The sequence below is a fragment of the Eucalyptus grandis genome, chromosome 1 (assembly GCF_016545825.1).
Source record: "Eucalyptus grandis isolate ANBG69807.140 chromosome 1, ASM1654582v1, whole genome shotgun sequence".
NCBI lineage: Eukaryota > Viridiplantae > Streptophyta > Magnoliopsida > Myrtales > Myrtaceae > Eucalyptus > Eucalyptus grandis.
Window position 1 is genome coordinate 30,502,974 of NC_052612.1, and position 70,407 is coordinate 30,573,380.

Here is a 70,407-nt window from a genome sequence, read left to right on the forward strand (position 1 = left end):
CTCAGACATGAGTTGTATAAAAATAAAAAACACACTCTAAGTGCCTCTTTTGCACCCCTCCGTCCATTGGACAAAATCCTTTTCATGTCCGCAAATCATCTAGTTCATGCGAAGGAACAACTGACGTCTTCCCCCGACAAAGGACTAGAGGAGGAGGAGGAGGAGAAAGGAGGAGGAGAAGAACATGAATTTAGAAAGTCAGAATCTGAGTCGAAATTCAACGATAATCAAGAAAAGCAAAAGGAGAAAAATTCCCCATGGCCTAGACCCGCTCCTCCTTCTCCGTTGCAAAAATCTTTGTAAAGATTTTCACTGACACAATCTAGGTACAAATTTGAGAATAGGATGGTTGCGTCTCTAAAGAAGTAGAAATTAGCGTTATTCACTTTATTGAAGCAAGTCGAAATGGACAAGATTTGTAGCTTGAAGAAAACTAAGACAAAGGTTGAGAAGATGAAGAAATAGGATGATACCAAGAACGCAGCTTTGTTAGAAATGAGTTGAAGAAGATGGCCTTTCAAAAGCATGTCAAAACCACTTATAGCTCTATAACATTCAAATTATGACGATCTGTGCCAATCTAACTACTTTTGATTATCAAATTATGTGAATCCTCATCCTATGGCATGCTTTATGGTAATTTGTATATCTCTTCTTATATATATTACCCTCAACATGTTTTTGTGATCTTCTATTCCTAGACTTCGATCTAGATATGAATTAATAAATAGGATGATATCAAGAACACAACTTCGTTGGAAATAAAGAAGGAGTGGAAGAAGTTGACCTTTTAGAGGATACATGTCGATGACAATGAAATAATCTTTTTACAGAGCATGATTGATTACCTAAAGAAGAATGGCATGGATACTTTCACAAATGTTAATACATTTTATCATCATGTCAAGGAATTACTCAAGTGGAACTTTACGCATTAACAATTGACAAACAAGATCTGAGTTTTCAAGAAGCAGTACAGTAATAATAAGGAGAAGAGCAAGGCTAAAAGAGGTTTGGTGTTTTCAAATTTTCAAAAGAAGAAAATTTTCAGTTGTTTAAGAAGATCTCGAGTGTTGAGAAGAGTGGCGATATTGCCATTGGCGATAGTAAATAAATTAGTGTGACTATTGATAAGAAGACTTAAGATGCTAAAAAGTTTGTTACTTCCCTTAAGTCGAATTTAGAGGTATAGAAGTCAATCAATACATGAAAACACATTAATGATATACTGTGAATGTCTAGGACTGGCTTAGAGAAGGGATTTTTGAAGAAATGATAAAAATTATTGGAGGACTCAAAGAAGGCGAAATTGGAAAAAAGGTTGAGTAAACTACAATTTGCTAAATGCAAGTGGTAGCGAAAAGAGGTGAATTAATTAATATAAGACCAATCTCATTTTGAAGGCTTATTCTTCGTTTATTTTGATATAGGTTGTTGGCTCTAAGTTTTTTATTTTATAGGTATTAGAGTATTTTAACATCGTCTTAGAATGTGTTTTGTGTACCTCGGTTCTTATGACTATTTTCATTCATTTTGTATATATTTCTTTGGAGCCTTAATCTCCCAAGATATGATGTACTGTTATATTAAATGAATCCGGAGAATGTTTTTAGAATGTCATCTCTTTGGTATATTTAAGCATATACTAATTGATTTCTCGGTTCGGGCTTGTCAAAACAGCTTTTAACTCTATATCATTTAAATTATGACGATATGTGCCAATCTAACTCCTTTTAATGATCAAATTCTATGAATCCTCATCCTCTGGCCTATTCTGCGGTAATTTGTATATTCTTTTCATTATATACTACTCTCAACTTATCTTTATGATCCCATGTTCTTTGATTTCGATATGGATATGAATCAAGAAATATGATGATATCAAGAATGAGACTTCATTGGAAATAGGGAAGGAGTCGAAGAAGCTGGCTTTCTAGGGGATGTGGGTTGATGATGATGAGACAACCCTTTTGCAAGGCATAATCGATTACCTAAAGAAGAATGACATAGATATCTTCACAAATGTTAGTGCATTTTAGTATCGCATCGAGATATTACTCAAACACGACTTTATAGATAGACGGTTGGCAAACAAGATTCGATTTTTCAAGAAGAAGTATAGTAATAATAAGGAAAAAGCAATGCTAAAAAGGTTTGGGTGTTTTCAAATTCTCAAAAGCAGAAAATTTTGAGTTATTTAAAAAGACTTAGGATGTTGAGAAGAGTGGAGATGTTGCTGTTGGCGATAGTAAAGAAATTGGTATTGAGAAGAAGAAGACTTAAGATACTAACAAGTTTATTGCTTCCCCCAAGTCAAATTTAAAGGTATCGAAATTAAACAATACATGTGTATACATTGATGACATATTATGGATATTTAGAACCGGCTTAAATAAGGGGTTTTTTTTGAAGAAATTATTGGAATTGTTAGGGGACTCAAAAAGGATGGAGTTGAAAGAAAAATTAAGTAAACTGTAAGTTACTAAAATGTAGGTAGTGATGGAAAGAGGCGCATCGATTAAATATTTGGAGGCTTATTCTTAGTTTACTTAGAAGTAGATTATGGGCTCTAGGTTTAAAGAGGCGCATTTATATATATATATATATATATATATATATATATATATATTATAGTGTTTTAACAACTCCTTAGGATGTGTTTTGTGTACCTCAATTCTCATGACTATTTTCAATCATTTTGTATATCCTTCTTTTAAAGCCTTGATCTCCCACTTTAGATTAATCGGGATAATATTGTTGAAATGTCATATTTTCGGTTTATTTAAACATATATTGGTTGACTTCCGAATCCAAACTTGTCAAAACCACTTTTAGCTTTATAGTTTTCAAATTATAATGAACCAATTCATAAGTATAACCTATGAAAAAGTCTAAAACATCTCTAAGAGAAGAAGTCTGAAGCAACATGTGAAGATTATAAAATTTTGGCCTAAATGTATTATTTGACACTATTTGGCACTATTCGGTATTGTTTGGTACTATTTAGCACTATTTAATATGTTTTCTATTATTTGACACTATTGACATTGTTCATGTATTATTTAGCACAGTTTGACACTATAGCATACTGTAGCAAAAGCACAAAATATGTGATAAGAATATGTCAAAAATAGTCGGAAAAATTATCTTCGGTGTTTGTTTTCTATCTATATAAGGTAATGCTTGTAAATGCTAAAGGGAAAAACATACATTCCTTAATAATAATATTGTATGGTTTGCTATGAATGTTAAAAACTTTCTCTTATCTTCCTTTCTGCCGAGTATGACTCTTTAAAACTAGGGATGTTTTAATTAATCCTATAATATGCTTTGCACTTGGTACAATGTGAAGTCTGTGTATTGAAATTCAGCTACTCTAAAATTTTATATGATTCAAGTTAAAAAATGAAGAAGAATTTAATGGTTAACTATTTTTTAATATCAAATTCTGTGAATCCTCATCATGAGGCCTATTCTACTATAATTTGCATATCTCTTCTCATTATTTACTACTATCAACCTATTTTTATGATCTCATATTCCTTGACTTCAATTCAGGCATAAATCAAGAAATAGAATGATATCGAGAATGCAGCTTCGTTGGAAATTGAGAATGAATTGAAAAGGCTGAAAATCTAGAGGATATGAGTCGATGATGATGAAATAACCCTTTTGTAGGACGTAATTAATTACCAAAAGAAGAATGGCATGAATACATTCACAAATGCTAATGCATTTTATCATCATGTCAAAAAATTACTCAAGCAAAACTTTGCGAATAGACAATTGACAAATAAAGTCCGCTTTTTCAAGAAGAAGTATAGTCATTATAAGAGAAAGAGCAATGCTAGAAAGGTTATGGTGTTTTCAAATTCTCAAAAGTGAAATTTTTGTGACTTATTTATAAAAATCTGGAATGCTGAGAAGATTATCAATGTTACCGTTAGTGGCAATGAAAAAATTGGTGTAATTATTAAGAAGAATAAGACTTAAGGTGCTAACAACTTTGTTGCTTCCCCCAAGTCGAATTTGGAGGCATCGAAGTCAAACAATATATGGGAACACATTGATGACACAATACAGATGTCTAGGATCAACTTGGATGAGGGGTTTTTGAAAAAATAATTAGAATTTTTTATGGACTCAAAGATGGCGAAGTTTAAAGAAAGATTGAGTAAACCGCAATTTGCTAATATGGAGGTAGTGGCGGAAAGAGGCGCACTGATTAAATATATGACCAATATCATTTTGAAGGCTTATTTTAAGTTTGCTTAGAAGTAGGTTGGGACTCTAAATTTTATTTTATTTTATGGTTATTATAGTGTTTTAACAATTCATTAAGATGTGTTTTGTACACCTTGGTTCTAATGACTATTTTCGATCATTTTGTATCTTTTTTTGGAGCTCTAATCTTCCAAGATCTAATATACTATGCTATATTAAATGAATCAGGATAATGTTGTTAGAATGTCCTATTTTCGATATATTTAAGCATGCTGGTTAACTTCTCAATCTAGACTTATCAAAATCACTTTTAGTTTTATAGCATTTTAATTATATCAATCTATGCCAATCTAACTACTTTTGATAATCAAGTTCTTTGAATCTTCATCCTTTGGCCCATTTTGTGGTAATGTGTATGTCCGTTTTCATTATTTACTACTCTAAACCTGTTTTTATGATCCCCCCAATATGCATGCATCTTTAGAACTAGATCGACAAATTGTCAAAATATTTAGAAATTAAATTAACACCATTAAAATATTTAAGATTACAATAACAATTTTTTTTACACTTAAATTTTAGCAATTCATATAATTATTCATTTTATAGAAAATTATGGGTCGATCTTGATCCCTTAATAAAAATATAATTAACTTACATTTGCATAATATGAGCATTTAATAGTAATAAGACTCACCCGAACTACATTTTAATTGAACTAGAGTTGAATGGATGTAAAGAGGAAGACTCTGAATTCACATACATCATGGGCCCTCATAAGTAAGTAGCCCCTCATAAATCATAAGCAAAATACACAAATTAAAGGGGGAGGGGGAAGGCAAACAACCTCTCATAGGTCCTTGTGGTAGCTGCCACCACCGTCAGCCATTGATAAAAAGGGCCAACTAAGGTGTCCAAGGTCTCACCCATGGCTAAAAACCCTTGTCATGTAATAAATGGGCCGAAGTCCAAAGCCCATTATTGACATATAACTCCAACCACCTAAGATCGAAGTAAATAAAATAAATAAATAAAAAAGATGAACACAATCGAGAGGATAAAAAAGAAAGAGCATATTGAGAGAGTTCATTCGTTAAAATAAAGAAAGAGAAAAGCTGAAGAGAAGAGAGAAGTTTGTGCGTACATGTCTTGAATTTCTCAACAAGCCAAATTAATTCCATTGTGCAGTGTCTAGTAATGATTTGAACCCTTTATTCATTTAATCAAAACAACTTTCGAAGTTAGGCCATGAAGTCAAAGGTATGTGAATTTTAAACTGTATGATTTGATTTATGAATTGTTAAGTTGTAAATTATAAGGACATGATAGTTTAGGAGATTATGGAGTCATGTGGTTTGATGAAAATCAATTCTAAATTATGGTTTAGTCGAAACAAATTTTTTAAAGTTTTGCATGAGTTATGTATAACAGACAAAGATGAATATTCACTATGAAAGATTTTCTTCGTTAGTGTGTAGGAGTCAATTGATCGATGAATAAGTAGAGTTCAATTGAGTTGTTCCTTAGAGTAGTACTTTACTTGGGTTTTAATATCATTTTTTGATTAATTGATAAGAATACAAGTTTGTTAGTTTGAGAAAAGTTCGTATGTTGGTTTTCGACTTTCCTAGATGAATGGTGTTATATCTTCTTTGAGTTTATAAACTCAAATTTCAAAAGCGATATGGATTAGATATATTTTGAGTTACGAAATGACATTTTTATTGCATAGAATTTGGATTGAGTTTTTTGAATACATTTTGAATTGTCTAACTTTGAATGGTTTGCAAGACCTTTTATGAATGAATTACAAAAATTGATTTACAAATATAGTTTACGAAAAGTTATATGTTTTGGTTACATAGACCAAGCTTTAAGATGGATTCCAGATTTGAATTGTGATTTATTAAATAATGATGTTAGTCAATTATGCTCTTGACGCCATGGTTAAAACTCCTTCAGGGGTTGAGTAAGATAAGTAAAGACCTAGCCAAAGGAGAAAACTTAGTTGCCTTTGTCATAGGTGTAAAGCATGATTATAGTTAGATATTGTGTATTAGATATTGATGTTTGATTTAATTGAGATATAGCTATTGACGGTTTGATGTTGTTGATTGATTGAATTGTAAGAAGTATTGTTAAAAAAAAAAATAATAATAACCAACTTTTGATATTTTACATATGTCATATACTGGATTTGAAATTGATAAGTTATTATATCGGTTTATAAAGCTACATAGTAAATATTTGATCTATTTGTATGAGATTACTACCCATTGGATGTGGTTGTTCATTCCTTTTCATCTACTTACTTTTCAAGTTCTTCAACTATCCGTAAGTTGAATGAGAGAGTTTACATTATTAGAAAGACATTTGAATAGTGGGATTCTTAGGTATAAGTTGTTTATGTCTGAGATAAACTTCTAAGTTTAGTTGCTAGTTGGATATGTTCATATTTTTTTATGGATTATAAAACTCTAGTTGTGTAATCAAATGACTCTTTTATGAAATATATGGATGTATATATTTTGATAATAGGTCAATGATGGTTATCTTTGAAATTGCATCTTACAAGTGGAAAGATGTCTATATCATTTACCCCTATATTTGTAGAGTTGAAGAAATTGATGGACTTAACATAAGAACTTGATTGCATCAATTTAACAAATTTTAGGATTTAGTTGCATTTTTGAAAAACAATTAAGATTTAATTGCACTTTTACGACAAGTTTTAAAATTTTTAATACATTTATGACTAAAAATTTGATAGCTTTCAAGGTGGGCCGATCCACAATTGCTAAGCGGTAGTTATCAGGCGTTCTAGCATTGCACTATCACCACACGACCATAGTGTGCATAAAGTAAGCTTGGCCTTGGCCGTGGCTGCAAGGCTATATTTCTTTGCTCTTTAAAATAGAAAATATCTCTCGATTGAAATTGTCTTGGTTTCTCGCAATTTTCTTGTGGTTGTCAAAGCACCATTGGATAACTTACGCGCTTGGATCTCCCATTCGCTAATAACACAATTATGTGTCATAGGCAAAGCTCTCTCAAAATATAATCTCATCTTAGGAACAACGTCATTAAGCTATTGAATTAAATTCGAAAATCTATTTGAAAATGTGTATTTATTATGCTACAAATTGTAATCATTTTATTTAGCAACCCTACTAAATAAAGCCAAACCCCATCCATATATTGAGGGGATCAATTTGATCGACAAGAGGATTGGAGACCCTTGAGGGCCATTGGTCGGCGAACTAAGACACCGGGCACATGATTATTTTGGAGAATAATTAATTTCATATCATAATCATAAATAAATCTTTAAATGATGGATGCAAATTTATTTATTAAATTTCTAAATCTTTATAACATATTCGAGGTACATTCATAACCGGCTATTCAACTAATAACTGTAGTACATTATGTAATATATCACATTTTATGTCCTTGACTTTTGATCATAATCTTAATAAAAATATCAATATTACTAGCTACAAATTACAATGTGTGTGTGCGTACACACACACAAACACACACAAACACACACACACACACACACACTATATATATATATATATATACATTGTAATTTGTAGCACGTGATTATTTTGGATAATAATTAATTTCATATCAAAATCTTAAATATATATCTAATTGGGCATCAACCTCGCAATTGACTAATAAAAGTGATGTGTTATTTTATCTTGGGACTATTTAAGAGACGCTGATGCTCTTCCTTCTTATTACATATGTTACCAAACATTGTAACAGGTGTTAAGTACTCGAATCAAACGGCATAATAGTTATTATATTCCATTGCTTTACAACATTATAGGTGTTAAATTATGCGTATGTTTATTTTACTGAAAACTTCATGAGAAAGGAAAAAACTTTCAATTAAAAATCATTTTTTCAAGGAAAAACATTTGCTTTGGTGGTTTAGAAAAAGTGATTTCCTTCTTACTAGAGGAGAAGTCGTTTTCCCTCAAATTTAAACTTGCTGGTTTTTTTAGTCCGTAGAAAACGGTTTTCACAGATCAATTAATTATCCGTCATCAAAACACAAAGTCAGGAAACAATTTTACAAAAACAGTTTTCCTTCATAAGAATGAACCCTCCCCCCTCATTCCAATACTGCAATTGAAGGGGCTGCTAGGAGCACCGCCCCCGGGCGTCGAGTCTCGTATCTTGTCTGATTATTCGGATCAGTGACCTATTTCACGGGTTCTATATTGGGCCTACCTAGACGGGCCGTGAAGCCTCGACCTCAGCCCATCTCCGTAAGCAGAAGGCCCACTGGGCCCACTGGGCCTTCGTCCCTTCTCCCGGTTCACCTTTCACTAAAGAAGAACCCGCCACGCCTGTCCGACGAGCAAAACCCAAAATGGCGCGGCGCCTCCGTTCACTGCCGAAGCTCCTCCGCCTCGCTCCGCCCGCCGGAACCCCGAGCCCCGCCGCCTCCCTCCTCCCTTCCTCCTCCCTCTGCACCGCCCCTCCCCCGCCGGGCCCCGACCCCGCTCAGGATGCCGCCGCCACCGCCGCCGTCGCCGCCGGAGACGGGGAGCGCCACGAGCAGGTCCGCAGGATCCGGGTCCTCCTGCAGCAGGGCCGCACCGACACCGCCCGGAGGCAAGTCAGGTCCCTCGTCCTCTCCGGGAAGCTCTTCGCTTCCCCCTCGGACTTGTTCACCCTCTTCTCGCTCTCCTGCCCGCTCCTCAAGGGCAGTTTCTCCGACATGCTTCTGTCGGTCTACGCCGATTCCAAGCTGACCCGGGAGGCTTCCGAGGTGTATGCGCTGATGAAAGGGGACGGCTTGTTCCCTAGCCTCGGCTCTTTCAACCTCTTGCTCGAGTCGCTGGTGACGAGCAAGCGGTTCGAGGAGGCGCTCGGGTTCTTCGGGGAGATATTCGGGTCTGATGTGAGGCCGGACCGGTTCACGTTTGCGAAGGCCATTCAGGCCGCGGCGAAATTGGGGGACTTGAGGAGGGGTTTCGAGTTGATGGATGATATGAAGAGGAGAGGGATCAGTCCGAACGCGTTTATCTACAATCTGATGATCTGCGCGCTTTGCAAAGAGAAGAGGGTAAGGGATGCAGAGAAGCTGTTTGATGAAATGTCTAACAGGAATGTGGCTGCCACTGTGGTCACTTATAACTCGTTGATCGATGGGTATTGTAAGATGGGGGAGATGGAGAAGGCGTTTGACCTGAGGGGGAGGATGGAGGGGGAGAATGTGCAGCCGAATCTCATCACGTTCAATTCGTTGCTTAGTGGCCTGTGCCGAGCGCGGAGGATGGAGGAGGCAAAGAGAGTGACGGATGAGATGGAAGCTCGTGGCCTCGCTGCTGATGGTTTCACGTACAGCATTCTTTTCGATGGGCATCTTAAGTCTGGCAACGTGGATGCGTCATTGGATCTTTGTGAAGAAGTTATGGGGAAAGGTGTTAAAATGAATATGTACACGTGTAGCATCTTGTTGAATGCTTTGTGCAAAGAAGGGAAGGTGGAGAAGGCTGTGGAGATTTTGGATAAGTTGATCGCGAATGGACTTGATCCTGATGTGGCTGTATATAACACACTTGTGAGCGGATATTGTCAGAGAAACGATCTGGATGGAGCCGTTTCAATGATCGAACAAATGGAAGTTGCTGGGGTGAAGCCCAATTCTGTTAGCTTCAATTGCTTGATCAGCAAGGTATGCGACATGAAGAAGATGGAGAGTGCGGAGTATTGGGTAAAGAAGATGTCGGAGAAAGGAGTTTCAGCAAATGTGGAGACATTCAACATTTTGATTGACGGCTATGGACGCATGTGCCATTTTGATAGGTGCTTTCAGATTCTAGAACAAATGGAAAATAATGGTCTAAAACCAAATGTTGTGAGCTATGGGTCTCTGATACATTGTCTTTGCAACAATGGTAAGCTCATTGAGGCTGAATGCGTCGTTGGAGATATGGTAGCTCGAGGGATTTTGCCAAATTCACATATATTCAATATGTTAATTGACAGCAGTTGTGCAGCTGGAAAGATGAATACTGCCTTCACTTTCTTTCAAGAGATGCTGAAAAGTGAAATTGCTCCAACGGTTGTTACTTATAATGCTTTGATTAACGGGTTATGCAAAAGTGGGAAGCCAATGGAAGCGGAGAACTTGATTCCCCGGATGATAAGTAATGGCTATGCTCCTGATGTTATCACATACAACTCTCTGATCTCAGGATATTCTGGTGTAGGGAATTCCCAAAAGTGTCTTGAGTTATATGAGAAAATGAAGGCTTTGGGAATCAGGCCCACTTTAAAAACGTACCATCCATTAATTAGTGGATGTGGCAAAGAAGGAACGGCTGTTGTGGATAGACTGCTTGAGGAAATGTCAGAGATGAATTTGGCTGCCGATCGATTGGTATGTAACGAAGTTATTCGATGTTATGTCGAGCATGGAGATGTTCAGAGGGCGTTTGCTGTGTACCATGATATGGTAGACAGGGGACTTCAGCCTGACAAAATGACTTTCAATAACTTGATTAGGGGGCGATTCAAAGAAGGAACTTTGTCGTCAGTGAATGATCTTGTTAATTGCATGAAGGCCAGTAACTTGTCTCCTAAAGCAGATACTTACCACGTACTGGTAAAGGGATATTGTGATCATAAAAATTTTGCCAGGGCATATGATTGGTATAGAGAAATGATGGATGATGGTTTCTCGTTGAATGACTCCTCATGCCATGAGCTCATTGCTGGCCTCAAACAAGAGGGTAAGTTACAAGAATCCCAGATAGTTTGCTCAGAAATGAGCAACCGGAATGCCAGTAATGACGAAAAAATCTCCCTGGTTGCGAAGATGTAGTCAATAATAATGAGAAAAAAATTCAGATTATGTAAGTCAAAACAGATTGGCCTCGAGTTGGAAATGAATCAAGTTGTCTGCCTCAACTTCATCTTTGGATAAATCCGCGAATCATGGTGGATTTAGTTCTGTCGATGTGTAGCTGTTTTTTCTTCTACGTACTATATTTATAAGGACAGCAGGACTTTCCCACATAAACTCACTCGATTCCCTTTGATGTCAAAGTAAATGGGATCCCCTAAGACAGATTGATGGATGATTTTCTTTCTTGATTTGTCTCCCCTCCTCCAGGGCACTAAAGTGAACATCTCTGTATATGTACTGTATATTTGGAATGAACTACTGAAACTTCAAATGTAGCTCTGTGACAGCTTACCTTTGAATTAGATTCAGTGGCGTCAGTTTAGTTTGCCTTTTGCTTTTGAAGACGTACGGTGGTATGTGAAGAAAATTGTCAAAAAAGGGGGGGCACAGCATGCGGGTGGCATATTGCAGCTGGAAACGAGGTGGGAGGATGGACGGACTTGGCTACTGTGGAAGACATATGGACTTAGCAATCAGCTACCCTAAAAGGCTGGAAGTATGTGTACCTTTGTAGTCTCAAGGTAATCAAAACAGGTCACCCTCGCTAGTTTTTCCTAGTTTATTCCATTGCAATGCTCTGTTGAAAGGTTTTTTTTACTGCCTTTTTGGAGAGATCTGGTATGTCTTGTTCCAGAAAATTAGTTTCTAGAAAAACAAATTGCTTTATTTGCTTGTGTTCTTGTCCTGTGTCAATTTATGCTCTCTCTTTCAGTTGTGTGTTCTTTTCTGAAGAAAAGAAAGATACTTCATGGAATTTCACTTTTTCCTGAATAGTTGAAAAATGAGCTGCCCAGTACTGCAGATCTTTTCAGGAAGATGGTCGTGGAAATATATTAAATGAGGCCAGATTTTCCTCCCCCATGCTTGTGGTAAAAGGAACATTACAACATAAGACAAACATTCAAGGCTTACAGCTATCAGCATTGGTCTTGTGGTCCTGCAGATCTTTTCAGGAAGATGGTCATGGAAATATTTTAAGTAAGGCCAGATTTTCCTCTCCTATGTTCGTGGTAAAATGAACATTACGATATAAGACAAACATTCAAGGCTTACAGCTATCAGCGTTGGTCTTGTGGCCCTGCAAATCTTTTCAGGACGATGGTCATAGACATATCTAAATAAGGCGAGATTTCCTTCCCTAAGTTTGTGGTAAGATGAACATTACCACATAAGACAAAATGGAACTATTCATTAATTGACATCATTTTTGGAATTTCTGCTGCACAAAATCACTCCGTAAAAGGCGCATGCTATTTACAGCCTCACCCGTTTCCCTCTTCTCGAAGAGCGCTTATCTATTGTGAGCTTATATATAGCATCAATGTTGCGAATTTTGCCATAGAGATTGCAATTCTTCGTGAGTTAGAGTCTAAGGGACGAACTGTGCCTGCTGGTCGGACATGGCGACCTTCGGTCCGTGTTTTGCTGCTGTTCTCAGTGTCGTGAGCTTTCTCCTCATCGCCTCCGCGGTCCCTCTCGATGTCTCCTACGATGAAAGGGGGATCAAACTCAACGGTCAAAGCAGGATAATCATTTCCGGTTCTATTCATTACCCTCGTAGCACTCCTGAGGTATTTTTCGAGATGTTTATGATAGTTTGCTAAATCGAATTGGGACGGAGTCATGAATTTTTGCAATGTTTTATTTTGTCAGATGTGGGGTGATCTCATTATAAAAGCAAAAGCGGGTGGCCTCAATGCCATTGAGACTTACGTTTTTTGGAATGCCCACGAGCCATTGTACCGTCAGGTATTTAAACAATTTTTCAATATATATATATATATATTTTGTCTTTGGAGGAACAGAACTGCGGCCAAACAGCCGCGTCATAAATCCTCAGGTGACACTTAAGTAGGAGGACCCACCAGCCCTGAGTCACACTTAATACACCTAGCACCTCCCTTGGGTTTTGAACCATTCACATTTTCGTTGAGGATCAGTAGAGTCTTATTCAGTGGAGCCACTGCGGCCGGTGGTTTCAAAATATTTTATTATGTCCTACTAATTTAGTCATTATTTATTGTAAAATGTTGCTCTAGATTGCAAATTTAAATCTGGTTTTATGTTGGGGTGTTTTATTTGTTTAGTATGACTTCGAAGGAAATAAAGATCTAGTCCGGTTTATCAAAACCATAGAAGACGCGGGGCTCTATGCCATTCTTCGGATTGGCCCATATGTATGTGCGGAGTGGAATTATGGGTAATTATGTTATAATTTTTCAAATTCTCCATTAATTTTTATGAATTGGTGTTGCCTTATATTTCCTTTGGTGAGCATTTAATTATTTTTTCCCCTTATGATTTTATATTCAGAGGGTTTCCCGTATGGCTGCACAACTTGCCTGGTGTAGAGGTGAGAACAAACAATACCGTTTATCAGGTAATATTATTTTTATGCAATTTGTAGCTTTAATTTCTTAATTTTAACATCTCTAGTTTGAATTTGTGATGGATTGTTTATTTTTTGTATTGTAACAGAATGAGATGAAAACGTTTGTCACATTGATAGTAGACATGATGCAAAAGCATGGTCTTTTTGCTATCCAAGGTGGCCCAATAATCGTTGCTCAGGTATGTAAATCAATTTCGTACTTTTTTTTTTATAAAAAAATTGGCTTTTATTGAAGTGGTTTAATTATTGTTTAGCTTCTAACTTGTCAGAATAATTAAATCGATTATGTGTTAATTAATATTTTGGCTTTTGTTATGTTTAATATTTACTTTGAAGTTTGAATAAACACTTTATGTGTGAAAAAAAAAATTGAAGATAAAAATTTTTAAATTAAGTATTTGACAATTTAAATTTCGTTCCAATGCATAGTATCAAAGTGGCTATGAGAATCTTTCTAGTTACATGCACTAAGAAAGATTTATTTCGATTTAATGATTTGACATTTATTTTGTGATTTGATCAAGATTGAGAACGAGTACGGAAATGTGGAATGGGCTTATGGGAACAATGGGAAGTCATACATCAATTGGTGCGCACAATTGGCCGAAAGTTATGGCATCCAAGTTCCATGGATTATGTGTCAACAAAGCGATGCTCCTTCGCCAATGGTACAATAAATTATAATTGATTATCAATGTAATGTGCATTTCCTAAAGAAAAAAGATTGATTTTTGAGTTAAAGTAAGTGTTTTTCATTTATTCGTGTAGATCAATACATGTAATGGATGGTATTGTGACCAATTTTCTCCTAACAATCCAAAGAGCCCTAAATGGTGGACTGAGAACTGGTCCGGATGGTAAGGAAAATTTCTTTTTTTCTTCCAAATTTTTATATGCTCAAAATATAAATTTTAATTCGTGTTCAATTTGAAAATTAATTAGGTTCAAGGTTTGGGGCATGAAGGATCCACATAGGACTGCCGAGGATCTTGCTTTTGCTGTAGCAAGATTTTTCCAATATGGCGGATCTCTTCAGAACTATTATATGGTAATTATACATTAATCTATCACTATACTCTTTACACTTATTTTATTTTAATCTATTTACGTAACAGTTATTTTATTCCCTTTGTAGTACCATGGCGGAACGAACTTTGATAGAACAGCCGGCGGTCCCTATATCACGACATCATATGACTATGATGCACCACTTGATGAATATGGTTTTTATCTTCTTTTTTTTTTTTTTAATTTCAATTTCCAAATTGCTATAAATAAAAATAGCAATTTTTGGTCAATTTCTGTTCAATTTTTTGCTACCACTCATCGCCTTTGATAGGTAACTTGAATCAACCGAAATGGGGACATCTGAAACGGCTCCACGAACTGATCATGTCCATGGAGGAGATCCTTACGCATGGAGTGAAGAGGGATGTGGATTACGGGAACATGATGTCGGTCAGTAACTAGTTAATTAATTGAGATTTGGAATTGATCGAGCATAATCTCATCGACGTTGCTGATAATAATTACATATATATTCTCGTCGATCAGGGCACCGTGTACATGTATGAGGGGAAGCAAAGTTGTTTCCTGGGCAACGCGAACGAGAGCCAGGACTTCACCGTCAATCTCATGGGGAGTAATTACACGGTCCCGGCGTGGTCTGTTAGCATCCTCCCCAATTGCTACACCGAGGTCTACAATACCGCTAAGGTGAAACAAGACTCTTCTTTCTAATTTCCAATTTATTATTCTACTTAAGTTAGTACGATCTTAGTGTTAATGAAATCCTAAATATTGTGTAGATTAACGGCCAACAGACAGTAATGGTGAAGCTGCCGAATGAAGCCAACGATCAGACGGAGCCCTATGAACTGAAATGGGATTGGAGGCCGGAGCATCCCGAGAGCTTGCATCAAGGTGTTGCTAAGGGGAGCGTGATGACCGCAAATGAGCTTGGATCAAAAGACTGTCCACTAATGACACTAGCGACTACTTGTGGTATCTAACTAGGTAAATGTAATGACGGTTCTCGTGTATCATATGGTGTTTCGATTGCCTTTTGATATGAATTTGCACAGCAAATTAGTGACTCTCCACGAATGTTTATACAGTCTCGATTTGAGCAAGAACGATAGCCTCACCAGCAAGGCGATCACCTTACATGTCCACACCAACGGGCACATCGTTCATGCTTTTGTCAATGGGAAGCATGTCGGTGAGTCGAGCTCTCATCTATATAATCTCCATTTAATTAGGTTGACTGATGTAAAATACAGCAATCTATATCGTACACATGCTTCTTATTACCTTTTAACATTGGAATCCAATTTTATCTGGCTCAAGGGTCTCAATGGGGTACGAGCGATCTTTTGGAATTCATCATGGAGAAAGACATCAAGCTGAAGCACGGCAAAACTAACTCGATTTCTCTCCTCAGTGTCACCGTCGGTTTGCAAGTATGAAAATTCGTATTGCAAGCTTCTTTAAAAAAAAAAAAAATTAAGTTCGCTTTCTTGTTTTTTTTTTCCCATTAATGTGGCTGCTTGTGATGATATCCCAAGCAGCACTATGGGGCCAACTTCGATACGGTTAATGTTGGGATTCACGGTCCGGTGAAGCTGATCGGCAACAAAGGGCAAAGCGACGAGGTGACTGTGGACCTGTCGACCAACTCGTGGACGTACAAGGTGGGCTTGACCGGCCAGGAGGAGAAGGGCCTACAGCTGGACAACGCTCGCCACCAGCATGGATGGAAATCTTACAATCTCCCCTCGAACAGATTGTTCGTATGGTACAAGGTAAAAAGAAAGCAATGGTATTTTTCATCCAGATCCTTTGATTTATCTGCCTAAAATATGCTGATTAATTGTAAAATTTTTGCCTTGGAATCTCGACAGACGACCTTCAAGGCTCCTATGGGTAGCGACCCTGTGGTGGTGGACTTGCAAGGGCTTGGCAAAGGCACTGCTTGGGTCAATGGCCACAACATCGGCAGGTTTTGGCCGAGCTTCGTTGCTAGCGAGGATGGCTGCACCGCCACCTGCGATTACCGCGGAGCTTATAACTCCGACAAGTGTTTGACCAACTGCGGAAAACCTAGCCTAAGATGGTAAACAAACAGTAGACATCCACCCTTGTTGTTTTTAGGGTTTTGTCAAGGTTATGACTGCGGTTTTTCTGTTCTTGGGGTAGGTATCACATCCCGCGCTCCTTCCTTCAAGGCGACGGCAACAAGCTGGTACTCTTCGAGGAGTTTGGTGGCACCCCGCTCCACGTGAGGTTCCAAACCGTGACGGCCGGGACGATCTGTGCCACCACCGACGAGGGGAAGAAGCTGGAGCTGTCGTGCCAGGGTGGGCACGTCATGTCGGAAATCAAGTTCGCTAGCTTCGGCGAGCCGACTGGCGTCTGTGGGTCTTACGCGAGGGGTAGCTGCGAAGCTCCCAACACGCCCTCAGTCATCCAGAAGGTAATAAACAAATCAAAATACGCTTTTCCTAATTACTATTATCAAACTCTGAGATAAACTAATTAAGCTAAACCGGTCTTTTGCAGCAATGTCTTGGACAAGAAAGCTGTACACTTGATGTTTCGGAGAACACATTCAGACCGACCGAGTGCCACCTGAATGTTTATAGACTCGCTGTCGAAGCTACCTGCGATTCTCCATAGATTTTATTTTTTGGTTTCCTTTTAGAGAATGCTTTTTAGGATATTCAGCTTTTCTTTTAATTGGGTACAAGGGGTTTTACATGTTTCATGTTTCTTTAACCTCTTTGGCTAGGATGTTTAACTTGTTTCATTCCCTTGGAATTATATAGCTCTGAATACTACTTATCATTCATTAGGTACACCTTTCAATTTTCAACTCCACTCCTCCATTGTGAATTTCTTATTAAATGATCTGACAATTTATGGGGCTTCTATCTCGTCATTATGTATGCATACAATAAGTAGAAACGATTTATAGAGGAAAAGAAAAGAAAATGCATTTAGGGCAATTTTTTTTAGAAAAAGTATTTATTATTCTGGTTTTCATTTCTTCCCAGTTTAAGGAAACAAAGAAAATTTTCGAGCTTCCCTCTTTTAATTTAGAAGTAGAATTAAAGTGGACTAAGTATGATTAAGTTGCATCATTGTGATTGTATTTTCCACAAAAATCTGGTGTAATTGGAAAATTTGTCTACAAATTGAGATCGATTGCTTCCATAGTATGGAGGGAATCGTGTTTGAATATCTTGCACGTTCTTGATGATCAATTGCGGTAAGAGGTGCTTGAATTGTCTTGGTTTGAATCTGAAAGAGATTCTCGCAAGAATGTGGTGGAAGATCACTGGACTTCAATTGAAGGAGAAGGGTTTACTTTTGAATACACAAGCTTAGCTTGTATTATTTAAGCTTCATGTAATTTTATTTTTACACAACCCTTGTCCATTATCATTAATTTGAAATATTTATTAATTTTCAAACTATAATTACGCTGTTAATATTTTGAAGTGGGTTGTGTAACAACTATATTGCACGGAACATGGACCCATTTAAATGTTCATGAAGTGGGTGACACTCTAGTAAAGTTAGACTCATATCTCAGCATTTAGTTATTATCTTTTGTGAACAGTGGTTTTTATTATTAAAATATTATTAGTTAATGATTAAGTTAAATTAATAAAGGAAATAAATCGAGTAAAATAATCCAAGTATTGTAGAATGGGGGCTATTTTGTAATTTCAAAAGTTAGAGGTCTCCTATTCTAAAACAGAAAGTTTTGGGGACTGTATAAAAGTCAAGGTTGCTTATCGTGGTAGGCTCTTAGGTAATTGTAATTATGCAATTAAATGTCTAAATCTAAAAAATTTACCCAACTAATTAAAGTTTGGACTTAATTGAAGAAGTATTTTGAAAAGGTGGTTGTTTCAGTAATAATATAAGAATCCGGGACATGTATATAGTGTTAATAAGACAGTCATATGGACCAAATAGAAAATAAATCGCCTGAGCTAATTAATTTGACTAGTAGAGGTAGATTAAGAGAAAATTAACATAAATAGTCAACTTTTGAATTGAGAAATTATAGAATTAATTTTGTAATTTTGTTAAGCTTGAATTTTATAAAATTGATTTGGATATGATGTTAAGAGTGAATATACAGTCTTGCTATACTCTTGGTGATTTTTTTTTTTGGTCGAAATACTCTTGGTAATTGAACTCTAAACATTTTGGGTATAAAATCAATTTATCGTAAAAGTGTCTTTTGTGTAATGGATCTTGTAGCTCATCATACATTTTAGTGATGATGGCAACTTGGGAACGATCATAAACTCATGTGATGTAATAGTGTTGTGGGTTTTTAAATTAAATCATGATTAATTTATGAATAAAGAGTTGGTTTATTATAAATGATAATTAACTGATGCTTGGTTTCTTCTGTTAATATGATAAATGACAAGAGTTTGATGTGATATTATTTACACTATAATTACATGGCAGATGACGCTATGTATTGAATGATGAGTGTTTTATGAATAAGAGTTTGTGGGTTTGTAGATAATGATAAATTGATATTTGAATTCTATTTTTTTATATGGAAAATGTCAGGAGATCATTATGATGTTACTTGTAGATGCGGTCATATATATATATATGGTAATTGTTATGTTATAATGATTTGCATGTAAATGAGGTCATGTGATAAAGACCTTTGCCCAACCTATTTGTCAATGAGTGAACTCCCTTGTATGAGTATAGAGTCCCAAACACCCTCGAGATGGAACTAAGTGTACTCAAGTGCCAAAATCAAAGTAAAATGGATCTACTAAGTGTCAACGGCAAGAAATTCTAGCCAAAATGACAATGTGGTGTTTTTTTGGTGAGGCAGGTGCAAAACAATGTTGTTTTGTATGCTAACATGGCAAAGATAAGTTGAAAACGACGTCATTTTACATTGGATTTGAATTTTAATATTAATATCAATATTAATGTTAATTTAATTTAATTTAATTTAAAACTAATTTATTCAATTCATAAAATTGAATAGAATAAATAATGAGCGACTTGAAATATCTCTTAGTATCTTCACATCGTTAAGAAATTAGATTCTATCCTCTCTAGTGTGCAAACACTGTAATGTCACTATAGGTGGACAATATCAAATGGTGGATTTGCTTTTGCTAATTATGTACGACTTCGATGTTATTTTGGGAATGGATTGGCTTCACAAACAACAAGCTAAAGTGGATTGTTATTGGAAAACAATCCAATTTAATCCACTTAATCATTCTAGTTTTGAATTCTTTGGAAATGGGGCAAATCCTTCAACGCTACTCATTTTTGCAATGGACATGTATCGTCTTCTTGACAATGGTTGTTAAGGATACTTAGCAATTCTGGCGGATCAATCAAAGGAAGAAGCAAAGCTTGAAGAGATCCCTATAGTTCAAGATTTCCCAATGTATTTCCAAAAGATTTACCTAGGTTGCCGCTAGAGCATGAAGTTGAATTTGTTAATGAATTAGCTCATAAAATGGAACATGTTTCTAAGACCCCTTATCGGATGGCATTAGTAGAGTTGAATGATTTAAAGTGCAAATGTAAGAATTACTAAACAAAGGATTTATTCAACCTAGTGCATCGCCCTAGGGTGCATTGGTCTTATTTATGAAGAAAAAAATGGGTCCATGCACTTTTGCATTGATCATTAGCAATTGAATTAAGTTATGATCAAGAATAAAGATCCACTATCAAGGATCGATGATCTATTTGATCAGCTTCAAAGGATGTCGGCATTCTCCAAGATCGTTTTAAGATCGAGGTATCATCAATTGCAAATTAAGAAGGAAGATATTCCCAAAATAGCTTCTTGAACTTGGTATGGACATTGTGAGTTCTTAGTTATGCATCTCGGTTTAACTAACACACTAGCAATATTCATGGATATGATGAATAGAGTGTTCCAACTGTTTTTGGATTAATTCGTGATAGTATTCATTGATAATATCCTTATATACTCAAGGGAACAAGAAGATAATGAACAACATCTAAGACTTGTGCTTCAAACACTTCATGAGCACCAATTATATGCAAAGTTTAGCAGATGTGCGCTATGATTGAATCGTGTAGTATTTTTGCGTCATGTAGTAACAGGTGAAAGGATATATGTGGACCCAACAAAAGTTGAATCGATAATAAATTAGCCAAGACTGACGACTGTGACAGAAGTTCAAAGTTTCTTGGGTTTAGTTGGATATTATCAAAGATTCATGGAATGTTTTTCTCATCTCACGGCATCATTGACTCAATTAATGAGGAAGGATGTGAAATTTGAATGGTCGGATAGTGCAAACAAAACTTTGAGGAGCTTAAGAGAAGATTAACTTCGGCTTCGATCTTGACGATACCATCAAGATTTGGAGATTTTGTAATTTATAGTGACGCATCTCATAAGGGACTTGGGTGTGTCTTGATGCAACATGAAAGGGTAGTTGCTTACTTATCAAGACAGTTGAAGCCATATGAATTGAATTATTCGACTTAGAACTTGCCGCTATTGTATTCGTATTGAAGATTTGAAGCCGTTATTTATTAGGGGGAAGTTTTGAAGGTGTCACCGATGGAAGGGATATCGCAATTTGGAAAGAATGACAAACTAAGTTCAAGGTTTATAAGGCTATTCGAGATTCTTGAAAAGATCGGTGACTTGGCCTATTGATTAGCACTATCACTCAAACTTTCCAATGTTTACAATATTTTTAATGTGTCTATATTGAGGAAATATGAGTCAAACCCTACACATATACTAGATTTTGAGACGATCAAGGTAGACGAGAGAGTAACTTTTGTGGAGAAACTTGTACAAATCTTGAAACAAAGGGAAAAAAGTCCTTAGAAACAATACCATTCCCTTAGTTAAGGTCATGTGACAATAGCACAATATGAAAGAGACAATTGAGAAAGTGAAGAGAATATGAGATGCAAATATCCTCATCTCTTCGAGTGATTATGTAATTTCGAGGACTAAATTTCTTGAGGGGGAAGAGTTGTGATATTTGGAATTTTATACATGTAATTATGTGAAATTTAGGATTTTTGGTATATGATAATGATACTTAGATTATAAAACTAAGTATTGTTTGCCTTAATATTCGAACGAATATGTAGAAGTTTTAGTGAATCGTAAATTTCATGAGTTGTGATAAATAATTTTTCCGTAAACGTAAATCGTCCCAAGTTCGACGTGTAAATTGAATTATGTGTGTATCAATAATAGAACGATATTAATTCAATGATTGTCATCTTAATAGTTGATGGGTGATATAATTGTGTAAATATTGATTAATTAATAATAGTAGTGATCTACTTACATTAATGATATTGAAAGAAGAATGATTAAGTTTTCCTATTATATTTTACTTACAAAATTTCAATTAAAATTAGTAACATCTAATTGTTCTTGAAATAGGGTTTAGATGGCCAAGTGTCTCCTTAAGAAAAAGTCTCACTGTTAAGCTTGAGACCTAAAGATTAAGTTATGATTTCCCCAAAATGAGTCATTGCTTATTGCCTCTTCTTTAGTCATGTCATAGACTTTGCCTTGTATTTATGTAACATCGTGTTGGTCATTTGCATGCATAGTTACACCTAACAAATGAAGACCCACTTTTATTTTAGTAAAAATCTTAATAAAACATCTTTTATTTGGCCTTATAACCCTTTTGATATATGCAAAAATCTCAAGAAAATTTGCATTATTATCCTCATCTTCAATCTCAATTTGTGAGCTAAAATCTCCAATGTGAGAACTAGAAGGTGGTGACGGTTAATTGGTGGTTTGCAGTTCGCCTTTGTTTGAGGTAAATAAAGTTTCTAGGCATTAAGTTGGTTCGATCTCCTTTAAATTTTAATTTGGTTGGTTGATTGAATAAACTTTGATGTGCATGTTATGGGTATGGTGGTTATTGAATAACATTGATGACATCTTACATGTTTATTCTCCTAGAATTTATCTAGATTGAATATGTTTTCGTTCTATTTCATTCTAAATAGTCAGAATCTATTTGTTTTATCATATATATCTTGACAACCTTTTGCATGTTTATTCTGCTTTGTTCTGCTAGTCAAAACATGTTCATTCTACTTTATTTTATATCATCTTGAATAGTCAGAATCTGTTTGTTCTGTTATTCTGCTTCGTTTTATTAGTCAAAATTTTATTCATTCTGCTTTGTTCTATTTTGTTTTGAATAATCATGATCTGTTCGTTCTACCATATTTGCCTTGACAACCTCTTGCATATTTATGCTACCATAAATTATTTAGTCAAAACATGTTCATTTTGCTTCGTTTTGCTAGTCAAAATATGTTCATTCTTCTTCTTTTTGTTTCATTTTTAATAGCTGAAATCTATTCAATTTACTATATTTGTCTCTATGACTTGCATATTTGTTTTGCCTCGTTCTACTATAATTTTTTCTAGTTGGAATCTATTTATTCTGCTTGTTTTTGTTAGAATTTCTTAGGTTAGAATCTATATATTCGTTTAAGCAGAATTTACTATGTTTGAATTTGTCTATTCGCTCTACAAGATTTTATTAAATTTGAGTCTATCCATTTGTGAATCTACCCCTCTACTTATTTGGTTGAATTTGTTCATCTATTGAATTAGTCAACTTGTGAATCTATTCATTAATAAATCTGTCTAATTGTTGATTTTGTCTATTGCTAAATTTGTCCATTCGTAAATTTATTTATGGTTGAATCCATTCTTTTGTTCTATAAACTTTTATCAATTTAGAATTTACCTTTTTAATGGTTCGGACTTTGACAACCAGAACGTATTCATTTGTTCAGACTTAGATTTCTCACATTTGCATGCTCAGACTTTATGTCCAGAATATACTTATTTGTTTAGACTTAGAATATACCCATTTGATTGACTAGATTTTAATAACTAGAGCCTGCTCAACGTCTAGACTCAGTATGTACTCATTTGGATGTCCAGACTTTAACAATCAAAATGTGACTATATGTTATTTCACATGCAATTATTTGGCTAATGCATTAAATTAAGTTGAGAAATGTATGCTATGCCAGTAAGTATGTGTATATCATGGCTTGAATAGGATTAATGTGATTCTTTCATACATAGAGTGATGCGTGATAATGTCTCGTGGTGGAAGTTTGTAGAATAGTCCTAGTTGTTGGGATGCCCTAAGGAGTGTTTTCAGGATGCCTCATGAGTCAATATGTTCCTATAATAGGGATGTCGTCTGGTTGAAATTTACATAATGCTTCGAAATTGAGATGTCCCAGTGGTTGAGATGCCCCTAGAGAGTTTGGGATGAGGAAATAATAATAAATAAAATGCATTGTCATGTGTAGAATTAAACATTGCTTAAATTGTTTAGTTGTTCGAAACATGGTGTATATATGCATAAGTCTGGATGGACATATTGTTGGATGACAAGTTTCGTGGTAAATGAAAAAGGGAAAGATAAAGTTTAATCATATTTTTATCGCACCAACTAGATTATTGTACTCATTTTGTGTATACTAAGTGAAGTGAGAAGAGGATTCTTTTAATTTAAAACTAGAAATTTCATTTATTGGGTTTCGGCTTATTCTTTTATCTTTTCAAACATATAGGTTGGATACTCCACAATCTTTGCACTATGAAGTTCATATGTGTTATGAAGGTCTTTGTGAAAATATGTTGAAGTTATCGATTCATGGTTTTGGTCTAGACATTTATACAGGCAGACTTCTGGAGTATGGTATGGAGATAGGTCTCCCCAACTCCTATCCAAAATTTTGTATTATGCTAGTAATATAGTAGAGTTACGAACTTTAATGTGGTATAAATAAAAGAAGTATCAGTACGATATCTATATTTATACGGCTTTATTTTTAAAAAAAAATGGATTTGGAAAATATTGTTTACACTTCTGCATGCTAAACTAGAATATAGAAACACGTGTCATGGGTGACATTTTGGGCGTCCCCATGCGTTGGTGGTGACAGTGCATCATTAGTCAAGATGAGTCCTACCGATGACAAGTGAGGAATATATACTCACCTATGTTTGCGCATCATGAGATTAGTATGTTCATCTGTATGCATTAAGTGTTAAGCTAAATGTTAGCTCATGACATCTATTTTATACATTGCACACAAGATTATAATCACTTATATATAATGTGCGAAGTACACCTTAAATGAACTTAACTAATATGCTTGGAAAGTGTAAGTGAATACTTGTTGTTTAAAGTTACTCTCTTATTAATGATGTGAGCAAGCGATGAAAAAATTTGGTATAGTTGGTCAATGCTAAGATAGCTTTTATGAATATGTTAGTATGATATATGGGACATTGACATGTTTGTGAATCTATGTTATGATGCATGCTCACAAAAGACAACATGTTTATCAAGTTATATTTGAATTGTGTCACAAACTCTTGAATAATGAAGAGTATATGTAAGTATTCATCAAGTGATTGAATTATTCTATGAGCATATAAACAATAAAGGAATAAGTTTAGTACATATTGTACCATTGCTAAATGAGTGACCGGTACTTTCAAGGTTCAAATTGTATGAAAATTCAAGTCGTGACAGGCATAACACTATACTGTGCCCCCATGTGTCACTTGTTGTCAATGACACCTCCGACGAAACCATTGTTGACTAATACACGGCAACCACCCCTAGATTCAACAACTACCGCTTTTTCACATTTCTCTACTATGTCCTTGTGCTCAAACCCCCCTCTCTCTTCCACGTCTCTCGCCGGTGCCCTCTCCTCTTTTTGCTTGATGATGTCCATGATTGTAAATTAGCATTGATCCAACCCCGCAAAAGCCCTTAAAGTAAGTATGAGGGTTCGAATGACCTCTAGGTTGCAATGTTATTAGGGGTGATCAGGTCCAGGGTGGGTAGGGTCTAGATCTGGACCCCGAACCCGACCCTATTATAACCGATTCCTCTTTTCTAGACCCTATACCCGACCCTATTTGTATTTGATCCTGTACCCGACCCACCCTGTTTTTCCAATCCAGTTTTAGGTCAACCCTATTTCTACTAGAACTTGTTTTGCAATCTCCTGATATCCTATACAACTTCGAATTTTATATTAAAAGTGAGAACATAAGTAATCCTCCTAATTTATATTGAAATATTAAGCACTGGTAATAAATTAATACATTAACTTTTTTGACTAAATGAAAAATTAAGGATCCATCGGGCTAATTATAATAAATAAATAAGGCACAAAAGATAAATTAAGTGAACCAATCCATGTGATACACAAGAATTTGGTGACGACAAACACCATTCGTCCGTTAGACGATGCGAAAGGGAGCCGGTGAGGGAGGAAAGCAAGTGAGGAAAAGGAATGACAAATGAGGAGTGCCGTGCATATTTGAGAGAGCCAAGAGGAAAAATATTGTGTGATTGCAAAAGTAAGAATAGAAATCAAGAGAAAAAAAAAAGGGTTTTGGACCTTTACTTACAAAACCAATCTGGAAACCGGTTCCAAAACCGGTCTAGGAACCGGTTTCCGGGTGAGTAATCACCGGAACCTGTTTCCAGACCGGTTTAAACCAGTTCTGAATTTGGGGAACCAATTACCAGACTGGTTTCAATGGGAACCGGTTCCCAACCCTATTTTCCGGATGGGCCGGTCCGGGAACCAGGTATACCTAGTTCAATTGCACATCCCTAAATGTTATGGCTTGGGGTTGGAAGTAAGGAGGAGCGTTGTCGATGGCTTAGGTTGTGATCGAGAAAGAGAAGTAAATGTAACCAAACGGACGTAAGGGAGAAGAGGGATGCTCATGCTACGATGATAGAGGTGATTGATCAAAGCATGATGCATGCAATAGTGACAGTATGTAAAAGCAGGGGATGGTGGCCGCATCCGATGGTGGGCTCAACATAGGGTTAAGGTCGATGCGGAGTATATCTGAAATTTTGATGCGTCAAGAGAGTTTGATAATTGTACTAGAAGACAGTAAAACAAATGACATTTTCTTTTATGTACCTCTTTGCTTTTCTTGATTGAGAAAAAAAAAAGTTAAACATAACTTGATGAAGGAGGGAGAGTGAGATCCTATTATAGGGAGACGGATGGAAAATCGTTAAAAGTGAGTTTTTAATCTAAAGGGTGCTTTGACCACCATGTATAAAATGGATAGTTTTAACAATAAAGAGGTGAATTTCGACCCAAAAAAAAATATAATAATAAAGAGGTGGTAATAGCACCTCTCATAATAACATCTTCTTTAGAGTGTCGCTAAACCCAACATTATTTCTAAAGTTACTTAAAATATGAAGCATAATTACGTAGACACCTTGAACTTTAATATCATTGCACAATAAACATGAACTTTGAAAAAGTTGTAGATCATCCTTTGAACTTTGATACCTTGCGCAATGACCCCTAAACTTTGAAAAGTTATCAATTTCTATTTTTATTACAGCTGCTAACATTTTTCATCTATTCAACTATTTAGTATTGTTCGAAAATAGACTAACTCATTTTTTTAATAAAATAAATCTTAATAAATGTTCATAATTTCATGAATAATGTATCATCCTGTATATGCTTAACTTCATTAAAAATGTAATAACGGATGTTTTGGTCAAGCAAACAAGTCATCCCAATTTTAGGTAACGCTTAATGATCTTATTGATAGAATAGCTAACATTTGCGACCTAAATGAAAACATGGAGAGCAGTAATTCACAACAGTTCAAAGTCTGAGACTGTTATGCAATAGTGTCAAAGTAAACGGGGCGATCGATAAATTCTCAAAAACTGTGGGGCTACCGTCCAAAATGATGCCAAAGTTCAAAGGGGGTTTCCGAGCAATTATCTCAAAATCTTTTCATTCTCAAGCCGTTCAAAAGCTGAAATTTTATTTTTGCCAAGTGAATGAAAAACCCAGAAAAGAGCTCTGTCCTGAAATTGGCGGGTCGATTCCAAATGGGCTCAAATACCGGTTCATCACCCGGCCCGGAGGGACCCCCAAAAGCTACAGAACATCTCAGAGCAGGGTGCTGTTGACATTCCTTCCACTGGTACTTCTTAATGCTGTCGGTACTCCAAGGTAATCCCTTCTTTCCTTAATCATGTTATTGTTTCCTGGGACCAACTCTTCATCTTTAGCAGATAAATAGCAGATAAATAATTTTTCAAGTCTTTCAACACTGGGATGTTATTTAAGTTACAAGAAGAGTTCTAATTGTTTTTCTTCGAAATTCATGAAATTGGGTGACCAAAGTTTGGCTGGCTTCAGTTGGCTTCCTGCCAGTCTCATGGTCCATATTGTTCTATTTCTAGCAGATCGCTTCATTTAATGGGCTTCTGGATTCTGCTCGAGATTGTCATGTCATTCCACCGATCAAAACCGACCTTCATCGGGCTTTTAGAAGCAGCAGTAAGGGTGAATGGATTGATCGTCACCGAGAAACTCAGATATTTGCATTGAGGTTAAAGCAGCCAACAAAGTGCCCAGAAGGCCTGCATTCAGGTTCGAAGATAGGTAGGGGAATGGGACTGGGTGTTGGTCGGTTTGATTAATTGACTTCATTAGTGGTTTAAATTCTGCAAATGCATGACTGTTGCCTTCCGTGTATTATTCTTTAATTAATCAAGGACGGCTGGACTTCCCTACATAAATCGACTGGCTTTCTTGTGATGTTTAAGTAAATCAAGATCCCATAGCGAAAGGATTGATAGATGACCCATGTTCTTGATTTGTGTTCGGTTCTTTAGAGCACAAAACATGTGAACATCTCTGGTAAAGATTGTTAGTTGCTTCAGAAAAGTGGAATTTAAACGTACCCGGAGGGTTTCCCCAGGAGGATTTTGACCCTCCGGTAGAGCAACCCGAGAGCTTGTGCATGGGGCGTCACCCAGCTCTTGGCAAATTTTTCGCACCAACAAAAGGCCGAACAGCATTCCCTCACGCATTCGCCCCAAAAATAGGTTTCTCAATTCGCTAATCGCACCACCATGATCAAGCTGGTTAAGGATTGATGAGATCATTTTGATGTCGTTCCATGGGGCATTGCTGATCGAGGCAGGCCATTGAAAAAGAGGACTATTGAAACTGCTGGTACTACTCGAACGCATCTGAAACTGCACTGCCCTGGTTGTAGGTGCAGAGAAGCCGAAACCGGACGATGGTAAGTACCCCAACCAAGAATCGACGGACAACATGAAAACGTGGAGGTTCACACGCACAGAATGAACGATCACACACGGTCCGACATTTTCAGATCGGTGATGGTAGAGAACCCGAGGTATATAGAGGGCTCTAAACCTATGTTTCACCATTAAAGCTACCCCCTCTTTCTTCTACTGCCGCTCTGCTAATCAGACGGAAATGTGGTCCTACCTGCCAATTCAACAACCAACCTACCTGCCAATTCATGTGGTCCTAATACAATTGACCCGAAACCAAACCATGAATCGCCATCTAGTTATTTTTTGTCCCCAGTTAATTACACCCCTCACCGTAACAAAACAGGCGGTCGAACCAGAAGGCCGGGCCAAGATCACAGAGCCGGAAAGGCATTAGGATCTTGGAAAGACACAATACGGCGCAGTGCCATCCACACAACTTAGAAAGATCCAACCTTGGAGGAGATGAAACTTCCAATTCGTACCGCAGAGAACGTTTTCAGGGTCTGTAAAGAAGGCGTTGACTCGTGCATTGCTGGACTCAGGAATAACATCGTCATTCTCACCAATTCACAACTGCACAATCAAATCCCTCTTCTCTCCGAGACATCCCCTAAAACCAGAAGGGGTAACACTCTAATGGCCTGCGCTAATGCCTGACATTCGAAACGAAATCGACACAGAGAAAGGCAACAATCTTGAAATGCCAGAAGGAAAATCCCGTATTCATGTCGTCTGCACTGAACCGCAGTTCCAATTCCATCTCAATTTATTAAGCACAAGTCGGAACGAAAAGCTCTATCGAACTCAAAACCCAACAAGATCCTCACCTCTCTCGACACCAGCCAAATCTAAAGGCAAAAGAAAATGGAACCTTGAAAGCATCTACAGAACTTTGAGCATATCCTCGGCACTGCTGAAGGTGAAGGCCCCGCCTTCCTCCAGGTTGAGCACCTTCACGACGCCGTCCTCCGCGAGCAGCGCGTACCGCCGCGACCGCACCCCGAGCCCGATGGGCTTGTCGCTCAGGTCGAGCTCGCACCCGATCGCCCTGGTGAAGTCCCCGTTCCCATCCGACAGCAGCAGGACCTCGTCGCCGATCCCCAGGTTCTCCTTCCACGCCCGCATCACGAAGGCGTCGTTCACCGAGACGCAGGCGATGGTGTCCACCCCCTTCGCCTTCAGCTCCCCGGCCTTCTCCACGAACCCGGGGAGGTGCTTCTGGGAGCAGGTCGGGGTGAAGGCCCCCGGGACGGCGAAGAGGATCGACTTCTTCCCGGCGGTGAGGGCGGAGACGGTGGTGGTCTGGAGCTCGCCGGCGGGGTCGAAGTAGGAGAGGGTGGCGTCCGGGAGCTTGTCGCCAACGGAGATGGAGGCGCGGGCGGGGGTGGCGGCGGTGGAGAGGCGGAGGGGCTTGCCGGGGCGGCGGGGACGGCGACGGCGAGGGAGGAGCGGGGGGACGGCGAGGGAGGTGAAGGAGAGGGATTTGCGAGGGAGAAGGGCGGCGGCGGCGGCGGCGGTTTTGGTGGCGGAGGTGGTGGTGAGGAGTCTGGAGATGGAGAGAGAAGCTGCCATCGCTGCTGCTAGAGAGAGAGAGAGACAAGGGCTGCGAGGATGTGGGAAGGGGCGTTGGGGCGACGGGGAGATATGGCACAATTCTTCTTTGTTCTAAAAATATAAAATATAAACTTTTTATTTTTTTTTTTGTCTTTCTCATTTTTATTTTGCAAATTTTCATTAGGGCGGACATGACGATGAGGAATGGGGAGGAAGATCTCTACAGCCAGGAGGGACACGTGGGCCGCTCCTGAGCCTTCTCATGTCGACAACTCTCCTTCTTTTTTGTTACCTGGGCTTCTCCGAAACCGAAACTATAGACACCCACACCTGAAGGGTGATGGTATTCAGTCGTGAAAAAATTTCCTAAATTTTAATTCAATTATAATAAATCCATGAATTTTAAATTTTTCAATACGATCCTCGAATTTTTATTCAATGCAATTTTCGATGTTCAATTTAATCGCTAGATTAAATAATCCATCGATTATATTGAATCCAGAGATATAATATTTCAAGAATTAGATGGAATATTTATCAAAAATTCAAGAGTCATATTAAATAAATTAAAAGTTCAGGCGGGCTAAAAGTTGAAGGATCAAATTGAACAACTTATGAGTTGAGGAGACTATATTATAGATCAAATTAAAGTTCGGAAAGTATATGTATAATTATTCTACAAATATTCCTTTTTAAGATTCCACCTCCTTTCTTCTTTTGGCTGTACTCACTTTTTTTTGGTTTGTCTGGCTCTTCAGCCGCTTGTGCTTTGGATGCCACCAAAGGGCCTGAAGAAAAATCTGTCATCCCCCGTCGAAAAGCCCGTTCGACTGATGCCACGTACCGAGAAATTTCAAACCCTTTGCGCGACGGAGACTTCGTAAATCTCCACACCAGTTACAAGCCCGAGTCGCCTTTCAACTTGTGAAAGAGGATGGCGACGTGAGACCATGGCAAGGCTTGGGGAGCCGAATATCTTCCGTCTCTTTTCTAGAAAAGATCCCTCCTGCTCCAGCTCTACTCCAGGAGGGGGCATCTTCGCCTCCCGTCCTCTCTTTCGAATCCAGTTCTCCTTTCAATTATCATAAACCGAATGCACGCGATCCGTGAGATCCCGGACTCTATGTGCAACCCACGTGACCCAACGCCGTGCATTAAATTTATGTGTCTTAGATGTGTCTAGTAATCGATCGTGACACATTTGGTCTTTTCTACGAAATGTCTCTTCAATAGCACTCCCGAACCATTGGGAGGGAGAAAAAAGGGAAAAGAAAGAGCTTGATTATCTTTTCACCGCATTGATCAAATAAAGATAAATTCTTGTTCATTCGAAATGCTCGTAGCTAATTTTTGTCCACATTGCATTTATCACTAATTAAGGTAACCATTTCCATCAAGTTTTGAGCACGAGTCGTGAACGTTTGCACAGTATTTATGTGGCATCCATCTTGCATCAAATGGGAGAGGCTATTTTGAGCTAATCAAATATAAGACCCTTGGGTGGGTGCTTGAGTACTCCTATTTTGTCCACTTGGACCAGGCCAAATTGATATAATTTGTGCAGCCTTCTTATTATGACAAATTAGGACCCAATCAAGATAAAATTCCTTCTACCCATGGATAATCTAGTTCTTTTGATGATTATCTCATTAGTCCTAAACATATTGTACAAATACCAATTCAATTCTAAACTTTCTAATTTTACTAATGTAATATAAACATTTGCGTGAAATTTTAATATAGTTTTCTAACTAATTGCAACTATAAATTGTTGATAGTCCAATCATCACAGTTGTCCTACATAACACACTAATCAACAATTTTGCTTACAATTGGCTAGAGTGATTATAGTGGAATTTTGCATAAAGACTTAAAATTATATTGACAATAGGTTTATGATTGATTAAATAATTGTCCCTTTCTATTTTTATAACACAAGGGTATGGGTGCATAGCACCTATTACTTGGAAATCCATAAAACCTTCATAAGTTTTAAGAATTGATGAAGTCCAAATTTTAGTTTGTGCATGTGGCTAGAATTAGAGGATTCTATATGCAAACAGTGGATTTGAATAGGTAACCTTTAATTCCTAAACTATAGCTCTAGACACTTCAACCAATTACATTAATTTTGAGATTATAGACTCCTCTCCAAGAATATAGAGTACGTCTTGTCCCATTTATATCCAAAATACTACATTATGCTTGTTCCAACATAACAGGAAAGCATAAATTGGAATATGGTTTAGCCCCAGCTTTTGCGTAGAAGTAACATGAAGCACGCATTTCACCAAAATTGGAATCCATTATTTATTGCATTTCACCGAGTCCATTATTCATTGAATTATGTATTTGTTTCATAAAAAATGAACGCTTTAAAACACATTTTCCTAAATATAATTATTTATATTGTTTATAAAAATGAATAAACAGAAAATATTTTTATTATTCATAAAAATATTTATATATAAATTATTATTGATAATGAAAATATTATCTATTTATTAATTATTTTAAGTAATTATTTTAAATTTATTTTTGTTATTTATTTATCAAGAAATATTAACGTGTCTATCCTAATTTCATTTCTCGGGATTCCATGTTGCCACTTCTTTTTCATTTGTTCCTCGAAGTTAGATGCACAACTTCAGGGAGGAAGAAATGGATCTGTTCTTGCAGCCTTGAAAAGACTTTGAATCCAAAATGGTTGGATGTCCTTCTAACCAAACTCTCGTCCGCAAATCCATTTCCAAACCCCACCATCAAATCAATGTTGACCACCAGATTGTCAGATCAAATCCAGAGATGTAGCCATGGCTATGCCTTTTACCTTCCTAACAGTTTATTATATATTAAGCTAGATCTCTCCTTGTCTTCCATCGAGTTTACACCCCTTCGCACAAACCCCCTCCCCCAGGGCCCCCGCAAAAGAAAAGGGAATTTAATATTTCTCTCGTTAATAATCGTAATGAAGTCTAAAACCATACCTCGGAGATGTCATCAAGGCAAATTTTAATGGTGCCAGTTTTGAGATGGTTTACAGGTCAAATCAATAAACAAGATAGACAAACACCATGCCAATGCCAAAGCATTTAGCTCAATAGCAAAACCCATGTTTTATTCAATATGTGAAAAAAATTTATAGATGGAAGCAATAGATGAACTTAGATTTATAAGGCTTAGATGTATGATTATAGAGAAATGAAATTGTGTGATTCATATAATCACATGAAATCCGATACAAAATATGAATTATTACAAAATAATGTCTTTAGAATATCTAACAATACTTCTGACTTCCCCCTAAATTCAATGTGCATTGCACACTTAAAATTACTTAGAATCACCAAGTTTGTTTAAAATGCTTTGAAAGTTATTTTCCTTAAAATGTATTGTTATACCTATTCAATGTTTAGATGCATAAAAGTTTGGAAACTGATTTTAGTCGGTACATAGTTTTCTCTTTCAAGAACTAATTTTCCCAACTAATCAATAAGACACACAATTTTAACCAAATAAACTGAATTATCGCTCCAGAAAATTACATGATTATATTTCTTTGGCAAATTTAAGGTGACAGTCTTTTCTTCCTTGAACTTAAGGCGCCTTTCTCAATCCCATCCTTAAACTTTTAATTTGCATAATCAAGTCTTGAACTTGCATGAATTTTCTAATTTAACCCTTTCGGCAATAATATCTTTCAACATGAACTAACATGGCTGTCCAGTCATGCCAGCATACGACCTTGTAAAGAAAAAGAATACCCTTCGTGCAAAAGCCACCATGGATTGCATTATGAAATCTTGCCTTCACGGATTATTTACCATGGAATAACTTTTCCATATCTTTCTTGGAGATGGTCCGACGGCCACATCAGTTTGAATTAACTATAATCGGTGCCGAAGAGATTTGATTAGAAAATTCATGCAAATTTAAAGGTTTACTTAGAGAAATTAAAAGCTAAAGGACTTGATTGGAAAAACATGTATAATTTCAGGGCCAAAATAGTCGCAGATAAAATCGCCCTTTGAAAAGAAAATCCGTCAAGTTCGTACATTCCGCAGTTTGTCCGAACTTTCTCTGTCTTGGGTTTCCATATCACTTCCCTTCTGCACACCTCTAGCCCTTGCTACCCACCTATGTAGCACGGACATTCTCCGGAAGCCTTCGTGTCATGTCCAACACTCCGACACGTGTCCGACACGTCCGACACGCTCCGACACACGGTCAACGAGTGTCGAAAAATCTGACACGTGGTCAACTCTCTTCGACACGCTCCGACATGCGAGTCCAGAATTCCGATACGCGATTCCGACACGCACGGGGTCAATTTTAAAAATTTATAATATTTGAGGGGTCAAAATATAAATATATACAAAAGAAGTAATAAAAGAAGTAATAAAATTGCTATAAATATACATGCACGGGTCAATTTTTTTTTTCAGTTTTGTTTTTTTTTTAATTGTTTTAGTTTTTTTTTAAGTCTTTTACTATGAAAGAAGTAATAAAAAATGCTATATATGATAAATAAATAAATTTAAAAATATCATTTCAGCATTTTTCTTTAAACAAAGTTTTTTTCCTCTAAGTTTTATGTATTATTGTAACAAATTAAAATAATGAATGATATTATTTAATATTTTTCATGTAAATTAATTCTATGCTATTATTATTATTATATAAAAATATATTTAATATATAACGTGTCAGAACGTGTCGAAATTCTCTATTTTTAATAAATAACGTGTCGATGTGTCGTGTCGTGTCGCGTCGCATGTCGCGTGTCCATGTCGGTACTACATAGCTACCCACTGCAGTTCTCCCTCATTCTCTCTCTCTCTCTCTCTCTGAACCTAAGTTCGCTCTTGTGGCTAAAATCAAGTGCAACAAGGCGACGCGGATCTTCGATAGCCGCGGCAATCCTACGGTCGAGGGGGTTCATCATCGTCTTCCCTTCCATCCGTCGCTCCTCAACATGCCGCATCTGTTCCCGCTTTCGGCTTGGCCTCTTCAGCCCCGTTTGGTTCAACTTTGGGGAAATGGCTTTGTATTTCCCCAAGTATCCTTGAGTGAATGAGCATTTGGGGAATGCAAAGTGTGTTTGGGAACTCATTTTTGTGTGTATTTTGCAAAGTAATTTTGAGGTGAAAAGAAAAAGGAAAAAATAAAGGAAAAGAAAAAGGAGGAGGAGATGCAAATGCTTCAAGAATGGGGCTGGTGGTGGTGGGGAGGCGGCTAGTGGTGATGGAGAGGCGGCTAGTGGTGGTGGCACTGGCGGTGGCAGTGGAGGAAGGCGGCTCGCCTCAGGTCGCCGACCTCAGGCGACACTGGTCGCGCGACCCGGGCGACGCCGCCCGAGTCGTGCAGCCTCAAGCGACGCCGCCCGAGGTCGAGCGACCCAGCGACTCCGCCCGAGGCCGCACGACCTCGGCGACGTCGCCCGGGTCGATTTCTCTCGATCCTTCTCCGGCCTCCAGTAGCGCGCTTGAACTCGCGGCCGTCGCCATTTTCTTCCGATCGTCGCGGGTTTCGGGAAGGATTTTCTCGCCGTCGTTTTCTTGGGGTGTTGAGTGCCGCCGTCGCCGTCGGCTGCATCGCCTAGGTCGCTCGAACCTCGGGCGTGACCCTGGGCGTCGCTTGAGGTCGTGCGGCCTCAGCGACGCCACCGAGGTCGAGCGACCCAGCGACGCCGCCCGGGTGGCACAACCTGTGCGACGCCGCCCGGGTGGCACGACCAGGCAACACCCGAGGTCGCCATACCTCGGGCCACCTCGCTTGAGGTTGTGCGACCTTAGGCAAAAGCTTCCCACGGCCGATCCGGCCTCTCGGCCGAGTGCCACTCGCCGACCGAGCTTCGTGAGAAAGAAGGAAGAAGACAATGAACAAGTGTTTTTCGAGGCGAAAAGGAAAACATAATTATTAATAAGGGCAATATTGGAAAGAAAAATTTATTAAACCCTAGACTAGCATTTGAAAACGCCGAAAGCCCAAAGCAGTCCGAACTCGCTTTGAGCTTTCAAAGCATTCCAAATGCCAAATGGAGACTCGAAAAGCCGAACCAAACGCAAAAAATTTTCCCCAAGGGGCTTTGGGGGCTCAAAGCCCCTTGGGAAAGCTGAACCAAACGGGCTTTGTGTGTGATCGTGGGCGGTGATTCCTAGGCACTTTCCTTGGGGAAAAAAGTTCCGATCATGTCATCTTTGTTTTGAGCGTTCGCATTTCTTTTCTCCACATCGTTGTATCGCTCCTACGCAAGGCCGATTCATTTTTAGTGAAACATGAAAGTTTGAATCCAACTTGGAAATTGTGAACAAAGAGGGACAAATTTAAACTTGGTGACGTTATGAGAAAATATTAGGTGATCTCGGATCACCGATTCAAAGGTGATCTTGAACCAATCACGAAGTGTCACGTGCGCTATGACGAGAGGGCCTGCTTCTTACCCTAGACAAAAATATTTTTCTTTCTCCTATCATTAGACTTGCCCACACCCCCAGTGGCCACCCTTCCAGCATGGAAGGGAGAGGTGAGGGGTTCAAATCCCCACATTCTCAGGAGGAGATGGGGTGGGAACGAGTAAGTTTCAGGAGTGGGTTTCGACTTCCATGCCCCGCAAGAGGAAGGGAAAATCGAGAGTGAGTGTAGAAGAGATGAGCAGAGACCGACAAAAAAAAAAAAAAAAGACTTGCCCACACTACCCTGCACGTATTTATTTCCCTCTCTTGTATCCTCTCCTCTTCCTTCTCTGAAGAACAAAAGGGAAACGACCTTCTCTCTCTCCAGCAAAGGCGTTCTCTCTCCCTCTCCTTAATTCAAATTTTAGATCTACCTTCACTCTCAGATTTTGCTCCTTCGGCCCTCTACTCCAGCGTCCATTGCGGCTCTGGCGTCTGTGGCTGCTCTAGTGCTTGTCGCTGCTCCTGTGCTCTTTTAATGGCGGACATGTGTTTCCGCATTGAAGAGGTTGTCAAGAAGTCGAGGACAGTGACATCACGAATTTCAGGCCATGGCTGGTGGTGTTGCCGGCAAACGAGGGTGAGGACAACGAAGACAAAGGTGGTGGTGAAGGAGAGGACAAAGTTGGTGATGTTTTGAGCATGCGAAATGGAGCCTCCTAACAGGTGTTGCTTCTTTTTTCTTTTTTTGGTGAAAAGGGGCTCCTTTTGTTGTGTGGTTGAAGAGGTTTTGCTTCCATTCTATTTATGGTTTGGAGTACTTGAATTAACCACTGGTTTTCCATTTTTAATGTCCTTTGAGAACTCTTGCAGAAGAGATAGAAGACGACTGGCGGGAGACCTCGGAGTGATAGAGAATGGAACAAGAACGTAGAAGAAAAGGAAATCCTGTAGGGCATCTTCCGAGTGAGACAAAGGATTTGGAACGCTGGAGAGGTAATCGACGCCGGAGCAGAGGAATGGAGAAGCAAAATCTAAGAGCAAAAGGTAGATCCAAAATTTGAATTTAGGAGAGGGGGAGAGACGCCTTTGAGGACGTTTCCCTTTTCTTCTGCAGAGAAGGAAGGAGAAAGAATACAACAGAGGGAAATAAATGCGTGTAGGTAGTGTATGTAAGTCTAGTGATGGGGGAAAGAAAAACATGTTTTTTTTTTTTTTCAATTCGGGCAAGAAGAAGTCCCTCTGGTCATATCTTCACGTGGCACTTTATGATTAGCTCGAGATCACACTTGACAGTCGGGGACTATCAAATATTTTCTCATGAGAGAGAGGATGTGACAGGTTTTGTGTGTAACGGGGCTTGGGTCCGGAATTACATTTGGCAACTTGTCAATCCGTAAAAAATTATTCTTCTATTTTCGAAAATAAATTTGAAACAAAAATATATTTGATAAATTTTTTATTTTGGAAAACAAATTTGTTTCTTGGAATGAATTTGTTTCTAGAAATAAATTTGGAGTATAATAAAAAATTTAAAAAAGTTAATTATTTACTTTCGAGAACAATTCCAAAATTAAGTCAATCTATTTTTCTCTTTTCTCTTATTTTCTTCTTGCTTGTTCCTTCTCTGTTCTTCCACTACTATCGTCGCCGTTGTCGTCCATCACTACCAATTGCCGGTGACCGGCCGGGCAAGGTCTAACAAGCTCACTGATGGCTAGGTGAGCCTGGCCCGGGCCTCCCTTGGCCACCGACAAGCCTTGCCTGGCCAGCGAGCCTCACCTAGTTGTCGATGAGGCGTGGCACTAGCCTAGGGCCCTCGTTTGGCCAAAGCTTGAAGAATAATAATGGAAAGAAAAGAAAAAAAGGGAGGGGGAAGTGATAAAATTATTAAAAAATCAAAAGACATAAGTTTGAAATAGAAATTTTCAGGACAGTGCAAATGTCATTTTATTGGGAAAAGTGTCAAAAAAGTCATAAAACTTTTGGCTTTATGTCGATTTAGTCCTAAACATTTTTTTTGGTGTCGATTTAGTCTTAAACCATTTATGTTGTGCCAATTTAGTCATTTCCGGCCAATTTTGGCCGAATTTTATCGGGACGGACACCCCGATCGACATGGTCCGATCGGTGGTGACGTGGATAACTTTTGATAATATTTTAATTTTTGAATTTTTGAATTTTTGAATTTTTGAATTTTTGAATTTTTGAATTTTTATTTTTTTCTTCTTCCTCCAGCCGGTCGCCGAACCGACCGGAGGTGATGGCCGGCGAGGTCAAGGTCGACCTCGCCGGATCTGGCGAGGGTCGAGTCTCTCTCCCTCCCTCTCCTTCTCCGCGTCGCTCTGTAATCTCATCTCCATACGTGCCCTCTCCTCCGAGGGTTTCATCTTGTTCTTCATCTTCGTTTTCTCTACTTTTTGTCCTTCGTGATTTTCTTTGTTTCTCCTTCTTCTTTGTCTTCTTCTTTGACCTCAAGCCCTAAATTAGACGCGGTAGCTCAAGCCGGTGGAAGATGCAGCAGCAGAGGCTGAGGCAGTAGGTGATGATGTAGCAGCATCCTTCTACCCTCACCCCGGCCTCCTCGCCGCTCCCCAGGCTGCCTCCTTGCGCTGAGCTGGCAGGGCTTGCCCTTCCCAGCCATGGGCAAGGCTCGACCCTCGCCAGATCCGGTGAGGGCGAGCCTCGCCCTCTCAATGTAAGGCCACCCTTGAGGCCTGGGCGGCGAGGGTGAGCCCCGCTAGCTCGGCACGAGGTGGTGGCCTCGAGCCGGCCTCGCGCCAGCCGGTGGGGCTCACCTCGCGCCATGGGCGAGGCTCAACCTCGCCGGATCCGACGAGGGCGAGCCTTGCCACCTAGGCCTCAAGGGCGGCCTCGCGCCGAGCAAGCGAGGCTCGCCCTCACCACCTAGCACGAGACCGCCCTTGCGGCCATTGGTGAGGTGGCCGCCGAGGTCGACCTTGATCTCGCCGGCCGTTGCCTCTACCTAGTCGCCAAGCTCGGCAACCGACTAGAGGAAGAAGAGAAGAAGAAAAAAATAAAAAATATTAAAATATTATTAAAGTTGTCCACGTTAGCGCCAATCAAGTCACGTCAACCGGCCAGCGTTCAATCAGCAAAATCCAGCCAAATTGGCTGGAAAAGATTAAATTGGCACAATGTAAAAATATTTAGGACTAAATCGGTATAAAAAAAGTTTATGACTTTTTTGGCACTTTTCCCTAATTTTATTTTAGAAAAATTTTGAACAATCATCAAACGCCTTAAATTAATTAGAAATTGTTCCTGTGAATAAAATAAAAACATTAGTTTTATCAGAAATTATTTTCAAAAATATAATGCGCCTTTAATATTTGCTCAAGAGAAAAGGAGAGGATGTCAAGGTGTGTGTAGTGGGGCTCGGGTCCAAAATTACAAGAGAGGGGAATTACTTACCTAATATTTTATTAAGAGAGTCGCGATATCAGAGGGTTTGTGGGTATGGTGGGGCTAGTCCGAAAGAGGGTCAAGATGTGAGAGGGTTTGTGTGTGGTGGGGCCCAAGTTGCGCTCGGGTCCAAAATGACAAGAATGGGGGTTTACATACCTAAAGTTTTATTAACATTGCAAGCAGCATAAGATTTTCGTATGTGGTGAGGCCTAGAGATTTTCGGATGCAAAATGACAATAAAGAGGGTTTGCATACCTAAAGGGTTTTGAGACCTAAAGTTTTATTAACATCGTAGGCAGCATAAGATTTTCGTGTGTGGTGGGGTTTGGAGATTTTCAGATGCAAAATGACAATAAAGAGGGTTTGCATACAGCTGCGTTTGACAGTCGGGATAAAATTCGAAATATGATATGATTTATTCTATCTTACATTTGGTGCTCACTCAGAACAAGATAAAGTCGGATATAATTGGGATATAGACAAGATAAAATTATCCTATAAGGAGGTAGGATAAAGGTGGATAGAATTTTTAATATCCATAATATGAAAGTTATTTTTCTCGAATAACAAACTTATTAAATTAACAAAATTGAAATTATATTTCAATATAAATAATATTTGAATTCTAATTTAAGAAATAAGAAATTATTTTTAATTAATCATATTTTAATTTATATATTCAACTTTAATTCTATCTTATAATAAACATTCAATCTATAAATTAAATATATATTTATTATATATTTTAGGTATTTTTTGTATTTTAGGTATGTTAGTACAGTTTGCTATTTAATAAAATTTTATTAAAGAATGATAAAAGGGGAAAAAAGAAATAATAAAGAAAATAATATAAAAAAGAGGAAAATTAATATAAAAATAAATTAAGGAATAATGTTACAAGAGATTTTCACAATCTCCATTTATGAACATTTAGATTTATGTATAATGATATGTTGTTTATATAAAAAAAAATGTACAAATGTGAACATATCCGACTTTAATACTGCGATTAACCAAATAATGGATAAGATTAAAAAAAAAAATCCAAGGATTTCATGCCTTATCCTATCCAGCCATATTCCAATTAAACAGGACCAAACGTAGCTGAAGGGTTTTGAGACCTAAAGTTTTATTAACATCGCAGGCAGCATAAGATTTTCGTGTGTGGTGGGGCCCGGAGATTTTCGGATGCAAAATGACAATATAGAGGGTTTGCATACCTCAAGTGTTCTAAGACCTAGCAACATAAGATTTTCGTGTGTGGTGGGGCCTAGAGATTTTCGGATGTAAAATGATAATAAAGAGGGTTTGCATACTCAAGGGTTTCAAGACCAAGCAGCATAAGATTTTCGTGTGTGGTGGGGCCTGAAGATTTTTGGATGCAAAATGACAATAAAGAGGGTTTGCATACCTCAAGTGTTCAGAGACCTAGCAGCATAAGATTTTCGCGTGTGGTGGGCCTCGGAGATTTTCGGATGCAAAATGACAATAAATAGAGTTTGCATACCTCAAGGGTTTTGAGACCTAAAGTTTTATTAACGCCGCAGGCAGAGGGTTTGCATACCTCAAGGGTTCTAAGACCTAGCAACATAAGATTTTCGTGTGGTGGGGCCTGGAGATTTTTGGATGCAAAATGACAATAAAGAGGGTTCGCATACCTCAAGTGTTCTGAGACCTAGCAACATAAGATCTTCGTGTGTGGTGGGGCCTGAAGATTTTCGGATGCAAAATGACAATAAAGAGGGTTTGCATACCTCAAGTGTTCTGAGACCCAGCAACATAAGATTTTCGTGTGTGGTGGGGCCTGAAGATTAATGACAATAAAGAGGGTTTGCATACCTCAAGGGTTTTGAGACCTAAAGTTTTATTAACATCATAGGCTAAGGGTGAGCAATTCCCGGTTTCGGTTCGGTTTCGCCCTAACCTAACCTACCATCGGCATGCGTTCCTCATTTTTCAACTCAAAACCTATCCGTCGTAATCCAAGCAACCTCGAAATCTACCCCCGTCATGGTGCCAAGGCCGATTCCAGTGTTCTAACAGGCTTTTTTTTTTTTTTTTTTCTTTTTTTCATTTTCAGATTTGAACTATAACGAAGAAGGAAAGAGAAATCAAAGTTTTTATGTCCATAAATTGTCCTTTAGATGGTAGGTGAAGTGGACAGAAGTGATACAAGGATTTCCTGACTGGGAATCTTTCTGATTCTTACCTCAACAGGTTCTAGTTTGCTCATTTTGGCAAACATATTGCCATAGAACTTGGCATCTTTTTTATTGTACTCCTTGACCTTCTCCTTCAATACTTTATACTCCAGTTTCACATCCCTATTTTGACAAGGCAAATTAAATGTGTAAGCACCACATTTCCACATACACCATATTTCCACAGTATTCAAGATATCCCAGACCACAAAAGAAACATCTTAGAGAACGAAAAAGGAACAAAAAAAAATACCTATTGTTGGGATCAATTTCTAGTGCCTTCTTGATGTCAAATTTAGCCAAATCAAGATCAGCCATCTGAATGTAATACTGCGCCCTCCGAAAAAGAGTCTTCACATTCCTGCTATCCAGCTCCTGAGACAGATTCAAACATGAGAAAACATTCATGCATCACACCCAGAGCTTTTGCAATGGCAAGGAAATGCTGCAAACCTTGGTGCATAGTTTCTCAGCTTGCTTGTAATCTTAGGATTGGTACTGGTCTCATCACCAGTGTCGACACGGATACTAAGATCATCAGGGAATTCTATAGCAGAGGGAACTTCATCTTCAAATAATGGTCTCGTACGACAGAATACCTTTATGTTCCTTGAAATTAAAATCATCTTCAAATCATCATAGGAAAGGAAAATACCCATAAATTTCTGACCAAAAAACTTCGTACAACCTCAAAAAGGGAGGAATGGAAATTGAAGAGAAGAGCTGTTGAGACAAATTATTATAGTAAGAGAAGAGAGCACACAAAGAATAGAGGTATTCGATTTCTGTGCTTCCATTAGAGAGTAACCAATTGAACTATAGTCCCTCAGCAACTAACTAACAAATAGCCCAACTACTAAACTGAACAGTTAATTAACGTGTGTGCACCTCCTGCACTCATAGCCAACCAATGGCTTGAAGATGATCTGTCCTTCTCACTTAAACACTATTAGTATAACTTAGGTCGACCAATCTAGTGATTGGGCAATCAATGGTGAATTGATGATGTGAAAGGAATCCAAATGGAAATTATATCACAGGTGACTGGACTCTTGTCTGAAAATCATATTTCTTGGGAGTTCTTCCATTAATTTAATCCAAGAGATTCAATTTCTATAGAACCATCAATTAAAGTATCAGACTGATCCTAACGGAGGAGGAAGAAGATATACGGAGTAAAAAATCATTTCTGTTCTTGATATCTAGTTTCCATTTATAGATTAACGAATCTCTGAGGCATAATCAGTCCTGAACTAATAAACAGCTCAATTTTTCAGACTAACAATGATCAGAAAAATGCATCACAAACTAGTAGTTCTTATCTCAAGTTAATCTGCACTTTATCGCTAAAACTCTATCAGTCATATTCCAACTCGATCTTACTCGTTAAACTCAAGTTTTGTCCTCCTACTACACACTGCAAAATTGCCATACAAGCAAGCTATCTTTACCCATCCATCCGACAGGAACATCATCCCGAAAATGAATTGCAATTCAAACTAGAAATTTTCTGAATTATCAGCTCATGTATCCAAGTACTTCCGCTCCACGTGCTTTGTGTGGAAAGTGGGAGAACTCAATTAAGAAACCAAAGACTGACCTTTGGATGTCAATAGCTCATTGAACAACTTCCTCTTCTCACTGACGAGCGGTGCTATCCTAGCCTCACCTTCAAGGGCGACTTGATCTGACACGGAGCACAGAACCTGTCAAAAATCGAAATGAGAAAGCAAACATGCATCGAGGCACAACAGACGCCGCACTGCCTCACCTAGTTTCTGCGTCTTGTTGGTGAGAACGCCGAGGTAGCATGTGACTCGATCGAGCTTCGCGTTGGAATACTTTTGCAGTTCGCTCTCCGACGTGCGGACTCCTAGAGTGCTATAATTTTGCACAAAGGGACACTTAATTGCCATAACTTACGAAAGGTATACTTAAGTGCCAAAATCAGAGCAAAATGGATCACTTGAGTGACAATCCAACCAAAAGGCTGACGTGGCATTTTTCTAGCAAAATGAGCCCAAAACGACGCCATTTTGCATGATGACGTACTAAATAATGTAAAAACGGTGTCGTTTTTTAATGATATGATAAATATATATATATAATTAATTAAATTTAAATTTAGTTAAAATATTAAAAATAATAATTTTAAATTAAATTTAGTTAAAATATTTAAATAATAATAATTTTTAAATTTAAAAAATTCAAAAGGGGTGGTGGTTGCCGCCTCCACGTCATCGCCGAGAAAGGCCGGCAATAGAGGGGGAAGAGTCGGTTGGGGTCGCGGCCGACCGACGCAAGGCTCGCGAGCCTCGCCTAGATCCGGCGAGCGTCGGCGGCCCTCGCTAGATCTAGGCAAGGGCCATGACCCTCGCCACTTGTGGGATCCGGGCAAGGGCCGCAACCCTTGCCCTCGATCCGGGGCGAGGGCTCGCGAGCCTCGCCGCCGCCCGGCCAAGGGTCGGAGACCTCGGCCGACCCTCCCCTCGCCGTCGGGCCCTTTCCAGCGATGGTGAGAAGGGCAGTGGTGCGCCCCCCTCCCCCTCCCCCTTTCTTTTAATTTTTTTAATTTTAAAATTATGATTTTTTAATATTTTAACTAAATTTAATTTTAAATTTAATTAATTATTTTTTATATTTTTTACCGCGTCACCCCAAAACGACGCCGCTTTTGCATTATTTGGCCACGCGCCGTGCAAAACGGTGTTGTTTTAGGCTCACTTCGCCGGAAAAATGCCACATCAGCCTTTTGGTCGGACTTTGGCCGGAGTGACACTTAAATTTCTTCGAACGCAGACTTAAGCCGTATCTTTCGTAAGTTTGCAAGACTTAAGTGTCCATTCGCGCAAGTTATGGCAAGACTTGAAGATTCTTTGCCTTCGCCGCCTCTTGTCTCAGCCTCCAAGTAATCCCGCCTCGCAAGCTGCATTTGGAAATTGCTTTTCTTAGAGCTCGACAACAGAGAAGGAATCGACCGAAGCAAGAAGCAAAAAGGCAAAATAGGTAAATCCCCCAACTTAATAGGGAGCCAAAATAGAGTGTGCGATGATCATAGCGTTTCGGAAAAACCTGGACATTGTCCGCGAGCCGTTGGACCTTGGAGGCCAGCGGGAGCTGCGAGGGCAGTGAGGAGGCAGCGGTAGCGGCGGCGGCGGCGGCGGCGGCGGCGGCGGAGATCGAGTACCATCGAATGAGGGGGGCACTCGGCCAGTGCTGGTCGTTGGCGTCGAGGGAGGCGGAGGTCGATGACGACTTCCGCGGCTTGAAGCTGCTCACCTCCCACTTCCACTGGTTGCTCCTCGGCTCCAACTAAATTTTTTTCAAAATAGCACCTCTTTGTGCAGCCTTAGGGAGTGTCTCGAGGACATCGGAGGCGTCATGTCGAAGGCCATGAAGGCGTCGTGCCGAATGCGATCGAGCAATTTTTGTGAGAGATAGACTTTGTGCGGGAGAAGACAAAAGAGAAAGGGGCACTTCAAATGCGAAGGGCTGGAGAAGGACGCGACCATTAATGAAGAGAGAGAAGGCGAAGGCCAAAGTTTGGCTAAAAACAAAAGCGGGACTTGGCTCCAGTGGAGCCACGTGGCGACACGTTTCGCATCCTGATTGGGTGGGCGCACGGTGACATGGCGCACTCGACCCACCCAATATTTTCTTGGGAAGTGATAGAGCAATTGACAACTACAAAAACCAAAGTGGCCTTCGTTCTTTGTACAGAGAATTTGGGCCTGTTTATTTGTGTTCTTGACCCGTGTTTATGAACACAATTCCTGTTTTTTTTATTCCCTAACAAAAAAAAAAAAATAAATGCATTTGTTTGCGTTTTTATTCTTAATTGTTTTCTGTTCATGGGACACATTTGGAATAAAAAAATGTTAAAAAAAAAAACTTGTTTATTGTTTTGGAATACTTGAGAAACAATTTTTTCTCTTCTATTTTTTTTTTCTTTCTTTTTTCTTCTTCTTTTTTTTTGGCTGGTCGCCGACCTTGGCCATGACGGCGACCGCCATCGAGGGTCGGGGCGACCTCGCCATGGCCGGGTGAGGCGGCCGGCCGCTAGTCATGGCCGAGGCCGCGATCGGCCAAAAGGAAGAAAAAGGAAAAAAGAAAAAGATAAAATAAAAAACAAAAAATAAAAAAAGGAAAAATAAAATAAAATAAAAATATCAAAAATTTAAAAGAAACAAATCGTGTTTCCGTTTTTCTATTCCGTAAACAAGTTTACCAAATCTATTTTTCTGTTAAAAAATTGTTCCTAAAAGAAATATCCTTAAACAATTTTTTGAATAGTAAACGTTATCAAACGCAGCCTTTAATGCTATAAAATTTGAGGTATGCAAACCCATTTTGCATCCAAAATCTCCGGGCCCCACCACACACAAAAATGTTATGCTGCTAGGTCTCAAAACCCTTGAGGTATGCAAACCCTCTTTATTGTCCTTTTGCATACCTGAAATTTTATAGCTTTAAATTCTCCATATAAAATTATGGTGGGGCCCGAAGATTTTCTGATGCAAAATGGGTTTGCACACCTGAAATTTTATAGCATTAAATTCTCCATAGAAAATTGTGGTGGGACCCGGAGATTTTCGCAAAATGGGTTAGCTTACCTCAAATTTTATAGCATTAAATTCTCCATAGAAAATTGTGGTGGGGCCCGGAGATTTTCGCAAAATGGGTTAGCGTACCTCAAATTTTATAGCATTAAATTCTCCATAGAAAATTGTGGTGGGGCCGGAGAGTTTCGCATAATGGGTTAGCGTAACTCAAATTTTATAGCATTAAATTCTCCATACAAAATTGTGGTGGGGCCGGAGAGTTTCGCATAATGGGTAGCATACCTCAAATTTTATAGCATTAAATTCTCCATACAAAATTGTGGTGGGGCCGGAGAGTTTCGCATAATGGGTCCGGAGAGTTTCGCATAATGGGTTAGCGTACCTCAAATTTTGTAGTTGTCAATTGCTCTCTCGCTTCCCGAACCCTTTTCGCCTCTTTCTCTGCCTCCATCGTCGCACGCTTCTTCTCCGATCTCCAGCACCGCCGCCTCCTGTCCAACTCTTCTCGCGCCCTCCGCGTCGGCCAGGAGCTTGAGGCCCTCTGCCGCGTCGAGTCGACGGACCCTGCTGCCGCTGCCGCTGCCGCATCCGCCTCCGCCTCCGCCGTTGCCTACGCTGACTCTGGTCGACCTTTGGATCTGTTGATTCGAGGTCGAGCTGAGTTTAGATCGGCTCACTTGAGCTTAGATCCAAAATCTGAGGCCTCAAGTTCGCCGGCCGAGCTCGAGCTCGATGACGGTAAGGGCGCTGGAACTTTATAGAGGGAGTTTGGAGTTTGAGAAAGCAGAAGGGAGGGATTGGGGTGAATTTTCACAATTAAAGGAGAAGGAAAGGGCACATCACGTGAAGACGGGATGGAAAGAGACACAGCAGAAAGAGAGAAAAATGGAAGTGGGTAGAGATCGCAGATAATAAAATATTGGGTGCAGCTGGGGTGTCGCTGGCGAGCCAACTTCTCCTAAGGAAAACTGCTAAGTACTTCTCTGTCCCTTGGTTTCTCTCTCTTCTTCACGACTCTCTCTTTTTTCCCCCCTTTTTCTTCTTTCCTTAGGCCTATGGCCGACGACCGGCCACATGTGAGAGCAGGCGAGGGTGTCGTGGCCCTCGCCTGTGGCTGGCCGTCGGATTCGGCGAGGGCTCGATCCTCGCGGCCAGGGCGAGGGTCGCCCTCGCCGGATCTGGCGAGGTTTTGGGAGGCGACGGTCGCCGGATCTGGCGAGGTTCCGGGGCGGCTGCGAGGGTGGCGTACGACCTGTGATGAGCATCGGCGTCGCTCGTGAGCCAGTCGTCCATGGCTGGATGGGAAAGGCTGATACCTGTGATCAATAGCATGCCCGAACGATGCCGACGACGGCCATGGATGAGCGTCGGCCTACTCGTGAGCGGTTCGACCATGGCTGGCCGCTGCAATCGAGCGTCGTCCATGGCTGCAGAAGGCAAAAAGAACAGGATGCAAGAAACGGTGAAGAAGGAGGAGCAATATTTTCTATTTTCTCGCCCGCGAGAGTTTTAGACGTTTCTGCCTTGTGGGCCCGTTGCAAGATGAATGGACTAATATTTTTCAGAATTGGCTACACTCGGCCGCCCAATATTTTCTCGTTCTCTCAGTTTGCCTTACTGATTTAAGGGCGATGTGATCTGTTACAGGCTGATGTTGCTCTAGATGATGGTACTTGTGCGAGGGCTGCTGTTCCTAGTAGTGCCTCCACTGGTGAGCGTTCTCTCTCTGTGCTGATGATCCTCCATTTCGAGCGTTTACAGTGATGCGGAATGCACTGGGAATCAAGAAAAGGCCAAATTAGGCCAAGATTATGTCATACTATCGTGGGTTTGTCGCTTAGATGGAACTGCATGAAAGCAGCTGTGGCTATGGCAAAAGATGGGGGGAATCTTTAGGAAATAGAGGGCGATTGCTTATCTTGACTGACGGTTTGCTTCCCGGGATTTATGAGGCCCTTGAACTGAGAGACGGTGGTTCTGACTTCCTGGGAAAGGGTGTTTCCAAGGTTGTGCCACTTGCTGTTTTCATATTGTCTGTCTATATAGTTTGTCTGCCAATTGTATTGATGAGTATCTGCCATTTCTATGCATATTTAGGGTGTTGAGAATGTGAACACAACTATTGGTCCCGCCTTGGTTGGCAAGGTTGTGTTTCGAACTCTTGTCCACATATTTGCACTTCTGACTCCACAACTTGAAGTATCTCTCATGTTAATAAGTTTGTGACAGACAAACTGATAGTTAATGTAGACTGATTTACTTTGTCATATCCTACCTAACAATTATCTTTGCTTTATTTTTCAGGATCCAAGGGATCAGATGGCTATTGATAACTTCATGTTCCAAAAGCTTGATCGAACTGTAAACGAGTGGGCTTGGTGTAAACAATAGGTAGTAATCTAAGTCACTCTTGGTCATGTAGTGCGCATTGGAGCGAACCCTATAGATGATAGTAAACTTTTTGGTGTAAAGCTTGGAGCCAATACCACACTTGCAGTGTCTCTTGCTGTCTGCAAGGCTGGAGCTGCTGCTAACAAGATCCCTCTATACAAGGTCTGTTTTGGTTCAGCTACCAAAATCAGCTGTCTTTTTCTGTTTCTTTATATCTTCTCGTGCCCATAGCTACTTAGTTTAATCATACGTACTTCACGAGTTTGCTATGGACTTATTGCACTATCCCATTATCATTTTTCTTAGACCATGTCGTTAATTTTTAATTCACGATCTCATATTTTTATTACAAAAGTTACATAGAATGTTGGAAACTTCTAATTATAATGGTTGATGAATGCCCAATCAATTGCCTATTTTTTATCAAATAATTCGAGGAAGACTGTGTTTCAAAAGTTGGAAAATTAGAAGTTTAGTCTAATCATCTAGCTGATTTTTACATTGGGAGTGCTTTTCCGAAATAAGTTTGAAGGTTGTTAAAATCAAAGCATCGCTACTTGGGGGCTTCTTTCAAGCTGCTACAGTGAGCGTATGGTAAAGTTGTGTGTTTTGGGGTGGAGAATTTGTTTGGGACTTCTACACATCTACAGTCGAACTATAAAACCCTTAGACTTGATGCCCTAGGGTTAATTCGAATCTGCCTCTTCTCTATCGCCGCTGAATCGAGAGCTCGTCTGCCCCTACGCTGCTAGATGCGAGCATTCCTCGTCACCAGCGAATCGCGCTTGTTTGCCCCGTTTGCTGTGCAATGCGAATCTTCTCCGTCACCATCCCCATCACTTCCTCCATCTCTATCATCCTGTCAATCGATGTTGATCCGTTCCGACCCCGATTCCTCAATTTCACTCTCACCTTCACACGGTTGGAGGCCGCCCGGGATCGGTGAAACCATACGCATTGGTGCGGGCCAGATCATCAGCAGCTGCAGCGTTCCCGCAGTCTGGGTGGGTTTACCATCGAACTTCTCTCTCTACCGTCTGATCATTTCTTAACTCTCATCTGATTTCGTTGTTCGCGCTCTTTTAGCTTGGCTTTTTCACTCTGTATAGCTTTCTCGATCTGGTTTTGCCGGCTCAGCTTATTTTATCCTGGGCGATTACTGTTAGGTACTTTCCTGGCGGAAAAAAGATCTTAGATCTCGTGTCGTTTGCAAGCGTTGCGCTTCCTTTCGTTGTGTCCGTTTTATATTTCATTCTAGTGATACGTGAGGTGATCTTTTCGAATCCGCTATTCATGGAAATATTAATTACCTTGAGTTTTTTGCCCCAACCTCGGTATTATTAAGGGGGAAAACTAAATCTGACGATGGAAAGTTCAAGAAATTGTTGTTTTTCATTAAATGCATTTATGCCGACATTTAAAAAGAAAAAGAAGAAGAAGAAGATAACCTCGCGTGGTTATCTTCAAGCTTTAGAGCATCATATATGAGGGTTGATACTGAAAGAAGACCCCGTCTGTCATTGATGAGAAGGTGATGGCGGAGTTGCAGTTTGTTTAGGAAGGAATGATAGAATTCGATAGGCCTCCTTTCTATAAGACAAAAATATCTCGAGTCCTTAACAATGGCCAGGGAAATTAACGGTTGATTGGTTGCTAGAATTCTGATAGATGGAGAGGATCAACCTTGAATCTCACGGCTTGAAAAGTTTTGTAAGAAATTGGGCAAGAAGGATGAATATAATATTCAGTCGAATGTCCTTGTCCGACTTCGCGGGCGAAGTCCATGATGTTCAGGGGGAAGTGGTCTTTCAACATCACTACCGGCTCGAAAACATATAGAACGGCATTGTTCATCATAGATGCCGATGTATTCTACAATCTCTTACAAGGCCTGTTATGGTTCAGCACTACCACAATCCTCTAGTGCCCATAGGCACTTAGTTCTTGACTTATTATACTCACTTCACAAGTCTGCCACGGACTTGTGGCACTTGGATCGGCGTTAGAATTCCAGATGATATCGTGCTAGGAAATTCATCACGCCCTGTCTCTCGGATGATCGTCCTAGGAAACTTATCTTGCCCTGTCTTTTTAAATATTGTACAAAGGGAAACTCAACATTGTTTCTGGTCGTGGCAGAGAAACTGTATCACGAATCACAATCATTTGTACTCTACTGAATTATTGGTCATGTTTCGGCCCAAGTAAGCGAATGATACCACCTATTTATGGATGCAGCTTGTTGTGGGCCGTGGTCGCGATGGGGAGCTGCTGTTGCTTGCTGCTGCATTAAACGTCGTTAATGGTGGGTCACATGCTAAAGACAAACTCGCAACAGAGGTCCGTAATATTCCATTAAATACTGATGCCAAATGCTTTAATTGTTTTTTCGATTTATTCCTGAACATTCGAGCATCATTCTTCGTGCCTTCTGCAGTTCTTTGAAATTAAAAGTAGCTGATGTTTTTTTATCATAAGATTAAATGACATTATTAACTTAAGTTTGAATTTGCCTAGGCCTTGCTCTTTAAAACGAAAACTCCTCGTTCTTTTGATGTATTCCAGAATGATGATGGTCCTCAGAAGATCTTTGATGCTCTCAAAGATCCGTGCTGCATGTTTTTTGGTAGTGAACATCGTGTTGTGTCGATTGTGGTGGCTTCATTTTATCTAAATATCCCTAAAGATGCTCTCAAAGTCATGTGCAAGTCATTTGGGATTGACCATCCTGCTGTATTGATTAAGGATCCGTATCCAAAGATCGCTGGAGATGCTCTCAAAGTCACATGCAAGTCATTAGTGAGTGATTATCCTGTTGTGTTGATTGTGGATCCATTTAATCCAAAAACTCTGGAGATGCTATCAAAGTCATGATCGAGCAGAAGATCTTTGAAACTTTCAAAGATCGATACAGTAAGTTTGTTGGGATTGAGTTTCCTATTATCTCAAATGGGGATCCATTTAAAATTCAGAAGCAGAAGATCTCAGAAGCTCCAGAAGAAAAGTCTGATGGGATTAAGTTTCCTTTCATCTCAAAATGGGATCCACTTGAACTTTGGAAGCAGATGATCTCAGAAGCTCCAGAAGAAAAGTCTTATGGGATTAAGTTTCCTTTCATCTCAAAATGGGATCCACTTGAGCTTTGGAAGCAGATGATCTCAGAAGCTCCAGAAGAAAAGACCGATGGGATTAAGTTTCCTTCATCTTAAAATGGGATCCACTTGAACTTGGGAAGCAAATGATCTCAGAAGCTCCAGAAGAAAAGTCTGATGGGATTAAGTTTCCTTTTATCTCAAAAGGGGAGCCATTTAAACTTCGGAAGATCTTTGAAATTTTTAAAGAGATCTTTGAAACTCTAAAAGATCGGTACCGTGAGTTTGCTGGGAGTGAGTTTCCTATTATCTCGATTGGGGATCCATTTAATCCAAACATCTCTGGAGATGCTCTCAGAGTCATGCGCAAGTCCTTTGGGAGGGGCTATCCTGTTGTGTCAATTGAGGATTCATTTTATTCGAAGATCTCTGGAGATGCTCTCAAAGATCTGTACAAGTCATTCGTGAGTAAATATCCTATTGTCTCGATCTTGGAGACGTAGTCCAGATCGTAGGAGATGATTTAATGGCCACCAATCCCAAGGTAAGCTTGTGCACATATCACTCTCTCTCTCTTTCTCTCTTTCTCTCTTCCGAAGGAACACTATACTGAGCAATTCATTTTCTGTAATGAAGGGGAACTTGGGTCAGATGCTGTATATGGTGAAGCGAACTTTCGCATGCCTGTTCTTGAAATAAGGTGACCTTCTGGCAGTCTAGCTGCAGTACTTATTTGGACTAGATAATTTCGGTCTAGTGATTGTGTAATATGAAACTGGAAAAACTACATGCCCGCGAAAGTTGTATGGAGGACTTTCTGGTGAAGGGTAGTTTGTGGTTGGCTTTTGAGATTCACTTGCCTTTTCTGAGTAAGTTGACAAGCAAACTCTTTCATGTTGATCCTGTTGTTGTCGGCTTGAGGCTTGAGCATAGCTATGAGCGTAGATGCTATGGACTTGCGGAAGATTGGTTTCGCATCACCTTCTCGAAACCTCGACCAACTTAAAACCTAGTTTCTGCAAACCCAACCACTAGACATCACTACTCAGGAGAACCTTGTTTGACCCGAATCGACCCTTTTCTTGTGTTTGGCTGGCCATTTACTGAAACGAGGGAAAAAGCTTCGAGACTTTGGTGAACCTAGTGTTTGCTTGTCCCTCCCACGGTGGATTTAGAGATGATTTGAGACCTGCGCAAACTGAAACTGAGTAGAATCTCTAGTCTAATGCCTTGTGGAATCTTTTGTGGGCCTGTATGTATTGAGATTACATTGCTCCAGCATCTTCGCGACGGAAGCTTTGATGTGATTAGGTCTGCTGAAATGATACATTATCGTCCCTTCCCTCTACCTAGAGGAAGTCAGGGGAGAGACAGAACACATTTGTGGTCAAGAACGGTCTGGACGACCTTTGACCATGACAACATAGGGGAATTTACAAAAAGTAGTCCTAAAATTATTATATTTGTACTAATTCACTTCTAAATTTTTCGATTTGGCAAATTTAATTTTAAATCTATTGTGTTTGTGCCAATTGAAATCTATATCTTTTGATATTTACTACTTTAGCTTTAAATAGTTTGTCAATTTAATCATTTCATTTAATTTTAACTGGAAATTATCGACGTGGCAATCTGATCATCTTAAGTGGTATAGCAATGTTGACTTGGACGATTTTTGCAATTTTTAAAATTTTTCTGAATTTTTCATTTTTTGTTCTTTTTGTATTTTCTCTTTATTTCCCTTCACCAATGGCTGGCCATAGGAGGTCATCAGCCACAAGCGAGGCTGAGGGCGGAGATGCCCTAGTCGGCCCGGACAAGGACTGGACAAGGGTTCCTTGCCTGACGATGTTGACGAAGCTCTTCTCTTCCGTTCGTCGGCAATCATGGGCCCCGCCGCGTTCCCGCTGCACCCCCCAACACACTCGCATGCGCATTCCGGCACACGTGGACGAATCTACACTTAAGCCTGGCAATGTAATTTTTTTTTTTTCTTCTCCTTTTCTCATTTTTAGTTTTGGTGTGCTATTCGCTCCCCAGTCAAGCATCGAATCTTCTGAGAACTGACGGCTCGGACAGGGCTCAAGGATTTTTCTCGACGCGCGATTTAATTGGTGCTTTACATGATGCTTGATTTGTTTGGTTTGTCCACAGAGGAGTGAAAGGGAGGCCGAGGGAGCGGTTTCATGAGTGTTTTTTTTTTGGAGTTATGATGCTTGATTTGTTTGGTTTGTCCGCAGAGGAGTGAAAAGAGGGGCCGCGGGAGGGGTTTCATGAGTGTTTTTTTTTTTTTTTTTTGGGAGTGCATATTTGTGATTCGCTACAAAATCAAATAGAGAAATAAATTAAAATTACTTAGGCTTCATTTATTTGCGGATAATGTGATGTTTATAGAAAATATTTTTAAAAAATTTTAAAAAAATGACAATATTTTTCGATGCTCAATTAAAATTTGAAAATGAATTAGAATTTTTTTTTCATCGTTTAGTAAGGAAGATTTAGTTTGATTTTTCTATATGTACTCCTTTTAATAATTTTTATTTAAAAAATGAATTTAAAATTTTCTTTCTATTTCTTTCTTTTTTTCTTTTCCTCATTCTTCTTCTTCAATTAGTTGGTCACCAACCATGGCAACGATTGGCAAGTGGCCAATAGTTTAAAATTGAATTAGCATCAAGTCAAAAGATTTTGAATTAAATTGGCCTTATTAAAAGATTTTTGGACTAAATTGACATATTAATGCAATATGTTTAAGACTTTTCTAACATTTTTCCCATGGAAAAGTGTTTTTTTTTTTTTATTAGTTCATTTTTTGTGAAACAAACATTTGAATTTTTGGAAAATGTTTCTCTCGAAGTTGTTTTCTACAAAACAAATGAAAGTTTAGAATCACCTAGTTTTTATATCAAATTAGGTAAGAGGTAAATTGATAGTAGAAACAAGACACCTTGCATTAATGGAGAACCCTATCAAACTATTCCTTATATTGGATTCTTTTCATTTTAAAATGCTTCGAAAGTTAATTTCTTAGATTATGTCTCTTATACATATTCAATTTATAGATATATAAGAGTCCCGTAACTTATTTTTAGCTGGTACACAGTGATCTCTTTCAACAACTAATTTTTCTAAATAATCAATAAGGTACATTACATGATTCTAAGAAAATAAACTAATTTATGACTCGAGATTATTTTGGTAAAATTAAAGGTAACATTCTTTGTTTTCCCATAAATTTAAGTTGCTTCACGGAATAGTCACCATGGAAAGATTTCTTCCTGGGCATGCTCCGATGGCCACGTCAATTCGAATTGACTAGGATTTGATGCCGAAGAGATTTGACTGTAGACTTCATGTAAATTTAAAGGTTTACTCAGACAAATTAAAAACTAAAGGACTTGATTGGAAAAATGTGTATGAGTTCAGGGCCGAAATAGAGACACTGATAAAATCACCCGCTTCGAAAAGAAAATCCGTCAAGTACGTCCGGAATCCATTCCGCGACTTGTCCGAACTCTCTTTTTTGGGTTTCCATATTACTTCACTTCCACACATCTCTAGTACTTACTACCCACTGTAACTCTCTCTCGTTCTCTCTCTCTCTATCTGAAGCTAAGCTTTGCTCTCATGGTGAAAATCAAGTGCATCAAGGCGAGGCAGATCTTCGACAGCCGCGGCAATCCTACGGTCGAGGTGGGTTTATCATCGGACGTCTTCTCTACCTCTCCAGTCGTCCCTCAACATGCCATATCTGTTTTCATCGTTCACGGTCTTTTATGTTGGCCTTTGCATGTTGTGTGATTGTGGGCGGTGATTCTCGGGTACTTTCCCTGGGAAAAAAGCTCTGGTGATGTCGTGTCGTTTCCGAGTGTTGCGTTTCTTTTCTTCGTGTCGTTTCATCAGTCCTGCACGAGGCGGGTTCATTTTTAGTGATCCGTGAAATATGAATTCAGTGTTAATGGAAGTATTAATTGTGTTGAGCTTTTCCCAACTTGGGTATTGTGAATACAGAGGCAAAATTTGAACTTGGTGACGATAGCTGTTCTCAGTTTTCCTTACTGATTTGAGGGTGGTGTGATCTGTTACAGGCTGATGCTACTCTAGACGACGGAACTTTTGTGAGAGCTGCTGTTCCTAGTGGTGCCTCCACTGGTGGGTGATCTTTCTATGTGCCGATGATCCTCCTTTTGAGCATTTACAGTGCATGCAGACTGCTCTGGAAAAAAGAAAAGGCTAAATTAGGACAAGATTATGTAATACGATTGTGGGTTTGTTGCTTTAATGGAATTGCATGAAAGCAGCTATGGCTATGGCAAATAATTGGGGAATGGTTAGGAAATTGAGGGCAATTGCTTATCTTAACTAACGGTTTGCTTCCAGGGATTTATGAGGCCCTTGAACTGAGAGACGGTGGTTCTGACTACCTGGGAAAGGGTGTTTCCAAGGTTGTACCACTTGCTGTTGTCATATTGTCTTTCATCATTTATCCGCCTCTTGTATTGACGAGTATTTGTCATTTCTTTGCATACTTAGGCTGTTGAGAATGTGAACACAATCATTGGTCCCGCCTTGGTTGGCAAGGTTTGTTTCAAACTCATGTCGACTTATATGCACTTCTGACCTCACAACGTAAAGTTTCTCATGTTAATAAGTTTGTGACAGACAAAATGATAGTTAATGTAGACCAATTTATTTTGTCAGATCCTACTATCTAACAATTATCTTTATTTTATTTTTCAGGATCCAAGGGATCAGATTGCTATTGATAACTTCATGGTCCAACAGCTTGATGGAACTGTAAATGAGTGGGGCTGGTGTAAACAAAAGGTAGTTATCTAATTCACTCTTGCTCATGTAGCGCTCATTGGAGTGAACCCTATTGACGGTGGTAAACTTTTTGTTGTGAAGCTTGGAGCCAATGCTATACTTGCAGTGTCTCTTGCTGTCTGCAAAGCTGGAGCTGCTGCTAATAAGATCCCTCTATACAAGGTCTGTTATGGTTCAGTGATACCAAAATCAGCTGTCCTTTTCTGTTTCTTTATATCTTCTCGTGCCTATAGCTACATAGTTTTAATCATACCTACTTCACGAGTTTTCTATGGACTTATTGCATTAAGAACTGTGTTGGTATTCTGGATGATGTTGTTCTAGAAAATTTTTGTGCAGTGTTTTCTTGAATATCGTAAGGGAAACTCAACTTTGTGACTGGTCTTAATGGAGAAACTGCATCACGAATCATAATCACTTTACTCTGGTGATTTGTTGGTTCTGTGTTGACCCAAGTAAGGGCATGTTACCACTTATCTATGGATGCAGCATATTGCAAACATTGCTGGTAACAGCAAATTGGTGTTGCCTGTTCCTGCCTTCAATGTCATTAATGGTGGTTCGCATGCTGGAAACAAACTCGCAATGCAGGTCTGTAATCTTCTATTGAATATAGATGCCATATACTTTTGGAAGTTCAATTTATTCCTCAACATCTGAGTATCATTTCTATGTGCCTTATACAGGAATTTATGATTCTTCCTGTTGGAGCTTCCTCATTTAAGGAAGCCATGAAGATGGGCGTGGAAGTTTATCACCACTTGAAGGTATTCTGAAACTTGGAAACTGTAACCTAAATCTTCGTAACTTCGCAAGTAAGCATGTTCCTTGGAACACGTGGTTAAACAAATTTGTTTTATTAGTGTAGTATCATGACTTTAGCTTAGGTGGCTTTTCTCTTCTAGAAATTCTCGCAGTATGATTGATTATTCCTTTTCCTTTATGACTGGTATGGCATTATTTTAATGTATTTCTGATTGGGCTCTTTCTGGCAGGCTGTTATTAAAAAGAAGTATGGTCAGGACGCAACTAATGTCGGTGATGAAGGTGGTTTCGCTCCTAACATTCAGGTAAACCTGTTGATTAGTGAACCATGGACCTGGAATAACCCATCTTGGCCTCAATTTTCTTCACAATATTTCGGGCAAGCATTATAATGGGTTTGTGAACTTACAGGAAAACAAGGAAGGTTTAGAATTGCTCAAGACTGCCATTGCAAAAGCAGGTTACACTGGCAAAGTGAGTTCCCAAGTGTTCTTGTTTTCTTAGGCATTTGAAATTCCAAGAAATCTGCAGAGACTAAGCATGTCATTATCTTCACATACTCTTCGGAGGTACATTTTGGATAACCTCTATTTCAAAATGGTGACACACACTGCTCATAGGAGGGCGCTGTTGGGAACCATTGAAGCAAAGCAATGTGTTCATTCAAGATGGTGGGGCTTTTTACTAATTCCCATCTGTTTATTTCAGGTTGTTATTGGAATGGACGTTGCTGCATCCGAATTTTATGGAGAGGATAAGACATATGATTTGAACTTCAAAGAAGAGGTGAGTTTCTCTTGTTATAGTGTATAAGAATGCAGTTCTTTAAAATTAAAAGTAGGTGATGCTTCTGTCCTAAGATTAAATGATTTCTCTTTCAATATCTACTTAAGTTTAAATTTGCCTAGGTAGCATTGATTGCTCAATGTCTTTAATGTAAATTCCTCATTCTGTTGATCTATTCAGAACAATGATGGATCTCAGAAGATCTCTGGAGATGCTCTTAAAGATCTGTACAAGTCATTTGTGAGTGAGTATCCTATTGTCTCGATTGAGGACCCATTTGACCAGGATGATTGGGAACACTACTCCAAACTCACCCGTGAAATTGGAGACAAAGTCCAAATTGTAGGAGATGATCTGTTGGTCACCAACCCCAAGGTAAGCTTGTGCATTTAGTCTCTCTCTCTCTCTCTCTCTCTCTCTCTCACTGTGGGGTGCATGCACCCACACAGAAACATTAAACTGAGCAATTCATTTTCTGCAGAGGGTTGAAAAGGCGATCAAAGAAAAGACCTGCAATGCTCTTCTTCTTAAGGTACTGTGTAGATCCTTTCAACTGACAATACACTGCAAAACAAATGTAAATACCATTGCTGATTAGGATGTTAATAATGTCAGGTAAATCAAATTGGGTCTGTTACCGAGAGCATTGAAGCTGTGAAGATGTCCAAGCAAGCTGGGTGGGGCATCATGGCTAGCCACCGCAGGTCTAGCTATCTGCTTCAATTTTCATGTTCTCTTTTTCAGCAAACATGCGGATAGTTAATATCATCCTAAATATTGATTGCAGTGGAGAAACAGAGGACACTTTTATTGCTGATCTTTCTGTGGGTCTGGCCACGGTAATATATAGCATGTTTTCACCAGAATTGTGTTGCAAAATTATCCCCCAACTGGTTTTTCTCATGTGAGTGAAACCCTCTGTTACAGGGTCAAATCAAGACTGGAGCTCCGTGCAGGTCAGAGCGTCTGGCAAAGTACAACCAGGTTGGTGTTTTACATGTTTGGCATTGGCTGCTGATTTAAATTTTGTGAAGAGAATTGCATTCTATGTCAACATTTGTGGCTCAAATTTCAGAAGACGGAATATTGCTTGTGTTGCATGATATAATTATGTACTCGTCATTCCCTGCGCATGCAGCTCTTGCGCATTGAAGAGGAGCTTGGCTCGGATGCTGTATATGCTGGAGCAAACTTCCGCATGCCTGTTGAACCCTACTAGACTGAAAGCGGCCTTTTGGTTTATGCGGATCCAAATGTTCTAGTGACGGTACTTGTTTGAACTCATTACTATAAATACAGCTTCTGTAACATACGAAATAAACACTAAATACCCACGACGATCGTGTTGAGTTCTACGAGGAGCTTTCTGGTGAAGAGTATTTTGTGGTCGGCTTTTGAGATTCACCTGCCTTTTCTGAGTGACTCCACGATGAAATTGCTTTCATCTTTGTCCTTTTGTTGTCGGGTTGAGGCTTGAGCATCTAACATGTTGATGCTATGAACTTGTGAAAGATTGGTTTTGCATCACCTTCTCGAGACCTAGACCAACTTGTAATGCCGTTTTCGGTGTCTGAACAAGCGTGTTCTGCCAGCCCAGCCATTCGACGTTATCAGTTTGAAGAGCCTCGTTGAACCCGAATATAGGCTGCGTTTGGAAACTGCATTTCCAAGGATCCTTGGAGGGCTAAAGGCCTTTGGGCCAAGGAAAGAGTGTTTGGGAAGATTTTTTTTACTTGCATTTGGGGAAGGCTTGCCTTCCCAAGGCTGAAAGCCCAAGGCAGGTTGGGGCTGCCTTGGGCATTCAGCCTCTCGGAAGGCTGATGGAGAGTAAGATAAAAAATTTCTTCCATAAATGTCCTCGTTAACATTTCGTTTTTCCGGTTTTGTCCTCGTAACTATTCATCTTCTTCGTGGAGGTTGGCCTAAGTTGCACCGAGCTATGAGGGGGTCGACGAGCCGAACAGAGGCGCAAGAGGCCGGTGTGTCACGGCGACCGTCGGCGCGAGTCGCGTGACCTCGGCGACCCCGCGAGTCACGTCGCCGGGACCGCCGCAACCCGGCAACCACCCGAGATCGGGTCGCAAAGAAGGTCGCGCGACCGCCGCAACCTCGGCGACGTTGCGACCCGGCAGAGATCCGGGTCACGGAGGTCTCCGCGACCCGATCCGGGCCGTGCGACCTCCGCGACCCAAATCGCGCGCAGATCGGGGTCCCTGAGGTCGCGCGACCAGACTGGGCCACGTGACCTCGGTGACCCAAATCGAGTGACGGATCGCGCGATCCGGTCGTGATCGAGGTCGCCGCAAGATCCGGGTCGCGGCGACCCTCGCCGGAAGGTCGCGCACCGCGCGCCGCGACCTCCGTGCGGAGGTCGCCGGGGCCTTCGATCCGGTTGCGGCGACCCTCGCCGACCGCCCGCTCTCGGGGATCGCCCGCTCCACGCCGGGACCCACGGACAACTTGCCCTCACCAGCAGTAGAACCCAATTTTTTTATTTTTTATTTTAATGACAAAAGTCTTTTACACGCTTAATTTGTCCAAACACTATTTAGCTCAAACATACTTTATAATGGACTTTTACAAATACGATTTACCAAACACAATTTGCATTTCCAAAATCCCTTTAGCTCAAAGGTCCTTACATTTTTCAGCGACTTTCCCCAAAAGTCTTTCCAAACGCACCCATAGTGACCTTCTCTCGAGTTGGTGGTCGGCGGCCCCACTCAATTTTGAAACCTGCTGAATCAAAACGTTGGTTTGTGCGTCATCCCACGGTGGATTTAGAGGGTGATTGAGACTTACAAATTGCAACCTAAGTAGTACCGATACTGATATGTATACGCGACATGATGATGTGATATGACACATCATTTTTTTTTTCAATCTTTACAAAAAAAAAAAAATACGTCATTTTTCAAAAAATAAAATTTTGACATCATGGAATATATTATATATATATATATATTTTATATATACATAATAAATCATCATTTTTATGATTATTTCAATAAAATTATTTTAATTCAAATTCATAAATAAATAAATAATATAAAGTCTAGAATGAATTTATATTAAAAATATTAATCCATTATTTATTAATATTTATTCATTATTTCAATTCAATAATTTCAACTTATTCTACTAATTTATACAACTTGGGAAAAAACAAGCAATTTGCATTTTAAACTCGTGTGTCAAACGGGTCGGAATAAAAGAGAAAAAAATTTGAAAGATGAATTGTGTATCACGGAAAGTGAGAGTAAGAAGAAAAGAAAAATTTCTCTATTTATTATTTTAATTAATTTTTCACATATATTATGATTCCTCATTTATTAAATTTTTTTAAAATTGACCCCACATGTTAGAATCGTGTGTTAGAAACTCACATGTTAAAATTCTGAGTTAACTGAATGTGGGATGTTCCGACACTTGTAGGATATTGAAGAGTATCCAAGAGTGTCGGAGAGTATCAGACACGTGTCGGAATGTTCAATACGACACAAAAACTCTCGAAGAGTGTCGATACTTCCTATTATACAATCTAATAACACGTGGAACCATTTATGGGTTTGAATGTGTTATGATTAGGGATCATGAAAAAAATGGTTTTTGAATTTTGGCAAAATATGCAACTTGGTCCATAAATTTTAAGTTTATTCAATATAATCCTTGAATTTTGGTCAATCTTTGAATTGAATGGAAAAGTTCAATATTGTCATTTATCAATTTAAGTTTGGGGACGTTATTGAACATTTTTATATAGTTTAGGACTAAGTTAAACATGTATAAAAACTCAAGAACATCATTGATTCACACATTGGGTTGCAAGTTTAAAGATCACGTTAAACAAATTAAAAGTTCAAAGATTTACATATTTGATTAAATTTCAGAGATTATTTTTGTTACGGTGACACAACTTACGGCATCTCTGGGCAGAAGCGTTGATATTGTTTAGGCATGCGAAAACAACACATCATCGTCCCCTCTACATAATGGAAATCAGAGAAGCGACAGATTACATGTGGGGCCACGAACGGTCCCATCAGACCAGCGACCACGTTAAAAAAAAAACCTTTGTCTAAAACTGATAGTGAGGCAAGCAAGCATTGAAAGTCTGTCCCCAAGACGAGAAACCCAAAAGGAAGTGGCGTTCGACATGGCGCCGATCCCGTTAGGCATGCGTCCCATCTATAATAAAAATGTCAATGTTTTTACATTCATCTTGAGCACATGCGACTGGGGCTTCAAGCAAAACTCGCGCATGGGATCGTGACGTCAGGGCTCGTCAGGGCTCATGCGAAAAGAGCTACAACGCATGCCGGCGGCTGCAAAAAGAATAGAAAAGAAAAACTCCCCGTTGACAATCGACTTTCATGACGCGAATTCTTTACGTCCGGTCTGAGAAATTCGAAACCTAAGAAATTGCTGGTTGATCGATCAGTCTATACGACCCATTTCGCCCAAAACCGAAGAGAAAAAAGAGAGTAAGAAATCAATGTACCGAATTGAATTATAGCCTATACGTATTCTGATGTACCAAAAATCTTGGAGTTTCCTTAAATGGTCGCCGGAGACTCGGTAACAAAATCCGACTTAGGACTAACGCTAAGTATGTCCATACGTCCAAGACCCATTTTTGCCTTTTCTGCAATGGCGACTCTTTGGCGTCTCTACTGGCTGGCAACATCATAGATGCTGGAATGGACAGGATGGGAGTTTCAAACTTTTGAACCTCGACTTGAACGAAATAGAAGAACGTGGCAGTCAAGGAAACTCCCGGGTTTTGAACCAAAGCATATTCCTGATGCTCCCCAAAGATTGTCCTCTTTACCATGGGCCGCCCTCACCAAACTTCGTGCCCCTTTTCGACCCACCGGAATACCACGTGGGACACCCACCTAGAAATCCAACGGCTGAGAAAGTCAGTTCCATCTTATTTTCTTCATCTTTTATCTTTTTCTTAATGGAATCCCAGGTCACTAAAAACCTCAATTAAATACTAATGGTGTGATCCTTCAGTCCAATCACCAGTCGCCACAGTTGCACCTAACTTTGCCTTTCAGGTGGAGCGCTCGGGCATCATGCGGGTCGGGTCTTCGGTCGGTTCGCGAGGGATGCATACGCTCCGCGTTAGAGTCGGGTCAGGCATAAGTAGATGCCCGATCTAGTTACATAATGAGCTTTTTGAAGAGTTAATACTATAAAAATTCAAACAAATATATATATATATAATAAATCTATTATAGATTAATTTTAATCATCAAAAACTCAAGACCGATACAATTCTGATAAATTTATTATCCATTAATTTCCACTAAATTTTATTGTCAAATTACTAAATTGAAAGATATAATGACAAATGTATCGGTTTGAATTTTACCATCCGTTTGTTATAGATAATTTGATTTGTTTTTTTCATGGTATTAATCCACCATAATAAATATTAATGAAAGATAAATTCTTCAAAAATTTGAATTTTTTTGGTCATAAAGTGTACTAATTTAAGGTTTTTGTAATCAAAAAATTAGTTTAAGGTAAAATTTATTATAAAAGTATGGATTTTTTATGGTAAAAATTTAGTTTGGGTTTCATGATATTAATCTTTTATTAAGTGATACTAAGACAAAATCCAATTTACAGACAGATCTTCAGCAATCCTTACCATCTTGAATTCGTTTTAGCTTTTATGCTTTGTCCGAGCACTGATTTGGGGACAGAAAAAGAAAGAAAGAGAAGGAAGAGACAAGCTGCACGTCGTTTTCTAAAACCCGGGGCAAATTTCTCAAAAGGTGAAAAAGATTACCTGACAAAAACCCTTAATCGCACGGTCAGCATTAGTCTAAGACCTCTTTATAATTAAAATCATCCGTCCCTCTCGCCTCGTCACTTGCTTTTTCATTGGCATTGCAACTCTCCTCTCGACCTCTCTTTCATTTCCGATCGTCTTCTTCATTCACTCTCTGATCTGCAACTCGAGCTCCATCCATGGCCAAGATCAAGTGCATCAAGGCGAGGCAGATCTTCGACAGCCGTGGCAATCCTACGGTCGAGGTTCGTCTTCTTCTTCTTCTTCTCTCTCTCTTTCTATCTCTTCGGATCGGTTTTCGATGCTTCCTAAGTTTGGCCTTCTCGATCGTCCGCGATTCCCTCCGTCGTCGGCTCGACTTCTTCCGTTCGGCTTGCGGAAGTTGGGATCGGCGGTCGATGAGGAATTCGGACGATGAAATCTCGGTTTAGTTCAGTCGGCGTCGCTCGCTTGACGTCATTTCTGTCAGTGTTGCGCTTTGCGTTTTTCCTTAGTCGTCGTCGTTCTCGTAGGCGATGGATTCGTGTCGCGATCCGTGAAACTTGTTAATGCATCGAGATCTCCGCGAAGATCTTCTGATTCACGGCGTTGGATTTTGTGGTAGTTGTGAGGGAAAATATTAGCCTCGTGTGCGTTCCAGTCGTGACTGTTTTCGATTGCTTCGCTGATTTATGATTCGATGCGATCTTTGATATAGGCTGATGTGACTCTTGACGATGGGACCTTCGCTAGAGCCGCCGTTCCCAGCGGTGCATCCACCGGTAAGATTTATGCCTCGACGATCCCCATTTTTGACGCATTTCATTTGCGGTTCTATGAATATGCCATCATCTCGGTAGTTTATAGCCTTTGCCGGTGAAAATGATGTAGAGAAAATGTGTCGGTTGTTAACGTCGAGTTACCTCTCGATTTCAGGGATCTACGAGGCACTCGAACTGAGGGATGGCGGGTCTGATTATCTCGGAAAGGGTGTTTCCAAGGTCGTGCACCACTTCATTTCTTTTTGTTATCTTCTGCTGTGTCTGTTGCTCTGTTCTGACTAATTGTTCTAACGGATTGTCATTGTGTTAATGTGTGTTTAGGCGGTTGGGAATATCAACTCGATCATCGGCCCTGCCCTAGTTGGAAAGGTTGGTTTTTTATATAATCATCTTATTATGTCTTTCCATTTCGTTTCGGCGGTCTAAGTTGTTTAAGATTCAGTTGTTCACTCGTTGTCCAACTGCAAGATGATTGAGATGATTATTTTAAGCAATTGAAGGTTGTAAGCTAGCCTAAGTTTTAAATTCTCACCCAAGGTAACTACTTTGTTCGATTTGTAATTTTCTTTGTTTTTGCCTTTTTTAGGATCCAACAGAGCAGACAGAAATTGACAATTTCATGGTTCAACAACTTGACGGAACTGTAAACGAGTGGGGTTGGTGTAAGCAAAAGGTACTTGTTTTGATTGTTTTATTTATCAACCATGTTGTGGTGACGGAGATTGACAAATGTACTTTTTTTCTTTCCCGTGAAGCTTGGAGCAAATGCTATCCTTGCTGTGTCCCTTGCGGTCTGCAAAGCTGGGGCTGCTGTTAACAAAATTCCCCTGTATAAGGTACTTTTAGCAGTGCCATTTTTACTATAGCACTTAATTTTTTATTTTTGGATAGTTGCCTGAATATTGGTCAATGCAATTGACACACTTAAAATTCCGGATGATGTTTCTTCATATTGTTGACGTACAACATTATCCTGCAATCCTTTACCCAAAAAAAAAAAAAAAAACATTATCCTGCAATTTTTACCCAAAAAAAAAAAAACATTATCCTGCAACATCGAAATTTACAATGGATTATATGAAACTTATTTTTGGCTATGAGCCAAGTGATAAGGCAATGGGATGGTCTTGGTAGTAGGACAATGGTTGACTTGATCATTTCCATGATAAATTCCACTGTCCATTTAAATCAAAGTATGCTAACTCAAGTCTCCCTCTCTTCATGGTTGCAGCACATTGCCAACCTTGCTGGTAACAGCAAATTGGTATTGCCTGTGCCCGCTTTTAATGTTATTAATGGAGGCTCACATGCTGGAAACAAACTTGCAATGCAGGTCTGCAGCCTGGTTCTTAATTACATATTACTGTATTTCTTTTTTAGGATTTCTCATTCTTACAAGTATTTATGAACCTATGTTGCAGGAGTTCATGATTCTTCCAGTTGGAGCTTCCTCATTTAAGGAGGCCATGAAGATGGGCGTGGAAGTATATCACAATTTGAAGGTGCTAAAACATATTTTTTCAAATTGCCTTAAAAATTGTCCTACTCAAACTGTCGAACTGTTTGAAAACATGATTATGGAGATTTGTCTGATGTTGTGCATTGGTTTTAGCAGATGCGTGAAAGTAGCCATCTATTACTTTGTATTGTCTTTCCATATTATCACTTAAAATGAACATATAGGACGATCAAACATCTCATGTGAAAGTTGGTTAATGCAGTTTCATCAAATTTTTAACTATTGAACTCTTTGTTTAATTGATAATTTTTGTCCTTTGCTTTAGTCTGTGATCAAGAAGAAATACGGTCAGGATGCAACTAATGTTGGTGACGAAGGTGGATTTGCTCCTAATATTCAGGTGAGAGTATTGATTTATGAAAATCAATGAAATTGGAGCAATTTTTCTTCCCACGGAATGTTGTTGGTAGTCTTTTCACTTACACTATCAGTGTTTTTTTGGCTAATTCAGGAGAACAAGGAGGGTTTAGAGTTGCTCAATACGGCCATTGCAAAAGCAGGTTACACTGGCAAAGTGAGTTCTTGGACCAACCATCTAATATTGTTAGACGCATTACAATTTCCATTGTTCTTATCTTCTCTCTCCCTCTTTATTTTTTCAGGTTGTTATTGGAATGGATGTTGCTGCATCTGAGTTCTATGGAGAAGATAAATCCTATGATTTGAACTTCAAGGAAGACGTTAGTTTCTCTCACTGTTTATGCAGTCAAATGCATTTTTGTGAAGAGTTGATTTTAGCTTTGAATATTGGTTCTTGTGGTCATCCAGAAACAGGAGTTGAAGTGCTCATCTGCTTCTATCTGTGTTGGTGTATGCAGAACAATGATGGATCTCAGAAGATCCCTGGAGATGCTCTCAAGGACTTGTACAAGTCATTCGCAAGTGAGTACCCTATTGTGTCAATTGAGGATCCCTTTGACCAGGATGACTGGGAGCACTACTCAAAGATGACCGTTGAAATGGGTGAGCATGTCCAAATTGTGGGAGATGATCTGTTGGTTACCAACCCCAAGGTGAGCTAGCGAACTTTATTTATGCAACTCTCTCTCTCTCTCTCTCTCTCTCTCTCTCTCATATGATCATATCGTACTCTGCAGAGGGTGGCGAAGGCGATTAAGGAGAATACTTGCAATGCTCTCCTTCTCAAGGTACATCCCAGCTCATCACTTTTAAGCATGCAATTTACGGCTGGCTATATCTACATTCACCTGACTGGAATGATCTTGTAACAGGTGAATCAAATTGGATCTGTTACTGAGAGTATTGAAGCTGTAAGGATGTCGAAGAAAGCTGGGTGGGGAGTGATGGCTAGCCACCGCAGGTTTGCAGAGTCACGAAACAGAGTCAATATAATGTTACCTATGATAATAATGTCTTCTTGCTTTGGCAAATAGTCGCTGACGTAATCTACAATATTTTGCAGTGGTGAAACAGAAGACACTTTCATTGCCGACCTTTCTGTGGGTTTGGCAACCGTAAGTACACAACATCAGTTTTTGACCTTATATCGACTTTAATTTAGCCATTAACTAACCAGTTCCTTCGGCATTATTCTCGGGATCAGGGTCAGATCAAGACTGGAGCTCCATGCAGGTCAGAGCGGTTGGCTAAATACAACCAGGTTGGTATTATTTTGTTAATTTACCTTTTTACATTGACCTGCTTTGGCCTGTACTCAGATCATTTCTTGTCATTGGATTAGAAAATGAAAAAGAGAAGAAAAGAGAGGATCCGTCTCTATTCTGTCTTCATCGCTTACCTTTATCTACAGAAAGTTGATTACCAGCATTTCTTAATGAAAATATTGTGACTCGTCTGTGTATGCACAGCTCTTGCGAATTGAAGAGGAGCTCGGCGCAGAAGCTGTTTATGCTGGAGCCAACTTCCGCAAGCCCGTCGAACCCTACTAGAGCATAAAATCGCATCCTTATTAGTGTGCAGATCCGGGTGTTGGGCTTGCTTTTGTCTGTTCTTGAGCAATGATTTTGCCGTTAAGGCGGGTCGAAAACACACAAGACCTGAACTCTTGTCGTTTTCAATAATTTTCAGGCTGGATCTTTTTTTGAGTTCCAACGATATAACGAGGGAGGACCGTTATGTTTTTCTCTATGGAGTAATTATTACTACGGTCGGCTTTGAGATCAATTTTTTTCTTATATTTTTCCTCTCTTACGACGGCTGTTGGTCTTTTTATCGATAGAGACATAAGTCGGTCCGGCAACTTCGTGTCATTTTCTAAATCCCCCCTTAAGCCGTTATGTCTACGTATGGTCATCAGGGTCGTTTTGTCGGATTGGGTAAATACGGGGTTGCTGATATATTGGTATTTATCAAGATATGGTACACGTACGACAAGCGTTAGCCCTTTGCCAGGCAACATGCCAGGATCCTCCTGATGTGATGTCCCTTGCCGGCAAAATCCCACCTCACCCTCCTCGCAGTTCTTCACTTCCTCGCTGTCCACGGCGGATTGAGAATAATGATCGTTCAAATCTCCGAGCCCTCGCGGACGTTCACTCTACAGCAAAAGAAAACTAGTACCTCCAATTTCCACGTTATTGCTGCGATAGAGAGCCTGATCTCGTCGACGGAGTGCTTCACGTCCGACTCCGTCATTGTCTCCGAGACCCTCCGAGACCTCCTTCATATCCATCGACAGCTTGAAGAATCTGTACTTTAGCTAGAGCAACCTCGTGCGTGTGCTGTTGGTGCGCGGAGCTCGCGTTGTTTTGAGACTATGGAGCTCGTGCGGATCGGAGTTGCACGCTCTATTCCGTTGGTCTAAGATGACAAAGCTACTGCTCATCTTCATCTTCATTTTTTAAATTTTTTCTGAATTATAAAAAAATCTTTCTGCACTTTTCTTTTTTATTTCCGTTGTTCGGGGGGTCGTTGGTCACTAGGTGAGGGTTGCGGTCCTCTCCTAAATTGTCTGTTGATTAGGAGTGTGCAATCGGACCGAGTATACTCGAGAACCAGACTGGCCCACCCTGAAAATAGGGTTAGGAACCCGTTCCCGTTGAAACCGGTTCGAAAACCAATTCCCAAAATTCGGAACTGGTTTAAATGAGTCCGGGAACCGGCTCCGATTGATTACCCACTCAGGAACTGGTTTCCGGATTGGTTTTGGAACCGATATTTAAGTATAGGTTAAAAACCCTATTTCTCTTGGCTCTCTCAAACACGTACGGCACTCCTCTTTTATTGTTCATCTTTCTCACTTGCTTCCCTCCCTCATTGGCTCCTTCTCGCACCATCCATTCGTCGGACGGTGTTCATCGGCGTCAAATTCTTGTATACCACGTGGATTAACTCGCCTAATTTATTTTTTATAGGAGGATTTATGCTTGCATAAATGAGTAACTTCATGTAATAGTTGTGGAAATAAGACTAATATTATACCCATGTTTATTGCTAATTCTTTGCCTTATGATTTATTTATTATAATTAGCTTGTGGATCCTTAATTTTTTATTTAGTCAAAAAGTTAATATATTTATTTATTACAAGTGCTTAATGTTTCAGAGGACTACATTATTTTCTTGCGTATTAATATAAAATTCGAAATCGTATAAGATA

General features: G+C 39.4%; 6 protein-coding genes across 11 annotated transcripts; 5 read left to right on the forward strand and 1 right to left on the reverse strand.

Moving 5' to 3' along the window:
• Nucleotides 1-8,614: 8,614 nt before the first annotated feature.
• Nucleotides 8,615-11,872, forward strand: LOC108954050 (pentatricopeptide repeat-containing protein At5g12100, mitochondrial). The gene has a single exon (XM_018874720.2). It carries the CDS (start codon nt 8,615-8,617, stop codon nt 11,075-11,077), a length of 2,463 nt encoding a protein of 820 aa, XP_018730265.2. The 3' UTR covers nt 11,078-11,872.
• LOC104456007 (beta-galactosidase 15-like) lies at nt 11,573-17,369 on the forward strand. Its single transcript, XM_039300887.1, is given in 20 exon segments — nt 11,573-11,682; nt 11,936-12,732; nt 12,815-12,910; nt 13,249-13,361; nt 13,475-13,541; nt 13,640-13,732; nt 14,078-14,221; nt 14,322-14,410; nt 14,496-14,601; nt 14,689-14,776; nt 14,893-15,011; nt 15,108-15,269; nt 15,362-15,512; nt 15,515-15,569; nt 15,671-15,774; nt 15,903-16,015; nt 16,124-16,357; nt 16,457-16,668; nt 16,752-17,028; nt 17,115-17,369. Coding segments are annotated over 19 exon segments (2,511 nt in total). The 5' UTR covers nt 11,573-11,682; nt 11,936-12,561; the 3' UTR covers nt 17,232-17,369.
• Nucleotides 17,370-29,416: 12,047 nt separating this feature from the next.
• LOC104455998 (peroxiredoxin-2E-1, chloroplastic) lies at nt 29,417-30,393 on the reverse strand. Its single transcript, XM_039306505.1, has one exon. The coding sequence runs from the start codon at nt 30,311-30,313 to the stop codon at nt 29,624-29,626; it is 690 nt and encodes a 229-aa protein (XP_039162439.1). The 5' UTR covers nt 30,314-30,393; the 3' UTR covers nt 29,417-29,623.
• A 17,534-nt stretch (nt 30,394-47,927) lies between these two features.
• LOC104438515 (enolase 1-like) lies at nt 47,928-53,259 on the forward strand. 5 transcript variants are annotated; one of them, XM_039312092.1, is made up of 5 exons: nt 47,928-48,593; nt 49,187-50,277; nt 51,512-51,613; nt 51,791-52,909; nt 53,002-53,259. In XM_039312092.1, the coding sequence occupies exons 2-4, from the start codon at nt 50,026-50,028 to the stop codon at nt 52,145-52,147; spliced, it is 711 nt and encodes a 236-aa protein (XP_039168026.1). In that variant the 5' UTR covers nt 47,928-48,593; nt 49,187-50,025; the 3' UTR covers nt 52,148-52,909; nt 53,002-53,259. The 5 variants fall into 5 exon arrangements, with proteins under 5 accessions (XP_039168026.1, XP_010049984.2, XP_039168016.1 ...); XM_039312082.1 differs by lacking the exon at nt 47,928-48,593 and adding an exon at nt 48,745-49,027; XM_039312100.1 differs by lacking the exon at nt 47,928-48,593 and adding an exon at nt 48,745-49,027 and having other exon boundaries at nt 51,839-52,909.
• A 2,639-nt stretch (nt 53,260-55,898) lies between these two features.
• On the forward strand, nt 55,899-60,192 carry LOC104438537 (enolase 1). 2 transcript variants are annotated; one of them, XM_010051706.3, is made up of 17 exons: nt 55,899-56,058; nt 56,454-56,517; nt 56,746-56,810; nt 56,899-56,946; nt 57,106-57,192; nt 57,274-57,354; nt 57,682-57,783; nt 57,879-57,959; nt 58,188-58,262; nt 58,369-58,431; nt 58,666-58,743; nt 58,924-59,118; nt 59,225-59,275; nt 59,359-59,447; nt 59,531-59,582; nt 59,671-59,727; nt 59,882-60,192. In XM_010051706.3, exons 1-17 carry the CDS (start codon nt 55,993-55,995, stop codon nt 59,960-59,962), a joined length of 1,335 nt encoding a protein of 444 aa, XP_010050008.1. In that variant the 5' UTR covers nt 55,899-55,992; the 3' UTR covers nt 59,963-60,192. The 2 variants fall into 2 exon arrangements, with proteins under 2 accessions (XP_010050008.1, XP_039168004.1); XM_039312070.1 differs by lacking the exon at nt 55,899-56,058 and adding an exon at nt 56,127-56,186.
• Nucleotides 60,193-64,607: 4,415 nt separating this feature from the next.
• LOC104438557 (enolase-like) lies at nt 64,608-68,974 on the forward strand. Its single transcript, XM_010051736.3, has 17 exons — nt 64,608-64,794; nt 65,247-65,310; nt 65,465-65,529; nt 65,632-65,679; nt 65,897-65,983; nt 66,066-66,146; nt 66,542-66,643; nt 66,732-66,812; nt 67,095-67,169; nt 67,281-67,343; nt 67,432-67,509; nt 67,648-67,842; nt 67,927-67,977; nt 68,062-68,150; nt 68,253-68,304; nt 68,394-68,450; nt 68,659-68,974. Exons 1-17 carry the CDS (start codon nt 64,729-64,731, stop codon nt 68,737-68,739), a joined length of 1,335 nt encoding a protein of 444 aa, XP_010050038.1. The 5' UTR covers nt 64,608-64,728; the 3' UTR covers nt 68,740-68,974.
• Nucleotides 68,975-70,407: the final 1,433 nt, after the last annotated feature.

What these genes read in the sequence shown, in the direction of transcription:
- LOC104438537 (XM_010051706.3), top strand. Translation starts at nt 55,993, where the DNA reads ATGGTGAAAATCAAGTGCATCAAGGCGAGGCAGATCTTCGACAGCCGC. An exon ending in GCAATGCTCTTCTTCTTAAG is followed by an intron (nt 59,276 to 59,358) that starts GTACTGTGTAGA and finishes TAATAATGTCAG; the next exon opens with GTAAATCAAATTGGGTCTGT. An exon ending in TTTCTGTGGGTCTGGCCACG is followed by an intron (nt 59,583 to 59,670) that starts GTAATATATAGC and finishes CCTCTGTTACAG; the next exon opens with GGTCAAATCAAGACTGGAGC.
- LOC104438557 (XM_010051736.3), top strand. Translation starts at nt 64,729, where the DNA reads ATGGCCAAGATCAAGTGCATCAAGGCGAGGCAGATCTTCGACAGCCGT. An exon ending in AAGTATATCACAATTTGAAG is followed by an intron (nt 66,813 to 67,094) that starts GTGCTAAAACAT and finishes CCTTTGCTTTAG; the next exon opens with TCTGTGATCAAGAAGAAATA. An exon ending in TTTCTGTGGGTTTGGCAACC is followed by an intron (nt 68,305 to 68,393) that starts GTAAGTACACAA and finishes TCTCGGGATCAG; the next exon opens with GGTCAGATCAAGACTGGAGC.
- LOC104438515 (XM_039312092.1), top strand. Translation starts at nt 50,026, where the DNA reads ATGCGAGCATTCCTCGTCACCAGCGAATCGCGCTTGTTTGCCCCGTTT. An exon ending in GCAGCGTTCCCGCAGTCTGG is followed by an intron (nt 50,278 to 51,511) that starts GTGGGTTTACCA and finishes TTATGGATGCAG; the next exon opens with CTTGTTGTGGGCCGTGGTCG. An exon ending in AAGACAAACTCGCAACAGAG is followed by an intron (nt 51,614 to 51,790) that starts GTCCGTAATATT and finishes GAATTTGCCTAG; the next exon opens with GCCTTGCTCTTTAAAACGAA.
- LOC104455998 (XM_039306505.1), bottom strand. Translation starts at nt 30,313, where the DNA reads ATGGCAGCTTCTCTCTCCATCTCCAGACTCCTCACCACCACCTCCGCC.
- LOC108954050 (XM_018874720.2), top strand. Translation starts at nt 8,615, where the DNA reads ATGGCGCGGCGCCTCCGTTCACTGCCGAAGCTCCTCCGCCTCGCTCCG.